Source organism: Coptis chinensis, chromosome 4 (assembly GCF_015680905.1).
Source record: "Coptis chinensis isolate HL-2020 chromosome 4, ASM1568090v1, whole genome shotgun sequence".
In the NCBI taxonomy this organism is placed as follows: domain Eukaryota; kingdom Viridiplantae; phylum Streptophyta; class Magnoliopsida; order Ranunculales; family Ranunculaceae; genus Coptis; species Coptis chinensis.
In genome coordinates this window covers 87,522,523-87,594,611 of record NC_141459.1, presented here as the reverse complement: position 1 = coordinate 87,594,611, position 72,089 = coordinate 87,522,523, and the positions used below count along the sequence as shown (strand labels likewise).

Below are 72,089 nucleotides of genomic sequence, written 5' to 3'. Positions count from 1 at the left end.
GAATCACGAAATTTGGTTTTTGGAGATAAAAACCAAAATCAAGGTTTTGGAAAAACTAACCTAACCAAGTCAGAAGGATTGGAATCCAGACTAAAACAAAAGAGAGAAACCCAATCTTGAAAGCTATCAAGATTGAGAGATAACCTTTACAGAGATACAACCCTGTAAAGAGATAAGAGTAATCTAGTAAGGTGAGAGACTGAAAAGGAGAGATTGTAATCTTCATTCCCACTTTATAAAGAACTGGCTCTTGTGGAAGTAGGCATCATTGGCCGAACCACGGTAAATCTTTGTGTTGTGGTTTGCTTTTACTGCTTTACATTATTATCTGTTGTTAATAGTTGTTTAACGAGTTGGGCATGTTAGTATAGGTTGTAGTTGATATTTAGATTTTGTCCGGAGTTGAATTGTGTTCATATATAAGTTATCTGTGTATTGGGGGAATCGATTGGTATTGGTATAATCCCCAACAAGTGGTATCAGAGCCAAGTTAGAATAGCTTAGGGTGTTATCCGAATCTTGGTCGGGCGGTGTTTGACCGAAATTCCGGAGAGAAGATTTGAGGTTAAATAACTTGTAGAGATGGACCATTCCGTGAACACCGCATGATGAGTCCGAATAGGAAGAACTACACCATCCGGAAAGCCAAGATGGAAGACTTGCTATCCGCAAGGACTTGGCACTTCCCATTGAGAATGAGGGAGTAAAACCGAAAAAAATGCGATGAGGGTGAGTGGAAAAAGCTTGACGTAAAAAGCGATTGGATACATTCGATAGTGGATTGACGATAGTGTCTTTCACCATGTGTCCCAAGAGACTACAACCTTCATGATCGTGGAAGAAACCTCGAAGACTGTATGAGAGGAAGTCGGGTGGAAACAAAGTGATAGTCGTTAAGAAGTTTGCATACACGGCAGTACCAAGAAGGTTCTTCATAATCCGAAAGCATCTTAATGAAGTACGTAATATCATTAATCGATGCATTTGATGAAGATCAATTTGGGAGACGGTTTGAGGATTTGTTTCTATTAGGCTCTACCCAAAGTTGGGAGACATTAGCGCTTTCTCTACATGGAGCGACCAAGGATGGAATTGTTACCATGGAGATGGCTACCACGCCTTTGTTGAATGAGGAGACTAGAAGGAGTGCAAGCAGCTCCCTCCTCACCTCGCAGATCCTTTTCACGAGAAACGGGGAGAGGTCGAAACGTAAAACCATCTCGCTCTAGAGGTGATGACGAAGTAAATCTAGGGGGTGAAGCTAGAACTCCTAAGGCGCAGAGGCAATGTTACTTATTATTGCCACCAAAGGCCACTTCGATATGAGTCGCGAATCGAAGAGGGATGAGAAGAATAACCGTGTACATGAAGACATGGTGCGAGGAACGGAAACACAGCAGAGATACTACCGCGACTAGTCGGCGACCTAGTGGGAATTGTGTCGATTGTGGTGTGTCTTTGCCTTAGTACCTCATGTCGATATCGAGTGGGTGATAGATACGAGCATCCTATCACGTCACAATCAAGACAGAGATTCTTCACTACCTACAGCCGTGAATATGGTGAAGTAAGGATGGATAAATGATGGAGTCTCAAGATTATAGGCATTGGAGATGTTCATATAGAAACCAATGTCGGCTACACCTTGACACTCAAAGGATGTATGCGACATGTCCCCGACGACATACGGTTAAGCTTTTAATTTTGGCCGAAATTAGATGACGATGGCTTTGTAAACTCGTTTGGTAACGGGCTATGGAAACCGAAAGCGAGGTTCCATTGAAGCGACCGAGGAAAGAAAACTTTCTCTCTTTACAAAACACACGCTAGTTTGTGTAAAGCGTAGCGAATCGCGTAAGAAGAAGCTTCATCCGAATTGTGGCACAAAGAGATCGTGGTCACATGGGCATAAAAGGGATGGAAGTTCTTGCTAAGCAAAAGGTCGTGCAGGACATTAAAGGTACACATTTAGATACATGTACTCATCGTTTGGTAGGAAAGCAACACGGTGTCTTTCCAAAGATTCCCGTCTCACGTAAAGGACACCGCTTGAACTAGTGCACACGCATTTATGTGGTCCTATGAGAGTGAAGTCCCACCGTGGAGGAGCCGTGACTTCTTGACATTCATTGATGATCGTCCAAGAAAGATATGGGCCTATAGTCCGAAGACCAAGGATGAAATACTTGGCGTGTTTGAAAATTCCACAAAGATGGTGGAAAGAGAGATTGGGAAGTTGTTGAAGTGTATTCGCCGGATAATGGGGGTGAGTACATTGGGCCATTTGAAGAGTATTGCCGAGTCATGGGATTCGCCATGAGCGCACCGCTCCCAAGACACCGCAACAAAATGGAATAGCGAGAGAATGAACCGCACCATTTGTAGAGGATGAGATGCATGCTATCTCACTCTAAGCTACCTGAAACTACCGGGTAGAAACAATGTGTACCGTGCATGTGATCAACCCGTCATCGTGAAGCCTCTCGAATAGTGATTATCCGTAGAGAGTATGGTCGCGAGATGTTGATTATGGATACTTGAGGGTATTTGGGTGCGGGGCATTTGTGCATATTCGGGGATGAGAGATCCAAAGCTTGATGACAAAGCAAAGCGGTGCATTTTTCCGGGTTATGGAGATGAAAAGTTTGGTTACAAACTCTATGATCCGATTAACAAGAAGGTAATCCGGTCGAGATGTTGTGTTCTTAGAAGACCAAACCATAGCAGACTTTGAGGAGGGTGAAGCTACGAGGCTTTCACCAATGATCTTGTTGATTGAGAACCGAAGTTCCTACCGTGGAACGTCGCGTAAGGCATTGAGAATGCAGAGAACCATGAGTTTGAAGCTCATGATGAGAATCCTATTGCTCATGATGGGATAGAACCTATTGGTATAGAAGATGCAGATGAGATGCATGAACCACCACCGAGAGCAAGCGAAGTGCAACCTCTCGAGGCCCAGCCACGGGGCAAGGAGGTCCGGACAGGGGGAGACTAGCTTCAACCAGTATCCACCACATATGCGCGCGCGCTACCATCGATGGTGGAGAACATATGTACTATCAAGAGGCACTTGAAGGTACGCACAAAGAAAAGTGGTTGAAGGCCATGCATGACGAGATGGATTCTTTGCATAAGAATCACACTTACGAAGTTAGTTGAGAAACCCACAGGAGAAAAGTTCTCAAGAATAAGTGGATATACAAAGTCAAGCATGAGGAGAACAATCCTCACCCAAGGCATAAAGCTCGCCTTTGTTGTGAAGGGGATTAGGTCAAAGGAAAGAGATTGACTTTGATGAGATTTTCTCCCCGTAGTGAAGATGACTTCTATCCGGTGGTATTGGGTATGGCCGCAAGTATGAACCTAGAGGTTGAAAGCAACTAGATGTTAAGACATGCTTTTTTTCATGGAGACCTTGAAGAAGATGTCTACATGGACCAGCTAGAGGGGTTTGAGGTCAAAGGCAAGGAGCACCTAGTATGCAAGCTGATAAAGAGCTTGTATGGGTTGAAGCAAGCACCGAGACAGTGGTACATAAAGTTTGACTCCTTTATGGCGAAGCAAGGATACAAGAAGTCTACTTCCGATCATTGTGCGTTTGTTCAGAGATTTCCAGATGGGGATTTCATAGTGCTATTGCTGTATGTGGATGATATGTTGATAGTTGGCCCAAACATCAACAAGATATCCAAGCTAAAGAAAGACTTGAGTAAGTCCTTTGAGATGAAGGATTTGGGTCAAGCAAAGCAGATACTTGGGATCGGGATCACCGTGACGAGAAAGAGTGGGAAGTTGTGGCTTTCTCAAGAAAGCTACATTGAGAAGGTGTTGAAGAGATTCAACATGGATCAAAGCCGGCCCGGTCCGTTTGTCCGCGGTGGCCCGCATGACCAAAGAGATGTGTCCTAAGGGGTGAGCATGAGCAGAGTCGATGGAAAAATTCCTTATGCATCCGCAGTGGGCAGTTTGATGTATGTCATGGTGTGTACTAGACCGGATATTGCTTTCGCCGTTGGTGTTGTAAGCAGATTTCTGCCAAATCCGGGTCAGGAGCATTGTGAAGGTGTTAAGTGGATATTGAGATATCTCAAGGGCACTTCCAAATCGTGTTTGTGCTTTGGTGGAAGTAAGCCCTTACTTGAAGGCTACTAATCGATGCGCACATGGCGGTGATGTTGACTTCGATGAAGTCCACCTCCGGTTATCCGGGTTACTTTTGCGGGGGAGCAATTTCTTGGCAATCTAAGTTGCAAAAGTGTGTTGCCCTCTCCACTTCTGAAGCCGAAAGTATATTGCAGCCACCGAAAGTTGCAAAGAGATGCTATGGATGAAGAGGTTCTTCGACGAACTAGGGCTAAAGCATAAAATGTCAGGTTTGTAGTTCTATGTGATACCGGAGGCGCCATCCACTTGAGCAAGAATCCGAAGTTTTCATTCTAGATCCAAGCACATACACGTCGCTTATCATTGGATTAGAGAAGTACTTTCGAAGACAAGCATTTGTGTATCGAGAAGATCCATACCGACAAGAACGGGTCGGATATGATGACCAAAGTCTTACCGAAAGGTAAGTTTGATATTTGTTGTGCTACCGCCGGAATGGTAGCAGACTCCTCCTGTTGATTTGGCAATTGCATGGAGGTATCCCCCCTCACTGTTCGGGGGGGAGATTGTTGGAGTTATCCCTCACATGAGGAGAGAAACAGAAAGCGAGAGAAATTTGAGCAAATTTGGTTTCGTCGATTCGCCGAAGACTCGCCGTTAGACGACCAGACTTAAACTCGATCGTTATGCGACCAGCTCGGACTCCAATGACCAGCGCATCACCTCGATCGTTAGAAGCTCAAAGGGAGCGCGCCACCCCGTCTCTAATTAATTGGGCCTCGCCATACAAGAACCGAAATTTGGTTTTTGGAGATAAAAACCAAAATCAAGGTTTTGGAAAAACTAACCTAACCAAGTCAGAAGGATTGGAATCCAGACTAAAACAAAATAGAGAAACCCAATCTTGAAAGCTATCAAGATTGAGAGATAACATTTACAGAGATACAACCCTGTAAAGAGATAAGAGTGATCTAGTAAGGTGAGAGACTGAAAAGGAGAGATTGTAATCTTCCTTCCCACTTTATAAAGAACTGGCTCTTGTGGAAGTAGGCATCATTGGCCGAACCACGGTAAATCTTTGTGTTGTGGTTTGCTTTTACTGCTTTACATTATTATCTGTTGTTAATAGTTGTTTAGCGAGTTGGGCATGTTAGTATAGGTTGTAGTTGATATTTAGATTTTGTCCGGAGTTGAATTGTGTTCATATACAAGTTATCTGTGTAGTGGGGGAATCGATTGGTATTGGTATAATCCCCAACAGTGCCAAGTTGCACAAGTATATTCATGCTTCCCTGGTTCGTGGATGAGCGTATGTACGTACTACAGTATTCTTTCCCACCTAAAACTAAGTTTTGTTTGTCATATTCGTAATAAGTTTCGTGTTAATTCTAAAGCAATTTTTATTTTATTTAAAAACAGATGAAAGGAAGTATACATGGTAGCTGTCATCACCATTTTAAAACTGGTTACTAAGAGTTAAATACTTGGACTTGTGGATATTTCTCTGCTTACAGCTTAAAGTCTAATGGGGAGCAAGTTGTAGGATGTAGATCGAATTTGGCCATTGCACCACAAGTTGGTGCAGACGATGACATGACAACCTTCCTTATCGCGCATTTTTTTAAAATGAGTAATACAAGTGTAGAGGGCAATCTGAAATAATACCAGGGTAAGTACCACGGGAAATTCATCTTCTTCTTTGCACCAAACGATTTTACGCAGACCAGGAAATTTTGTGAAAGGTGGAAGATGGACTATAGAGCTGGAAAGAGGGTTGAATAGTTGAATCTCAGAATGTTCGTGCACCGTCATCAACCAACCTCTCGGAAAAGACCCGCACATTTGTCTATCAGTAATTTCTGGTATCTCTCTCTGCCTTGTAAATCTTTCCATCACAAAGACTGAAGAAACCGACGTCTTTATCAGAGGCCATTGTACCAACTAGTGACATAGTCCTGGTGAGGAACAATGAGCCATGGAAGACGACTTCGAGGCCCACACATAAATCTCCACCCCTTGCAAACACAACTGAATCGAAGTTTATCTGGGAGGCTTGAACGTTGTACAATTTTTCACAGTTTATATGGTACATTGCTTATCCTAAGTGTTTTCATTTGTGCTTTTATCAATTTATCATAAATGTATTCATTTGTGCTTTTATCGAAGTAAATTCTAATAGCTCTACTAGTATATTGGCTTCCGATAGGTATTGTCGATGATAGAATAGTGATCTGAGTTTCACAATTTTCTTCCTTTGATGCTCATAGGTTTGCTTTGTGCCTTCAGAAGTTAGTGAACAATGAGCATTTTCAACTAGTGAGGTCAGGGGCCACACCCATACCGTCAACATGCCCTAGTGGATGCCTGGATGTGATGTCTTGAAGATACACTTGAACGGTGCCTAGCCTTAAAGAGTGAAGGTTCTTCACAAGTTTAATTAGTCTCAAATTCATTAGAGCAAGTCCAATGGGGGGCTATATGGGCTGCTAAAGGCAAATATAGCACCCCAAACACAAAAATGTCATTCCAAAGGAGCTGCTGAAAGGGTCTTAAATTTGGAAGGAGTCAAAAACCCAATCAAAGTTAAGACCTTCGCTAGCAGCTGCCATAATAAGTTCCGGGAGACGGACGACATAGTTTCTGCTGTCTGTTGGTTATTTATGTACAAACGATAGAAACTATGCCGTCTGTATCCCGTTTTAATTAAATGGACGGACGACAGAAACTCTGCCATCTTTACCTACCATACGCAAAAACTGATAAATCTCATTCTTCTTTTCATATACAAACTCACTCCATTTCATTCCATTAACTTCATTCCATTTCGTTCATGCAATAGAGACAACAATCCACACATCCATTCAACTAAACAAAATTCATTCATTAAACAAATATGATTCAATTCATTCAACTAAACAAAATCTATAGAAGTAAATAAAAAAACACATAAAAACAAATTCTAAACTAATTTCCGCTAGAACCCTCACCAGCTTGCCTCTTCTTTGATTTACTCGCTCGTCGTGATTCTCGCAATGTCAATTCTAGCACCAGCGCTTCTAACTCCGTGACTCTATTATTTGTATTTTTCTTCTCTTCTCGCTCGGCCACCAAATAATGATAGTATTCGTCGGTTGTAGCCATAAATGAATCGCGCATCCCATGCATCACTAGCTGCGACTCGTCATATTGCGCTCTAAGTGTAGTCTACAAAAAAATCAATAACTTTAAGAAAAATTATCACTATAAACCAAATATAATTCAAGTTTCGAAATATAAACCAAATACTAACCTCATCTAGAGTGTCAAAATCCGGGATAAGGTTCGAAAGATAACTTTGATCAACATGAGGTATATGTATGGCGACATGCATTCCCTGAGATGTAACTATGTCATAGCTCCATGGGTTATCCGGATCGGAAGGAGTTGGAACAAAAGACTCGTAAGGATCTTGAGATGCAGAGTAAGGTTCAGTAGGGTGTGGGATATGCAAATCACTTCTAATAGCTTTATGTCCCACAAAGTCCATGTTAGTTAGCAGCATGTTAGCGGGCAATATATAGACCCTTGAATATATGAAAGCTTTAGAAGCCATATCCCAAGCCGCTAACATCTAAATATCGTAGTCACCATTCACATCTAAATATAAAGAAGCTTGTGCCACAAGTCTTCATGCATTCTAAGATAGGACCTCCACTAACTGGCTCTTCCCAATGGGCACATATTCTCCGGAGGAGGGTGTGGGATGAAAAGTGTCCCAACGATTTGGTGCCAACACCTATCGCCCAGGTACCACACGATGATGCCTCTAAACTCAAAGACGATTCGGCGCATTGTAAGATTATACGAACGACGTACACGGTGAATCACTTCACGTAACCAAACATCATCCATGGTATCTCCCTACACATCATCAACATTTAATTTCATATATCGAGTATGAAACCATGATGTCCATTGTATCGCTAATGCCGACCTAGTCTCGAGTTGGTTACAATCTAATTAAGTGAATGTTGTGGCGTCTTTGACTAGTTCGGCTGATCTTTAAAGTCATTCATCCATGCTATAATCTGTGGGACGATATCACGATCTATGTTCGGTCTCAGAAGAGGAGCCATGGTAGGTACGTACTCATGCCACCAATACTATCATAAAAACAAATATCAAAATCAAACTTGTACGTAATTTTAAAATTATAATACTATTTTAAAATTATAATACTAAAAATTTAAAACTTATTTGCAAAAGAGGGTGAAGCCACCACATTGACTATCCGCAACATTAGCTAAAATGTCGTCTTTATAACTTCAATTTAAACAAAACGCAATCAACATAACTTCAATCAACATTCAATTCAATTCAATCACAATTAATAATTCTAAACTCGAATTTCAATAGGAGAGAGTGAAACTTACGAGTATTGAGCATAAAAATGGGGATTGTGGAATGAATGAGTGAGGAGAGAAGAGGAGTTTCTTGAGTTTGTTTTTGGTAGTGAGGGATTGAGGAATGAAGGAGTGAATTGTTTTTGTTTTTGGTTTTTGGGAGTGAGAAGAGAAGAGGAGTGAGGGATTGAGGAATTGAAGAAGTGAATTGAGAAGAAGAGTTTCGTGTGTTATAGCGTCTAGAGTGTACATACGGCAGAGTTTATGCCATCTGTTGCAATTTAATGTATAGACGGCAGAAACACGTAGTGAATTGTCGTTGGCGACCAGTCACTATTAATGACAATTCACTACTGGTGATCTGTCACTACTAATGACAAGGAAAATACCTACGTGTTACTCAAATTGGCCCCTTTTTACGTTCTTTGTTAAACAAGAAAATAAATTTATGTAGCGATAGATGGGCCCCTAGAATACTCTGCTAAGAGCAAGTCCAATGGAGGGTTGCTAAAAAAAGCTGCTAAAAGGTGTCATATAGGCCTTTTAGCAGGCCTAGCCATATTTAGCAGCCCAAAACAAAAAAAACCATTCCAATCACACTTTTTAGCAGCTGTTAAGTTCGGGAGACAAACGGTGGAGTTTCTGCCGTCTGTATGTTAAATTGAAATAGATGGCATAAACTCTGCCGTCTGTACACTCCAGACGCTATAACGTACGAATCTCTTCTCAATTCACTCCTTTCAATTCCTCAATCCCTCACTCTTCTTCTCTCCTCACTCCCAAAAACCAAAAACAAAAACTAAATAGGGCAATCCGAACAGAATAATTAGGAACATTAGGAAAATAAAAAAAAATATAATGAGAACATAATTAGGAACATTTAGGCAATCCTTCACTTGATGAAGCTGTTTTATTATTCAAACTTTTTAAAGGTAAACAGAACATTAACATTAGAAAAATAAAATAGAACATTAAAACAGAGCATCAATCTTCATCCTCATAATCTTCATCTTCATCTTCATCATCTTCATTCTCATCATCTGCCTCATCATCTTCATCATCATCTTCATCTGTTTCGTTATTACCCTTTTCATAACAGTAAGGGTCTCGAAGCCATTCATTATTTTTCTTCTTCTTTTTCTTTTTCTTTTTCTTCTTTGTCTGTTTTTTCGTCTGAATACTCACTGGTAGGGCAATCCGACCAGTGAGACCATTTGGGGATAGCCATGAAAGCAACTAAAGAAAGGAAGAAATATGTGAGAGGAGATATTGTTTTTATTTTAAGTTAATCTCATATAGTTTGAGGATGGTTTTTATATAAGCAAAAAAATTGTACAAACGATAAAACTTAATAGTGATTAGCAAGAAAACGAGGAAACTTAATGGTTATATGTACATAAATTTTAGTGGAAAATAAATTTCTTGGTTTCTCAGGTCTACCAGCAGAGTGTCTGCCGTCCGTCCATTTAATTAAAACAGAGGCATATGGCATAGTATCTTCCGTCCGTATATAAATAACTAACAGATGGCAGAAACTATGTCGTCCGTATCCCGAAACTTATTATGGCAGTTTCTAGCGAATGTCTTAACTTTGGCTAGGTTTTTTACTCTTCCCAAATTTAAGACCCTTTTAGCAGCCCCATTGGAATGACATTTTTATGGCTGGGGTGCTATATTTGCCTTTAGCAACCCATATAGCCCCCCATTGGATGGTGCATATGCTAAAACAGGTGTTAAAGTCATTTTAGCACCTTATGGTCCAAAATCCAATCCAATGCTGCTGCTATCCCCATGCCATTATATATACACAAAACTAGGAAGAGTCAAAGTGTAGGGTAATAAATCAACAATTTCTTCAAATTATATCCTGTCAGTTAATGTCAGAGTCTCAGAGATCTGTATAAAAGCCTCGGTTCTTCCTTCGAAATATAAGTTATGTGGAGGGGTGTAGTATCTGAATTTGTAAATGTAGTGCAAGTTTGATGTTGTTAAGACTTTCCTGAGAAAAGAAGGCGCTCTTTATAGGCATGGCACCGCGTGTTGCTCGCGCCGGCCCATCAGTTGGGATTGTTGTATCATTTTATGAGGTTGTAAAGTATGTTCTACATCGAAGACGTGCTGTCTCATTATCAGAAGAGATTTCTTGATCTAACGTTTAGATTTTCATAGAAAATTGGCAACTTACACACAGAAGAAAATCTTCTTGAAGGACCTATGGCAAGGTCTGACGGGGAACAACAAAACGCAATATTGGTTGAAGCAGCAGCACACCTGATTTTTCATATTCTTCCATTTCATTGAATTTGTATATGATATGTTCATTAAAAGCTGCCCCTTCTTTTCTCCACAAGAAAGTTGTTACTCAAATTAATCGAACTACTTACAGAAAAAAGAATAAAAATGAAACGGATCGTTTTATCGGAGTTCTGAATTTCGTTATGTTCCTTTAAATGTTCACATGATGACAAAATTTTATGACAAGATTTTAAAATGTGAGGAAGGTCACGACAATTTGGATAGCCGATTGCGCCAAGCTAATGTAACATGCCAAGAGCAGAACGAACAGAAATGTTAAAGAGAGTACAGTATAAACAGGCAAGGGGCTTACTTTTCCTGACGCTAAGTCATACAAATATTTTCGTATTTAGGGTTGTTCTTTCGGTTTTTTTTTTTTTGGGTCAAAAGACATGTAACAGTGTATTTCAATAAATTATATTATAAGGGTATTCTTGGACACACCCATAAATATACTCCCCATACCCCATAACTAACGTAAGTTTTTGCTATATCCCAATAATTACCTAAATCTAATAGTATCTCCTAAATTAATTTGGGGTATTTCCAATAGAGGCAGAAGGATTAAAAAAATAAATAAATAACACTCGTTTGTTTTGGTACCCGTTTTTGTGAGGAAAAGTTTCTTTACGCCATTCTTCTTTCCCGCTCTATCTTCTACCAAAAAAAACTAACTCTTTCGAGCCTTGCAAACACAGATTTAGTCCCATACTTGAAAAAAATAAATTAATCTTGAATGGGGTGAACTGTTTGGCGATTTTTTTAAGATCTAGTTGTTCAGTGTCTTTACCTTGTGTTTATACTTTGGCTGCAGATAATGATGTTTCAGATTCTTTGTGTATGCAAGAACAAGGAGAGAAAACAAAACTTGGCCTCTTCAAGTAGGCATTTGCATTTTTATTGGTGAGAGAAATGTTGCTAAAGAAGAGGTTATTGGAGAAGAAATCAATAGTTTTAAAGAAGAAGAAGAAGAAGAAGAAGACAAAAAAAAAAACACAGTCTTTTTCTTCTACAAGTAAATCACTTAGGATACTATCTAGGATTTGGAGTACGGGAGTGTTTTTATGGGTGTGCCCAAGATTACCCTATTATAAATAGATTATCGAAATAAATAAATAAATTCTATTAAAAATGTTTTGTGGAGATGGAGGGAGTTGAACCCTCAATGATCAAATTAGAAGTTGCCTTCTTTCTTTCTCTCTCTCTTTTTTTTTTTTTTTTTTTTTTTTTTTTTTTTTTGAGCTACACCTCCGTTCACTTTTCGTAATTAATTGTATATAAACCAATGTGTTGACGCCAGATTCACCAAACCTGGTACCAAATCACACTACATGGTCCATACGATATGTTTCCCACTTTTCCCCACCTTTCGATGTTTCTTTGAATTCCATGAAAAATTGAGGACGAATGAATTAATAGATGTAGTCACTGCGTTGCATGTCATCCACATATTTAAGCTATAGCCCCGAGTAAGTAATGTGTTTAATAATTGAAGTATCCTACAACTTAACAAACCCGAATGCTATCAGAATAGTGAATGATCTCTTGCTTTGTCGAGTTTGCATGAATGATATGAATGTTTTTGATACTCAATGTAAGGGACCTCCTACTCCAAATCGATCCCGACATCCACGACAACTCCACCAACTCATAATGACTCCAGACATACCACCTCACAATACATCCTATTAACGGAACTTAACAGTTGCTAAAAGTCCCCATTGGACTAGTTTTTCGAATTTGGGCTGCCAAATTTGGCTGGGACTGCTAAAAGGCCTATGTGTCACCTTTTAGCAGCCCATTATAGTTTCTCCCCATTGGACTTGCTCTTAGGTCCCGTGCTATAACCTTGGGTTCTGTCATACTGTGATTTGTGTGGAAAACATAGACATAAGACTTGGTCATAGAGTGGGTCATGTAGTCATAGGTTGCATTTGCTCCCAGTGCTGATTGTTAAGTTGATTGACTTTAAATCACTGAAAGCTTGATCAATGTTCTCCTTTCAATCACCGATTAGCATTAGTATTATTTTTCGCTCAGTGTCTCGACTTAATTTGACTCATGACCCATATTCAGTTATTTACCTAACATAATCCAGCCCCCTACCAAACACATAAGAACGAGTGATCAAAATCAGCTAAACGATATGGGTTTGGAAGTGATATACACACAATAATGAAGTGATTTCGGAGCCAGGTGTGCTCGTCCTAAAGGTGAAGGATTGTGTTACCTCAAGGGTTATCTGGAAAGGCGTCTAGTCTTTAGTAGTGGTTGTGCGAGTTATTTATACGAGCATCGTTCAGATTTTGTTCAAGCCCTTGTTTTTACAGTGATGATGAATCTCTACTTAGTACTAAGTCCTACTAACAAAACCCATAACCCTCACAGAGAGTGGTTTAAATGGTGACATAGTTGTAGGGGAATTTCTGAGTATCCTACGTATTCCTCTGTGCCGTGTGATGAAGAACTTTGGGATTAAAGAGGGAAAATGGAATGAGATGATTGAATGATCAGGGTTAAACCGCTTTGCGGCTGCCTATGTATCTTCCTATTTGCTTAGAATAATCAAACCTTATTGCACGTAGTTCCTAAGAGCGAATTCTTATTGTTTATATAGAAAGAGTCTTAGAAGTCCTAGGGTTTGGACTAACCTCACTGCTTGTGAGTTTCCTCCCCTCCTTAGACTCTGCTTTCCTATTAGGAATTCTCTCTCCTTGGAAGTCTGAATATGGACCATATCTTATTAGAGGTGAGTTTCCTTTTAGATCATAATAACCCGTCATGTACGGGAAGATTAGGCCCAAAAGGTAACTTCTTAGAGATATATAATCTTGATTCCTTCCTTATCATCAAGGACCGTCCTCCTCAGTTTCCTTCCATTTTGGAACTGTCTATATCAGTTCCTAATGACTTGGCAGACTGTTATCTCCAGAGGTGATCTGTCACGTGACTAGCACATATTTATGAAACACTCGTGATAAACACGAGATTACTTATTCCCAGAACTAATCCGATGGTTCTCATCTCAGTCCAGGTATTTATGGTTCTAGGTCATTTCTGTCCACATGTCCTTTAGCTATTGACGGGGAATACCCCTTACAGATGCCCCTTCTCGTGCCATCTAGCACCTGGGCGTTCAAAGCGACACTGCTTTTGGCATGAGAATCTTTTCCATAAACAGTTGTTGCAATTGCTTATGAGCTTACCTAATTAAGGCTCTAAAAAGATGGCTCGAGTAGATACGCCGTTTCTAAAAAAAAAGGTAATAATGGCAGTTCTATCCCAAAAAGACGCAACGCTTGGGACAATCTCAACCGTTCATCCTGTCCGTATATAAAGATTTTGGTGAAAGAGTTCTCATTATCTCTTCAGCTAGCCTTCCCTGTATACTGAACCTTTTGTTCTCCCGCTAGGGTTTAAACTAAAAATTCAAACTTTCTATCTTTTCTGATCATGACGAATCCAAATTGGTCACTTATTGATAAAAGGGAAAACGATAGTTTTACCTACGAATAAGTAACGAGACTCAAACATAAGTAAAACTATAACTGTTTTGTGGCTTAATTTTATCAAAGTTTTCTACTCTCGATGTTATTGCAATATAGTTGGATTAGAAGATTCGTTCCACTTCTAGTTCTTTAGAATTCTAAGTTAACTACGATTATCAGTCTATCAAAGTTAATGAGAGTAACGACAGAAATATACTACGATGGGAAACTACTAATCAATATAAGAATAACGAAATGACAGAATTCAAATACTAACTTAACAATAGAGAATGAATTAGGGGAATTCGATTCCATCTTGATTCGACTTAATCAACTAACAAAGAAATGTCGTAATCCAAATTTAAATGCTTTCGCATAACAAACTGGTATTTCTAATCCCTAATTATTCATGGCAATCTCTACCAAATAATAACTAGCATGAGAAGCAATCAAACCCATTCTCATGGTGAACTAATTACTTTCTAGAATTGAATAGATTATCATGACGATTTCTAAGCTAACAAAATCAAGTTTTCATCAAGGTTTCCTCAAACCCCTCTAATGGAGGCTATAACATTAAGTCATTAAACTATCATTTCTATATGAATTTAAGTAAGACATGATATAAAGATTTTAAATTTACTATATTGATCTAATCAAGAATTCCAAACTAAATTAACAATTAAGAAATTATTAATAACTAAATGATCAAAATTAGATCTAAGTGATTTAATAATTAAAACTAGATCATGAGTAACAATCTAACTTTATTGATCTAATGAAATAAAAGAGTATTGATTCAATAACTGAATTAAAAACAAGTAAATAAAACTAATTAATGGAGTCTCACTTATTTATTTTCTAAGCTACCAATTCTATTGAATGTAAAAAAAACTAGATCTACAACAAGTTCTTAGATAATAGCTCAGTAAAAAACTAGATGCTTAAGAGCTAAGTCTTGTCTCTTCAAATGGAGGAAACAAGAACCACTTTTTCGTGCATGGGCTGAGGAGCCATGTTTTGGGCTGAAAAATCGAGCCCAAAACCCAATTTCTTCAGTCCACAGAGGCCTTTTCAGCTGGATTTGACTTCAATAGTCTTTTTGTCCACTTATGCTCCTTTGATTGGGTCAAGGCTTAGACCATTATAAATCTCATTCTGAGGCGGTCGTTTTGACGTAAGGTAGGCCCAATTCCGAGGTCTGAGTCCAAAGATACGGCTTCCGAAAGTTCTGCTGACTTTTGTGCGCTATTTCTTCCCGCGTTGACTTTGACTTTTCAGCTTTGACCGGGCTTTAAAATGGCTTTTTCTCCTTGAATCTTGGACTTTAATCATAGAACTTCTATGCAACCAACCTTTGCTCCATTTTCTCGTAAAATGGGCGCATTTCTACACATATTCGACTCCAATGCTTGAAATACATAAGAGCACGATAACAGTACTAACTCTTACTTATTAATCACATAATTGGTCTAAAAGTAATATTGTTAAGGGGTTAAAACTATAGTTTTAGGCTCTTATCAAACCACCCCCAAACAGCATTTTGCTTGTCCCCAAGCAAATATGAGAAAATAGAATAAGTGACCAAAAATAGAGTTCTAACTAATCTCGTTTCGCCGAGTGCGATTGCATTGACCATATACAACAAGGCCTTAAACCACTAGGAATTCCCTAGTGGACGAGTTGTAGTATCGTGAGAGTTTTCCAGCGAAGATACTCACAAATTTCATCTATACTATAACGACTAAGAAATAACACTATTGTTTCCTTATTTATCCTCAAATATCTATACATCTCACTAGCAATGAATACAAAATAATCAAGTCAAAACCTAAACTAATATATGCATAATAATCAATCATCTACGAATAAACATATATACAATGAGTAATACTATAAAATGCACTAACAGACCCGTTTATGAAACTTTAGAATATCGTCCTTAAGTAGGTCCTCACATAAATGTCAAGACAAAAACACTCTGATTTTTCCGCTCAAGTTTTGCTACTCCAGTGTACAGTGGGCACACTTTACCTTACAATCTCAATGACACACAAGAAAGCCAAAGTCAATCAAACACATCTGCTACTTACTATCACACTTACATATTCCTAATTGAGCTAGAGGTCTTTATTAGGTGTTGCGGGGATTAGGAGATGGTTTAAGAAGGAAGGAAATGGATATTAAACAAGGACAAGTCTGAGATAATAGGGTCTTCATATTACGTAACTTAAGAAACCCTTGTTCTTTTGCTTCTACACTTTGTTTCCATCCTTAGCCTTTTTATTTTGGCTTTTTGACTCCTTTTATTCTATTTTTTTGGATTTTTTATTTTGTTTCTATTTTTATTTTTATTTTCTTTTTTTTTGGAAACTTCTTTTCTTTTTCTTTTCGGAAGCAACTAACTAATTTTTGCTTACACAGGTTTTTCTCTTCTCTTTTCTTCACTCATCCTATTCTCAGACTCATTCTAAAATGGGCAGGTTGATTTTTTTATTTTGTTTTGTTTTTGTAAAAGGGTAAAGGAATTGTGGTTTATGAAAGGCTAAAGAAAAGCTCAGAGGGGCGACTAGCGGAAAATAATTCATAAGTTTGGATTTTTGGCTATATCGATCCAAAGAGGGCCTAAATTCTCGCTTAGGATATGGTATAGTGATTAACCAAGTGGACGTGTGATTTCTCTATTCAGAATTTACTTCTCCCTTGTGCCACTTCTCAAATATTTCACTCATATAAGGCTTTAGGCTATATTCTCACAGAATTTGTAGAATAAGTACTCTAGCCTAGATTTCAGAAACTTACTGCCAAACAATCATAGATACTCATGTAATATATTTATAGATAGATGCAAAGATTATTACGTACATATTAACCTAAGTTTCTAAAAACTATTCTAATGCAAAAACTAACGTGAGACTTCTAGATTATTAAGAGCATAGAAAAAGAAAACAATACCAATATTCCTAAGTGTATAGCATAACATATTTTATTTTATTTTTTTGAAATTTTTGAATTTTTAACTAGAAAATAAGTGCGTATTGTACATATATATATTCTAACAGATGCCTTAATTACACGCGTGTTTCTATGCCACCCTCAAACAATAAGCATGTTTTGCCCTCAAAGTATTGAAATAAAAAGAGTAGAAAAATACCATGGAAACGCGTGAAATCTGGAACATCTGCAAAACAAGGTTAAAAATATACTAATATAGATAAAGAAAAACAGACGCAACTCTATATGAGTTCCACCCGTTATAGGGTTACAATAATCAAATTGCTTGGGGCATAAGCATACACTAACTAAAACTAAAAACTTACCTTAACTCCATCGTTTAAGTGTCATTTTCCTCTTCTATAAAGAAGTAAGGTTCCTTCGCATCCTGTCGTGTCATTATAACTTGCCAAGCTTCATGCCATTTATCATATACTATAGCTAACCTGTTAAGCGCCACTTGGTCGGATGGGGTGTAAGGTGCAACCTGATGAGGTTGTATCCTCCGTCATTGCATGGAGAGATCGAATAATACAATTGGTGGGTCTCACAATGTCGACCCCAACCCAATCCGTGAAGCGGGCACAAAAAACAGGGAAGAAACATAGCATAATACGGCAAACTAAAACATATATAAGAAGGTAGTTATGCCTCATGCTATGAGCTCGGGCTAAACTAGACATTAGGGTCTAGGGAATATCATAGAGTATACGTCCCCCAGCCATTGTCACCAAATTTGGAGTTTTTTTGAAAAAAAACGCGTTTAAAACCCGAGATATTGGCAAGGCGTTTGGTTCCAGTTTTAAACGTTTTAAACTTAAAAAACATTTAAAACCTAAGATTTTGAAAATCTCCCGTTTAAAACATTTTTTTTTTTAATCTAAAAGAAAACACGAGAAGAAAAAAGGGTTTTGGAGTTTACCTTTTTAAAGAGTGGGCGTTAGATTGACTTATTGAGACAGTTCTATTTTGCTTTGGACTATTAATAATTAATTGAAAATTTTAAAGTTATTAAATTATTTGTAGAACTTGATTATCCCATTATGGTTGGTAATTAGTAGTATCTTATTTAGAGTCGTGTTTCGGTACTGAATCTAAAACTTCTAGTATTTGGATGAGTAATGATAATTTGATACTTTCATGTATTTGAATTTTCTTTCATTTGTATTATTTTTATTTTTATTTTATGTGTCTATTCTTTTTTCCACTCTTATAAAAAACCAAACTCCTTATCTATTATATTCTTTATCATCGGTTTTTACCCTTTATTTTACGTATTATACGTTTTAAACCCGTTTTACTGTTTTAAACCCATTTTTTATGCCCCATATTTTTTTATGCTTTTTTCCGTTTTTTTCCCGAGACGTTCCGTTTAAAACACGAACTAAGTTTTTTCCAAATACACCATTTTAAACCCGTACCGTACTTGGTGACAATGCCCCCAGCTAAAGCAAGGAAAATATCACAAGTTTCGTCATTCACAGAAGAATAACGCCATTCCTCTCTAATGTTTAGCATGATCCAAAACATAACAGTGCCCACGTTCATAGACTGGCTACCAAGGGCGATGCTATATTCACCTTGGTCCTCTATCCTAAAGATTTCTGCCCCGTAATGCTCATGCAAATCTTCATAGTTATAAAGGTACATATTATCGACCAAATAGGCCCATGAGTCTTGTATTTCAGCAGGCATAGCAAGTCCAAGAACAAAGGCTAGCAAGAACTTGGAAATTTCCATCGGTTCATCTCCAATGGTGTTGGAGAACATTTGTTCTCCATCTGGTCTATTAAAGAACTTACAATTATCATAAAAATAAGATATAAGTGCGGGAGAATAAAGGTCATCAGGTCTTACCATTAGCGGTTCCCAACCTACGTGTATGATCACCTCGCGAAACCAAACACTATAGGCGTCACTTTGGAACAAATCTTCAAAAGACTACTCCGGTATGATATGAGGCGGTGTCATCATAACAAATACACTCTAGAAGTGCTGCAAACAACCTTGGGAACTCACAAAAAATTAGAAAATTATAGTGGTTGCGAAGGTCAGGGAGCGGGGTGCGCTTCGAAATGGCCTTTGAAGGGCCCGGGTCGCACTCTTTTCTAAATCGAGTTACAGGCGTTTCAGCGCTAGGCGCGCTCATAAATGGTCTTGGTAGGGCACGGGGCGCGCTCCGTGTGTGAAGAGTAGGATGAAGTGAAAAATAAAGGAAAAATGTAGAGGTTCAAGGTGAGAGATGAAAGTGAGATGGGTGGGTTTTGTTTGTAGAATGAATCAAGTATATATAGGGTTTTGGTTTCTAAAACGACTCAACAAGTTGCCAAAAAATTTAAAGGCAATTGCCGAAAACAAAATATTTTCAAAACCTAAAACGGAAACAACCTATATTCCTTATTCCAAAACAAACCTAATATCTTTTAGATTGAATTTAGAATAGCAACTTCCTAACTCATTGAAATTTCATCCTACTACAATATCTAATCATAGCCACACCAGTAATAGCAATATTCTCGACCAACTCATTGCAAAATTATTTCTAAAATGGTGGATTAGTTAAAAGCAATGCTAAAAATAATAATACCACCCCCAACAATTCGGGAAAGTGGGATTTACGCAAAAATCATCGCATGCTTAGACAAAAACCAAATTAAATTCAAATAGAAATTCAAATAACAATTAACTACAGAATTCAAATTTAACTAATGAATTTAACAACTCAACATCTGATTCTGTACTTATGCGCGCAAACTTAAAACTGAAATTCTCGATTCGTTACCGGTCCGATTTTTGTTCGAACCGTGGTTGACATATAAAAAGATGTAAAACGCCTCGAAGTGCGTGCATGACATAAGTTATGTGAACAAATGAAATCTAAATCCATAGATAATGTCAACCCAAATCAAAATACGATTTAATGGCATAAGCAACAGAAATGGAAAGTTGAGCAATCAAGGATGGAAAGACAAACACCCCACCCCTAAACAAATTTTATAGAATAGAATTTAGAAAATTTGTTTTAAACGTGGGTATTTTAAAGTCAGATATTCGAAACTTCCCAGATTACTATTTTTATGGTTTTAATATTTTTTTTCTTTTTATGAATAAGATTTAATATAAAGAAAAATGATAAGCAATACAGACATAATTCACATCATAGAGAAACCTGACTCAAAAACCGAGAAAACATGCAAGAGTGGAAAACGTGAATTACGTTAAACATGGACTTAGGATCCGGTACTTACAGCCACACACTCTATAGGGAGGGCCCGATTACCTTAATGGTGCACTCACCAAAATATAAGAGTGGAATGGAGTACACTGAAGAATAAAATGAGTCTTTTATAGTTAGATACTCAAGACTATATCTAAAACATATGTATATAATAAACATGTGGTTTACCATATATCAATAACCGAAATAGTTGTGGATGGTTCCATAAATAATGATCACATGAAACACATTCAAATACAATCAAACACCAAGACTTTCTACGACGCAACTTAGTGAAATGAAAGCGAAGTCTGATAGATCTAATTGCTTGGGATTCAACCAATAGAACTAAACTCTTATGTTTGTCACTACTCATAAAACACAAACATAATGCAAACATCATTACAAACACATAAGGATGTATTATAACACAATGCATCTGAGGGGTGTAGAAATATAGTGGCAAGTGGATTACTGATTTACTGGACGTTAGCTTTAACAACATAATAGAAAGATATAAGAGTTGCCTAAGAGTTCTCGATAAAAACAAATCCACATAGAGTTAAAACAAAGGCGCCATTGATTAATTAAATAGATGGACACGAGATTCTGCATTAATATTGCAACTGTAATAAAAGTATGTAAAAGGACAACTATAATAAAGTTAAAGGACAATATGCAAATCAAAGTTATTGTGACCCATCAAAGCTCAAAAGGATTCAAGGTCTTCCACAATGTGATAAGTATGCTCTCTATCTATCTATCTATCTATCTATCTATCTATATATATATATATATATATATATATATATATATATATATATATATATATATATATATATATATATATATATATATATATATATAAAAGTTCACATATTCTCTCACCTCACCATATCGCTCTATTTTCCAACCCAAACAATATTAGTGACTCCTAAAAAAAAATGAGGTGCTCATAATTAGAAACACCTCCCTAAATTTGTTTAATTCTCTCTAATCTATTCTCACATTATAATCACTTCCCCCAACATGGTTAAAAGTGGAAATTTCGCTAAAACTAATTTGTTTTGACATAAACTCTTAAGGAAAATTCCGACTAAACTCTTACGACTGGGAAAAAAAGGTTGATTTCTCCTCATTCACTTCTTCCCCTCCGCCACTCCAAACCCTTTTTTAGTATGTTGGAAAAAAAAATAAAAAATCCCAACAAGCAAATAAAACAATTCTACAGGGAGCAAAAGCAAACATACTTTCACCAATCAGGCGAACGAAAATGTAAGTTATTTCTATTCCCATTTATCTTTTGCTCATATTCCTTAAGAACCTTTTATCTTAGTATTTTCTCATTTGGACATGGCAATTAAGAGGTGGAGTTTAATGTATGAGTTTCAAAAGTGTAAGTGAACAAAAAAACGTCCACTACTATTTCAATCAAATAATCAATCGTTACCAATAAATTTTGTTTTCTTATTACTACTACGTCACTTTATTAGGATTTATTGGGGTAAATTATTAGGAATATCTTGATATTATGGTTTGGTCTGATTGACTTGGGGTGTTTATGTCCCTTTTGTTTATTATTATTATTTTGTGTTTGTTTGAATGTTGTTATATAGTTTTTATGATGGATATTGATCCTGACACTTACAACTCAACTGTCAAAAAACCTGTTGTTATGCCAATGGACTTGCCAAAATCCTCAAACACCCAGGTATACATACATACATTTTTTTTCCTTACTTTTTTTTTCGTTTTTTTTTTTTGTTAGTATATTTGCTTTGGGTTTTTTGTAGTCTAAAGATAAGGAAGGGGATCTTGCCACGTCAATAGAAAATCTACATATGGGGGAGGTGTCTAAGTTTAAGAAGAAACCTGTGATTATTATTGTCGTTGGAATGGCAGGTGTGTTAACAGCCTTATATTATAGTGTGTTTACTTATATTTTATAACTTAGTAGTTGTAACTTTGTGTGTTTCTTTTAGGTTGTGGAAAAACAACTTTTCTTCATAGGTTGGTATGTCATACGCAAGCTTCAAACATTTGGGGATATGTGGTTAATCTCGACCCGGCGGTTATGACCCTTCCATTTGGTTCCAACATTGACATAAGAGACATTGTTCGCTATAAAGAAGTAATGAAAGAGTTCAATCTTGGACCCAATGGTGGAATTCTTATTTTGTTCAATAATTAAGGGGGTATAGTTAGATGATGTCAATTGGACATGGCAAGGGGATATAGTTTGATGAACCGACCACAAAATTTCTTCGCAGGCTTCTTTTCTAGTGCGGATGTGCATCTTCTTCCAAAGTAAGCTAGGTAATTATTTAAGGTTGGTATATTTGCATTTGATATTGACATAATTTTGCGATATGATTTTTTTTCCTTTGCTTTGATAAACAAGAATGGTCATGGTCATTCCAATCTAAAACTTCTAATTAGCAGGTATATACTGATCATTGTAGAATTTTATCATCATTGAGATCATTTTTAGCTTTAATATTTGTATAGTTTTTTTTCTTTGATTTTTTCCCATTAACACTACTTACTGTGATTATGCCAAGTTTTAATTGATTTTTCATGTTTGACAACTTTCGTTGATTTGATGTTAATTTGATAACATCAAGTTATCAAATCAAGAGGGTTACATTCTAACAAGGATAATCATTGTAAAATTCATTTTTGCCCAAGCTGATTGGTGGGCATATGCCAAATGACAATTAAATTAGGTAAATAATTATGTTAGAAATTGATGTTTAGCATACACTATAATGCAAAATTTGTATTCATCAGCTTATGTGTTTTGCTAAAGAGCATTATGGATAGGTCTACCTCTAAGATTTATTTGGGCTTTGTTTGCTTCAAAATATCATATAGTTTAAAACATCCGCTCTGTCTTTGATTCGATACAATTAGTATTTTGAGGCATCTCACCTTTTGATGTCAAGGTATGGACACACACATCATTACATCATGTTTTACTTGAGGGCTTGAGGTAATGATCCATGCTTTTGAGTTGGGATATTGTTGCTTCATTTCAGCACTATAGTGTAGAATGTAAGGTGTTAGTATTCATTTCTTTATTATTACAATGCATACTCTAATGGTAGATATATGCCCACTTTTTGTGTACCTTCTAGAGGCCCACAACCATTGATAATTTCTCCAGAGAGACAAATAATAATTGTTGCCATTTGAATATTACCTCATGAAAAGGCCTATTTGGAACATTTGAACACGCCAATTTTTAGATTTTAAAAATCATATTGGGCTTGCGCAAAGTCCACTGAGGATAATATATTAGATTGATGATCCATTTATATGTTATGCGTACTTGATAATAGTATTGTATATTTCCTTATAGTCATTATAATACCTAATAATGCTTACACTGATCTCCCTTTCCCTTCCGAGATTTGTTCTTACGTTTGAAAAATGTGCTTAGCCATTAATGTGGTTTGCACTCCTTTACCCTTCGTTTCTCCTTTACACTGTTGAATGCAATAAATTAAATAATGCGAAAAAATTGAATCTTGGACTAATTGCAATAGCTTCTGTTTTTGCGCAATCGATATACTTTGATTTTCACTTCTTTCATATATATTTGTCATCCTTCGTCAATAGTTTTCATTGCCTCTTTTGTGACAGGTTCTTCTTTCCTAGATGGATTCAATTGGAAAAGGCAATGAGATGACATGATTATGTGAATAGGATGATATGACAGGTCAAATCTTTAACCACACGTTCATCCTAATATTCCTATTAGATAATCTGCGTAGTTTTTCTTTAATATTGGCGTTATTTCCTTAATACTGCTTCTCATGTGTTGTATATTCTATTTTGGAAACTCTTTTTACATCTATGTGGAATTTTTGGTGATTAGTGATTTTCCGTATGGTGTTGATTTTCTTTGAGATTTAAAGCTACTGAAGTTGCTTTCTTCAATATATGAATTAGTTGCCCCTCAAAGTTGATATTGGATTTTCTAACTAAGATTGCATAGTTGGATTCAAGAATGCCATGAAAAAGGCTTTGTTAGTCGCAACAACATAAATACTCGCACATAACTAATTCGATTTGCACCAGCCTTCATATCCTTTTCATTTTGCTCAAACCAACACCACGACTTCTCATGACACTATCTAGAAATTTAGAGAGTTCCCTTTGGACATGGATAAACTTTTCTCAATGAGCTATACATCCTTGGACCTAGAATGTTGTCTGTAGTGAGTCTCTCATCTAATGCTTCCCACAGAGATTGAAACTGCATTGGATCTTGGTTTTGGGGGGTATTTCCAACTGTCAAAGTGCAACTACAGTATGGGTAAGTCAGATAATAGTATAGCCGATAAATTGACCACCTTGCTGATCTTTCAAAGTGTTTATATCATTTAAGGAGAAGTTCATCTTCTTCCAGCTCAAAATTTCAGTGAGTCAGGTATTTGAGCGACTTCATTTAAGGAGGGTATTTTGCGAATGAGGAAGCTCTTTTCAGTAGATGCTGCTATAGCTCATGGTATTTAGGGGACACTAGCATACGTTTTTATTCATACCATAGTACCATGAGACAAACCAACTACAACTTATTTTTAATAGACAGGTTTTGGTGTTTTTCTTTTTCATTTTAGTTCTAATCAATTGAATCCCAATGTTTTGTTTTGTTTTATTAGGTTCCATTGCAATAAGTATCTTTCACTAATTAATCTCTTTATCAAATCAGAATGAAGAAGCCCAAAATCAGCTGGCACATAGCCATTTGGTGCAAGTACATACTACATTACCACAATACATACACCCTAAGGTATCAGCTATATCCCAGAAACAATAGCATGGATGTACCGCAATAGATTACATGATCAAGAGAAGGGTCTTAGGCTGGCTGTTGGCATCTAAGTTTGTTATGTGTGGTGAAAACGAAGAAAACTTGCACCACCTTCTTTGGGAGGACAGATTCACAAGGTCTGTTCCGAACTGGTTGGCGGGTAAGTTCAAGTTCATACTTTATTTCCACATGTTGAGATATGCTCTTAAGCTCTCCCAGTGAAGCTGACCACAAACTTTGGGAGCAGCTATTGTTGGCACCATTAAACAAAATGTATTCGCAGAAGGAAAACTCTCTAAAGCTATTTCCTACAGATGTAGGCATGAAGATGAGATCTCAGTTCTTGGGGCATTAGTTCTAGATATGCTCAACCCAAACCACCTTTTAAGGGAACTTGGCTACCTTCCACAACCCAACAAGTAAAGATAAATACTTATGGTTGCAGGGAAAGGACTAGGCTATGGAAATTTGCAACAAATCACCGGGCGGAATGTGTTGCTATTTTGGAAAGTGTTGAACATCGCAAAGGACTCATGGATGGCTACACTTATGGGTGGAGTCCGATGCTACATAGCAGTCACTGCTTTCAAAACACAATTAGTACCTTGGAAGCTAGAGGGTAGATGGAATTTTATCCAACAAAAGATGCAAACTATTTGCATTACCCACATTTGGAGGGAAGCAAATATATCTGCAGAGATTGTCGTTAATCTAAGTCCAGGATGGTCTAATTCAATCATTTTGTGTAACAAACGCTATTGATTTGTAAATTTTTCATTATTTTTAATATATATTTAAATTACTGAGCAAAAAAAATAAAAATCTCATACTGTGCATTCATAAACAGAACTACAAACTATAATGATACTCCACCCAGAAAGAAATACTAACTTATTGTATCTTATTTTATAAATATGGGCAATTGTGCACATTTAGTATATAAGGTACAATACTGATTTGCAAATATAGATTTAGAACAAAACAAATAGTAAAATGACACATAAGCAGAAGTTTCAAAGACAAAAACATTCTAGGTTACCTTAGTGAAATAGATAAATTTTGTATTCAAACAATTTGTTTCATTCACTTTGAGCCCTCTTTTTAGTTCTTACTTTTGTTATTTGCCTACTTTTTATTCTATTGAGAGCATGTCAATGTTTGGTCGCTGATTATATTATTCCCAAGATGCAAATATGTTGGATAAAGTGTTCAAGTGTTGTTATTAGGGGGACATTGTGTATTAAGGATTCGAAAAGAGAACAACAGTATGTTGCTTTAAGTAATTGTGTGTATAGGTAGTGGATTCACTTAAGTCGCTTGCATCTATCCATATCCAATATATTTACTGGGTTGAACATGGAATTGAAATAAAGTTGTTTGGAATTTTGTCAAACTAATAAATTTTGGCCATTTGATTTGTTTGATATTTTAATATATATTTCAAATGCTCATATATTACAATAATAGTCTTGTGGGGTTTTTTTTTTTTTTGCATAATCATACCATCAATTACTTCTATGCAGGCCATTCATTTGTACATTGCATTCTTTTAGAAATAGATTTCATTTAGAAATGAAGTCTTAGTACTTAAACCTACCAAATCTTATGGGCACAAAAAAAAATAAAAAATCACTAAACCCATATTTCTTCTCTATGAAAAAAAAAAGTTTTCTTTCTCATGCTCTACAACCAAAACCCACAAAACCTCCATTTGCCAACCAAAACGCAAACAACGAAGCCATTCTTTTCAATCCCTCAGTCTCCATTCTCAAGCCAATCTCTTTCACTTTATGTCGAATATTTACGGGTGTTTTTTTTTTAATCTCCTTCAATTGATTTACTTCAGTTCTGAGTTTCAACTAACAACAACTATCTTCTCTCTTAATCACAACTTTAAGAACTAACAAGAGGAAAGATTCGTCAGGTGTGAAATCTCATTGTATTCGAAAATAGTTTGGACTATTGACAGCTTTTATTTGAGATTTTGTAATGATATGATGACTGTAATTGATGATATCTCATCATGATTTTCATTTTTTGTGTTTTTTCAGTGATTTTTTATTTTGGTTTTTGTAGAAAAAGGGATTATTATACAGTAATCAATTCGTTCAAGAGGTGGGTTTTCTTGGTCTGATTTTTCTGGGAAGCTCAGCCTCTTCTTCGTCACCAGGTATTCATGCCTATCAACCTATCATGTCTTCCTTTTCTATCAAGTAAGATGTCTTCATTATCTTCTTATCTTTTCATGGTTGATAAGCTTTTTTACACAAAATATTCATTATTTTCTTATTTGTTTCATTTTAATAAATTTATTTATTTTTTGATATATGGGGGTTCTTATTTTCTGAATTTGTTTAATTGAGTTATTTTCAACATGATGAAAATAAGTATGTGAATGGTGGAGAAATTTACTGGCCAGTCCCAGTGATTGATGCTAAGGACTCAGTTGTTTGTTGGATTATTTACGTTGGTGCAAGAAGAAAAAAGGAAAAACAACATCACTATTAGTTTTGTTGGTTGTTGGTATTGTTGTGCTTATTTAAGCTTAATTTGGGTGATGGAAAAAGCTTTGTATTATTTTTCAGTTTCAAAATTTAATATCTAATGCCATAACCACTAATGGCTTCTAGCACATGTAATTTTGGTTTGCGCCAAGGTATTTGTGTACCTTGATTAATTTCAGTGATTGTCAGGTATAGGCAAAAAATCGAAAGTTGGTAACTTAGTAAAAGCCACTTTAAATGGAAATGTATGACAAATCAAGACTAAGTTTTTTTTTTTTTTGGTTCAATATAATTGATTCCTTCTTTTTGATATTAGGTTTTACATGCAATCATGTTGTAATTGGATGACACCCATTTTAATAACTGTTGACAATGTATGTCAGATCCAAGTGAAACTCTTATTAGTTTTGTGTTTTTATGTTTCACTGTTTAGAATTTTTATGATTGGAGCTTACCTAAATCATGTGTAACCAAAATCATGTGTAGTATAATCACTTGGAATTATATGTTGATTTCTTCAACGGTCACTTATTTTATTCTCTTTACTGTTCTTCTTATCTTTCATTTGTTAAGCTTAGATTAAAAATTATTTTGCTTTCTACCTGGGTAGGGGAATTCCTTTGCAATGGATAGTAAGATCTTTAAATCTAAGCCTAACCAAGTTGAGTAGCTTAGTATTGGTCAGTAATTATCATTGTTGATCAATAATTTTTGAAGGGTTACAAGAAGTATGTAATCCCTTTCGACGGATTGGTTTTACTTTGTAATAAGGTTATTTGGTTTCATCTCAATCGACACTATGCCAAGTTGAAGCTGAAAGTGTAACACGTACTATGCTTATTTCTTCTTTTAGGCATGTGTTCAACTGTTATTCGTTGTTTTCCCTTTTAGGCATTATGTTATGTGGGAAAAGATACCATGGTGCATATCTATCTATTAGTGTTCTCAAATTAAGGGAATACTCTGTGGTGCATATCTATGTAATAGGGGAATTATCACTCACACATGTTAGTATATCATTTGTTGTCCTAGACTCTTTGATAAGTGATACCTCTTCTGCAAATAATGATACTGATAGATTAGATTTGACAATGCTACTCATACATGGAAATGGGTTTTGGTTGTCTTGATTTCAATATATTTGAATATGCCATTGATTGTATTGTGGGCTTTTATTTGGAGGAACCATTTTTGTACTTAATTAAAGAAGGTTCATTTGATTTAAGGTTTTATTTTTTTTATTTCCAGTTAAAGATGTGCCTTTGCAGAGTTATTCAAATGTGAAGGATCAATGTCATCCACTATTGTTTAGGTATTTTCTCACTTGTTGCATACATAACTATACCATTTTTCTTTTTTTGTAGTCAAGAAGAAAACTGAAAAACAAAAACAAAAAACTCAATTCACGATTATTGCTTCTTTCTCCTATTCATTCCAGGTATCGGCCATTTTCAATTTTCTATTTTTTTTTTTTTTTTTTTTTTTTATGTTTAATATTACTAAAACTCTTAATGGTACTAGCTAGGTCAATTTTTTTGAAAATAAGAAAAGACACTAATAGCCACTTATATCAATTTTAATAGCCAAATACTAAACTATTATCTATGAATTTATTGTCGCCCTAAGTGAGATTTGAATAACTTTCAGAAAAGTAGAACTTCATTGTAATTTTTTATCTCTGCAAAATCAAGTATAATTGAAATCAGGTTGTTAAATTTGTTTTTCCTTCTTTTTGGTAAATCAATAATAGAGGACCATAGAAAATCTGTGCTCGCTTTCTATGGTCCTCTATTGGATTGCAGAAAGCCTTTCATCATGCTAGATGGTGTACCATGAGTAAACCAAAAAATGAAGGAGGACTTGGATTTGCAAATCTTCAAAGATGGAACCGGGGAGCCTACTGCGGATTAGTCTTCAAAGTGGCGATCAAAGAGGAAACTATATGGGTGGATTGGACTTGGAAACACCACATAAAACAACAATTCTTCTGGACTATGACAACTCCGAAGGACTGTTCCTGGTCTTGGAGAAAAATTCTAGATGCCCGAAAGGATGCTAAGAAGCTCATCAAGTATACGATCACTAATGGTGAGAATACGATGCTCTGGCATGATATCTGGTGTGGCAACTCTCCTCTCCTGTTTAAAGCCGATGCCTTGTCAGCGTGGCAGTTTCCTATGGATGCCAAGGTCAGTTGTTTGTTAGATAATGGCAATTGGAATTACCACGTGCTTCTCATGCCATCTTCTGATCTCAAGACTGAAATTCTCACTACCAGCATCTATAGAAATCTCCTATAAGACAAGATAGTGTGGACGCCCCACCAAAGTGGTCTTTATACCTCTAGTAGCGCCTATACAGCTCTCAGCCCAGCTGGAAACAAAGTGAGGTGGTATAACTTTGTGTGGGGAAAATGGGTTTTGCCAAGGCATTCTTCACATGTTGGTAGCTCTTCTCCAACACTATACCTACCCAAGACCGTCTAGTGCGAAGAAAAGTCATTTCTCACTCTACATGCTGCTTATGTAATAGCAGTAGAGAACACTCTAAGCATCTTTTCTTTGAGTGCCCTTACTCCCAGCAGATCATATCCAAGATTAAAGAATTACTCGGTATCTCTACTTATGCCAAATCTTTTAACTGAGAATGGTCATTCATCATCAAGCTTTGCAAAAGGCATGAATTAGGGGAAGTGTACAAAGTTTACTTATGCGCTGCTGTGGACGCCATCTGGAAAGAGAGAAACAGGCGACACTTTCAAGGCTCCAGCAGGAACGCATTGGATCTGTTCTACAAGCTAGAACGAGACCTCAAAAACTACCTAGTAGTTTTGAAACCACAGGTAAAGGATTCTTTGGATGCACGAGCTCTGGGTACCAGAGTAGGGCTCAACCTGAAGTTCAAGTTCCCGATGTCTACTGGCTGCTCTTGGGATCCACCACACGAAAATAGAGTTAAGCTCAATATTGATGGAAGCTTAAGCAGTAATGGTGCTGGACATGAAGGGGCAATACGAGATAGCCAAGGTCAAGTGGTTGCAACTTTCATAGGAAAAGGTAGAATGCAGTCAGTGCTATTCCAAGAACTTTTAGCTATTGACGTCGGGTTAAAAAGATGCATCCATGAGAGGATTCTAAAAGTGGAAGTTGCGTCAGATTCGATGAGGGCAGTGAATGCTATTAATAAGCAAGAGAAGCCCCCTTGGTACTGCCTAGACTTAGTCACTGCTATCCAAAATGTGTGTCTCCTCTTTGAGTACATCTCCTTCAGTCATGTGGTACGAGAGACGAATAGGGCAGCAGACTATTTGGCAACTATTAGCTCATCACAGGATGCACATAATGTAATTTCTTTTTTCTTTGTCCCCCCCCCCCCCCCTTGATCAGCCCCTTCATAGTATTGTGGAGGAGGATGCCCAAGGAACAACCTATGTAAGAGTTTCTTAAGCAATACAACAGATGAGGGCCTGCCAATCCCTAGCTTAACCAAAATACTAATAATAATAATAATAATAATAATGCCCGGTTTGGAAACTTTGAGAAGTTTCTCATATTTAGTCAAAGAAAACACCTATGCAGGAGAGGAGTCCTTCGCTAATTATCAAAATTTAAATTGTATGCTGGGGGTAAATAGGTAATTAAAAACCCAAAGAAGAAACAAAACCTCAACCATCGTGGCAATATCATATCTATCAAATCTATCTGAAGAAGAAGGATTTCCAATAACCGAAACACCTCGCTCACTGCTCTAAACATTTTATTTTGATCAAATGTTTCTTGGTTTTAGGAGCATTAGAAAAATCAGTTTTGCAGCTAATACTGAATGCAAAGGATTTAACAATAGCTCATGAAGAGCCACTGATAGGTGAGTTCTTAGCTTCGAACAAACCTTCTTATGAACAAGTTATTTGTTATGTTGTGTCCTCTTATATGACATTATTAAGTTGATGTTGAGGCCTACTGATTAAATGCCGCAAAGACAATTGATTTTATAAGGTCTTCGAAGTGAGGATAAGGTAGTCAGGTGCCTGATTGTTGTATGACATGTTGCAAAAAGAGGTGATTGCTTTGAGAAAATCCAAGCACAAAAAAGACCAAAACCTTAAAGACAATATTATCATTCAACCTACTCATTTTAAGTTATAACTTCACTATATGTCCTAATTATAACTATACCTTGCAACTCATGGTGTTACAGATATTAGCCAAGAAGGTACAGAGTACAGTAACAAAAGCAATGGACGTTGAAACGAAGAAGATGAGATTGGAAGTAGCTGATATGGAAAAGAAGATAGCTTCCATACGTGTGGAGAAAGACGATGAAAAGAGAGTTAAGTGACTAGGTAGTTTGAAGCGGCCTACAAACAGTTCTCACTTGCTTCCAGTAAGAGGTAGGATATATAATATATATATGCATTATTTCTTTTTGGTTAGTCTTCTTTTAGTTGTCTCTTTCTAGCATTAATTAGTTTCTTTAGTTGTCTCTACCTTTAGCATCAATTAGTTGAAGGATATTGTGATTATTGTCATATGTCTGAATTCTGATAATATGCATGGAACTCGAATTATGATCCAATAAACATATTGTGATCCAATGATCCATAATATGTAGTTACCCTGTATTCATTTGCCAAGATTTAGAAATCAATTGAAGCGGAAATATTTGAATATAGATGTCCATTATATATAGACAATATAGTTTAAAAAATCCAGTGTAAACTACATTTACAGTTCATAGGCTTCGAATGATATTGAGTTGTAAATTCGAATTGTTAAGGCAAAGTCGGATTAGGTTGAGATTTTGTTAGAGGGGAGACAAGTGTACATTGAGTATTGAAACACCTTTGCGGAATCGAGCACATTAAAACCAAAATAATAGCGGTGTTCCATTTTTCACTTTGTGACTCTTGGTCTACTAAACATCTTATTATTCTTGCCAAATGTATTAATATTTAGTTGCTCTTTGATATTGAATTTTGTCCAATAGCTCTTATCTTGCTAGGAAATACAAATACTCCACCTTCCGTTGAAGATCCCATTCTACGCAAAAGCTTATCTTTAGTCAGTCTCACATGCATGCTTTTGTTGTTTTGCCAAATCAAAAGTTCGTTTATAAAGTGTTCCCTTTCTCTTCATTTTTTTTTTCCTTTTTCTTTCTTTCTTTCTTTCTTTCTTTAGTTTCCCCCCAGGACCAAGGATTATATATTAAACAAATGGATTTAGTATGTGCATTAAAACTGCATTATATGTGGGCGTCAGAGTTCAGACACAATTTTAAAAAAACGCAACTTTCTAGATTACACCCACTTCTCTCTGCGACTCTGACATATTCATTTTTTCCAAAAAAGATGAACTAACAACTCCCCTCTCTTTCCATTGCTGCAATGATTTTAATATTCTCTCACCAAACAGGTTTGACTACTTCACTAGACCTCTTATTTTGGCCTTCCACTCTGACTCTCTATTTCCTCTATTGAATATATGGTTAATCACTTCAACGATACCTGCCTACTTTTGTTGTTTAATATATGTTTATGTGTTCATTTCTTGGTTTTGTTGATTTCTCAATTTTCAGCCATTATTTATTTTTGAGTGTTGGAAATTGACGTGAACAAATTATCCTATTTGCAAATTGTTGTTTTTCTCATAGACTCATAGTCTTATTTTGGATGATGATGGATAATAATAATATTAAACTCTTTCTTGAACTAACCCTCTCATGAATGCATCTATTTTGTTTGATTGAGTCATTAAGTAACTTAACTGTTTTTATTAAGGTTTTGTTCCACATTAATGAAAATAATGAGTCACTTCATGTGATTTGTTGGTTAGCGAGTAAATGGTCCATTTGCAGTTCGTATTATTTGACCTATAAATTGGACTTATACTTATCAAAGTTTAGTCGTTAGGTTGTTCTTAGCCTGTTTGATAGCCTATTTGATTTTTGTGTGTAGTGAGACATTGCAGGGGGAAAATGTTTCTAAAGTGATTTTTGGCTTCAGTACTTTAAGATTTAGGATTTATTACCTAATAATTGTCTACCCTTTTTGCAGAGAGAGAATGATGAGTACTTGATGCTAGCATTATCAAACTCCAAGATGCGATCTCCTCACTTCTTTTAGAGTCTTTAGGTATTAGTTGTGATTATCTATGATCACATTGAATGGATGAAAAGTGGGTCATTGCTTGGTAACTACTATCCTACACGCTCAGAGCCAGATCCTACTTTAATCACTATTCTTCTACAATTCTACAAATTCATCATCAAAGTCAATCGGTGGATGTTCCTCCTAGGTAAGGAACTCTAATAGTGAATATTGGGGATCTTCTACAAGTATATGATTGTACATAGATTCCTGGAACCTTTACATTCCAAAACTTACATGTTTGTTGTTTGTGAATTATGTACTTAATTAAAAATGACAAGTTCAAAAGTGTGGAGCATAGAGTAGTAGTTGGACACTTTGTTCAAGGTTTTCAGTGACATCCTTTTCTTTCCAATGGCACTTGAATCACATTATGGGGCTATATATGGGCAGCGGGCCAATAAAGGAATCTCTTTCATAAGATAATCTATCAGAATCTATCACCTCCCATATTTTTATTGAATACCTATTGCCTATTGTTAAAGTGTGCAGTGTTTATTTCCTTAATACATTTTGTTTTTGTTTTTTGTTGTTCATAGTGCTACCGAAAATGCGGAGAGCTTCCATTGGTCAAATAACTGGATTGAAGAGGTGATCAGGTAAACTTTCTCCTTGGATATGTTACTAGAATGTTGTTGATCATGTTAGTATTTTTTTTTAGATGTTCTTTTGATCCATATTTAATTGGGTTTTAATGATTGGATCATTTTTTAAAGATAACCCATTAGTTACTGCACATTTTATTAATTATATAATTCATAATTATGATAAGGATTGCCTAACTAAAGGACTGGCCAACATGGCCATATGCTTTTCATGTTGTAAATATTTTTCTTTAAGTTAGAGAGTTCTTCAAGTTGTATGTACCGAATTTCTGGAAAAGCCTTATATGCTTCAAGGTACTGCACTATAATTAGATATGAATCTGTAGAAATTTTGGCGTGCATGACATGTCGGCTGCACATTGGCATACTTAGTACACCCATAAAGAGTTGTATTCAGTGAACGTTACATAGCCATGTGATGGCCTCGGGTGGGCAATCCTTGGTTAAAACCAATTTAGGGTATTATTGTTCTCCCTTGCACATTTAAGTTTTGGTTGACATGACTTTTTAAGTTTTTCAATAGGATTAACTTTTCACTTTTCACATTTGGTTATTATAGTATATGACTTCTACGTGAATTTTAAATTGTAATTGGATTAAGCATGTTAATGGCTATAGCCAGTAGCCCAGTAACCCATGTGAGTTTTTTCTACCACCTAATAACAATGTTTGTTAAAAAAACACACACACACACACATGCTTCAAGTTGAGTTTGTGAATGTGTTCCCACCTAAGAGACTTATAAGCAGTGAGTGTTAACTTTTTATTCTTATGATTCCTTCGTCACTATTTATTTATTTTATTTTATTAAAAAAAATCATTCAAGTGTTAAGTTGGAACTCGATGTCACTAAACGACTTCTTTTCAAATGCAGTTGTAAGAACTCATATGGAAAGTTATTATATTCTGATATGCGGGTAAACACTCTACTTTATTTACTTAAGTGTCATTTTACTTGATTGATTAAAAGTAATAAAGTGTTTCTTCTTACGTAGCGTCGCAACTGCTTTGAGGAAGCTGAGGAGGAGGATTTCGCTTCTTTGTAGTTGATAAAATCTTGGTACCTAGATACTGTTGATCCTCTTTTTATTAATTTAACTAATTATTGTTGAATTGTTTTGGAGTTTAATGTATAGTGTATTTATGCACAGAATGGCAGACTTGGCAAATATAGACGGAATCATTGCATCTGGACTTTACATCAAGATCTGTTGAACAAGCTATTGATCTCTTTTTTTGGAAGTTCCGCAATATTTTCTAGGAAAGTATAGACCTCCGCCTATGAAATTGTCAAAGAAAGCTATAGCCTTGTCACCCAAGCTAAAAACAGAAATGGCTAAGCAGGTAGACCCGTATGAATTATAAATAAACAAATTCCTTTTTTATATAAGAGACACCACTTTGAGCTTTTGTTCCTTTATTGATACGACTTGATAGTAAAGATTTTAGTTACATAAGTGTAGTAGAAGTATATGAATAGGTTTTCATCTGCGCTTCCCAATATCACATTAACGAAAACAACTTCCATAACACTGGAAATTGTTGGTGGATTTCAAAGGTTACCCATGGTGAAGCCTCCACTTGATATTCTTTATTAAGTGGTATATATGTAACTAGAAAGTCAATTGCCTAATTTAATTTGCACAACTTTGCCTAATTAATAAGATGGTTAGTAGATAAACCAATAGCTTTTCAAGTGGTGGTAGGAGTTACCAACACTTTGGCATGCCATGGCTGTCGATGTACGTGCATTGTGAAGGCCATTGCATAACTGAGAAGGCCGTAAAGAGCTCTCCTACAAAGGACCTCATCAACATGTTATGGAAACACTAATAACCAATTCTCCCTTTTGTTGTTTGTGTGATTGTTTGGTTTGTATTACAAAATGTGTTCCTTGGGTGGCCCAAAAGTTTAACCAAGGGATCTCTGACAATCTACTGATAGTGATGAGTTAAAGGGATTGAAGCTTCACTAAAAGCTATGTTGTTTTAACTGTGAGTTGGTTTACACACCAACAAATTCTTTTTTTGATACAGGAGGTTTTGAATGGAATACATGGAAGGAACACGAGCGAGTAGACTTAAGACGACACCAAGTACGCTTAAAGGATTAAGAATCAACAGAGATGGTGATCATAGAGATAATAAAGCAGTTGATATGGTGCATAATTTTTTTTTTTTAAATGAGGGGGTTGGGCCGCTAATTAGAATTCAAGTTAGTAATTGTAAAATTAAATATTATAGTAGTGTAATATATATTGTAGTCCATTATGTTGTATCGAAGGCAGCTGTAATGATAATGATTTTGTTGGAAGAGGTTAAATGTGGATACTTGAAGTCATGAACTATAAGTCCGTATAATTTTTTCTTAATCTATTTTTGTTTTCCTTCTTTATGCTAAGTGAGCCAACCAAGATATCAAGTAGTACGTGCTTTATCATGTGCGTATTTTATTAAAACTTTTATATATGTGGCGTTGTGTTGAAGGCATGCTTCCTCTTGGTTGAATAATATGTGTTTCAGGAGTTCCAAATCTTTAATTATGGGAATAGAATAGGAATTGGATGAAAGAGGACCCTATAAATAAAAAGCTTAAGATGTGCATATATTTTGAATTGTGAATCAACAGTTTTTTTGATAGGAGGCTTCTTTTGTATTGCGAAAATTGTTACATAATGCAGCATCAGTTGTTGTACTACTCAGGGATATGGTAGAAATACTTGGAATCTAGAAGGGATGAAGATTTGTCTTAGCAATGAATATAGATTCAGAATCTTAGAGAGCTATCCAAGCCATAAAGAGAAGAAAAAAGATCGTTCTTAGAGCTACTACAATTTGACATAGTAACATATCACTTGGAACACGCATAAAGAATTGACACAACAATTTTCAGACGTCTACAAAACTAATGTTATTCATTTAATTACAAATAGGTACAAGTCTTTTAACAAAAAAAAATTATTCATTTAACGACACCCGTCCAAGTATGAGAACACATCATTAATGAATAGTAGAAAAATAAACAACCACTCAAGAAACCCCTCAGAATACGTCAATACTTTGACAAATTTATCTCTTTGCGTAGCCATTCCCAACACAAATGCTTTAGAAATCAATCAAGAGATGAAAAACCTATAAATTTACTCACCAACAACCTATAAATTTTAACATTGGATTTCTATTCCGTGACAGATGAAAAACTTTATTTTACACATTACATGTACATCAGTAAGTTTATCATGCATATGAACTTGGCAATGAACTAACGGTAGAAAATTAGGAAATTATAAAAAACGAGAGCGAGTTCAAGGGATATTGGGAAAAATAAAAGTACCTTTAAGAGCGATTGAATTTACTTCTTCGCTAAAGTCAACTGAAGATAGATACTTGAGAGATAGGTTAACCCATTTGCTTTCGTAAAAAAATGAGAGTGAAAATACACGTGTGGGAATTAGAGATACAAGTGCTGAAAATGAGACCACGTGTTAAAGATACTAATGGGCTAAGAATTAAGCCAACATTTATCATAAAACTCATTAAAAAAATGAAAATTAAAAGACAACCCAAAATTTGGATATCTTAATACACTATAAGGTTAATTTACTTTCTGAGTTTCAATATAGTTTGAAAGTAAGATTTTTAATACATAATAATAAAATGAAAAAATTTATATAAAAATGGCCCCCGTTCATTGAACGGGTCCAAAAATCTAGTACATCTAGCATGTGATGAAATGTCCATTAAAAGAAAGAGAACAGTTCAACATATATTCCTTAATTTGAGTTGACAACCAAATCATTATTCCATTAAAGAGATTTATATAGGTTGTTAACCTACAGAAATGTATAAAAAATTAAAGTGGTTGCTCTTCAATGCTGAATGGCATAAATGGGGATTCACTGTAGACCTGAGCCTTCTTCGTAATCTTTTGCACTTGTTGATTATCCAATAGTGACTGGGAATAAGAGAAATTGTAAAGATATTATAACGAGTTTAAACAGCAAGAAAGATGTTTACATAATGTACTCTCTCTGTATCATGACATCCACAAAGGGCACAACATTATAAACATAATTAAGATTCACGGTCTTACGGCGTAGTTGGTCATATCCAGTTTAACACCCAATAGATCCCGGATTACATCATGGGTCATGCTTTCTGCGGTAGCTAATATTGCATGTAGCATGAATACCTGGAAGAATCAAATTTAGAACATGGCGCACTCTTAGGAAGATAATCAAGAACCAAGGGTGTGAAACCAACCTCTTTCTTTTGGCTTACAACTTCTGCTTCAAGCTCCTCTATCCTAAGCCTCCTTGCAGTAAGTTCCTCATTTTTCTCAGAGTTTATTTGTTGTGTTAATCCCAATCCAATGCATTTAAAAGGAGAACCTGAACCTCTAGTCTTTGTTGCATTCTTATCTTGTTTGGTTGACGCCGCATTTGCGATGTGAGAGGCCATATGATCAGGCTTGACTTGTTCAGCCATTGCTTCCAATGCTTTGAACTGGTATTACTCAAAGAAAAACTTAATTAGGACGAGGAAAATGCTTGACATATCCCAACAAATCGCTAAGAGACACTTCCTTTGCAATAAATTAGTAACTAACTTTTTGCTTGTACTCATGTGCTTGGGCCTCTGCATGCAAATTTAGCTCAGAGATATATATGCACTATCTTGTGTGGCAACTGTTTCGTTATGCGACCTAGTAGAAAAAACAAAACCATTGATGTGGTATTTTCTATACGTTTTAGCTTGGTGCAATGGTCCTTCAACTAATCGCCATAAGTCACTCTTGGTGTCGTTTGCAGCCAATAATTGTAAAAAGACGATAGTTAGAAAGTTATTATTACTAACTTCAAATTTCCTATTTAACTAATGGATGAATTAAACAATATCTTGTTATATAACCAGACAATGAAATATGTTTGTATCTGCACTTATGACTTTGCAACCTCTTTTCCTCTACCACGAGATTGTAAGGAGCGGTATTCACTACAAATCATTCTTGTAATTACGCATGAGTATTTTCATGTAGAGTACTAGAGTGGGTTTAGAAACCAAATGTGTAAAAAAAAACGCACCTGTAGTAATCATCAAGCTTTTCGACGTCTAGTCGAAACAGGACCCATCTACGTATTTGAATCCATTGTTTAACACTTAGGGTCACAGTTTTACCATCGAGCAAAGGCCCTTCATCACTATACTCGCCATCTTCATCCAGAAAGGCCACACGCTTGGATTTATGATTTCCATCCAGTGAATTGGGCATATACTCCATAGCATACCTAAGTGACTCGGGAACAATATACGACTCTGCAATGGACCCTTCAACATATCATTTATTGCTGGGAATATTTTTACACTCTTTCATCGCCTTATTAGAATAAGAAATTTAAGTATACACTTTCAATTTTTTAAATCCAATTAAAGAAAAAGCTAGAGAAGATATTAAGGTAAAAGTAATTTATATACCGTTCAAATGGAAACATTCTTTGATGCACAGTTCCACAAAGTAGCACTTCATCAGCCAAATGCACCATGAGATGGATGTTGATATCAAAAATTGATGGTGGAAAATATTTTTCAAGCACACACAATGCCTCTGCAACCATGTACTTGGCGTCTTGGATATGTTGTCGGACTAAGACTTTAGAGCACAACAAATTGAAGAATAAGCTTATCTGATGAATAGCTCTTCGCAGGTCACGATGTTTAGGAAAAGCATGTTGAAGCAATACAGGTAGCAAATAACACATAATGACATGATAGTCATGTGATTTCATTACGAGCAAACCAGGTGGATTTAAAGTGACAATGTTGCTCAGATTTGATGAGAAACCATAAAGAAGCTTCAAGTCCTTCAAAATTTTGCTAAAGTTTAACTTATCGTCTTTAGTTCAAACAAATGGAGCCTTTGATTTTATTAGTTTCCCTGTGACTGGGTCTGATTGCATCCACTAACCACTATGAATTCACATCTTCCTCATATCTTCTCGCGCACCTACTGTATCTTTTGACTTGTCTTTCTTGTCTAGGATGTAATTTAGTAGATGTTCCGCAACATTTTTCTCAGTATGCATCACATCAATAACATGTCGGGATTTATGAGTGGGCCAATAGGGCATATCCCAAAAAATAGACCTTTTATACCAAGCCTCTGTAACTTGAACATCTTCATCATCTACATTATCATCCAAATTCACATCAGATGTGCTTCTTTTGCTACCTGTTGGGATTTTACCTGACTTATACTTGATATGACTCACCTGCTGCATAACTTTTTCTCCACTTAACCCTAGTGGAGCAATGTTCAACTCTTCAGTCTTAAGTCCCAAGCATTTACTTGACCGAAACGGGTGACCCAACGGAAGAAAAGGGCGATAGTTTGTGTAAACAATCTTCTTTGCATGCTCAAGATATATCGATTGAGTGTTATCTGAACAAATTGGACATGCTTTATAACCATGTGTTATGCAGCCCGCTAAGTTTCCAAAAATAGGAAAATCATGAATACCCCACATTAGCATAGCTCTCAAGGTAAAATGTTGTTTTTTATACATGTCATAAGCCAGCACCCCTTCCTTCCATAACTGTTCCAACTCCTCATACAATGGCTGAAGAAAAACGTCGATATCTTGACTCGGTGCCTTCCGCCCAAGTATAAGCAAACACATCATTTGGAACTCTGGTTTCATACATAAAGAAAGGGGGAGATTATAAGGTACCAAGTAAACAGGCCAACAACTGTAGCTAGTGGATTGTATTCCATGGGGATTAAAACCATCAGTTGCAATTCCAAGCCAAACATTACGCCCTTCCTGAGCAAAATCAAGCCAACTCTTTTTACATGTTTTCCACTGGATTGAGTCGATAGGATGTCACATGTGATCCCAAGAAAGTGTAGCTCGGTCGTGCCATGTCATTTCGTTCGCTATCCATGGGATAGTGTACAACCTCTTGAGCTTTGGAATCAAAGGAAAATTTCTCAAAACTTTATTAGGCTCTTTTGTTTCTTTCTTACCCATTTTTCCTTCTTTCACTTTGTATCTGGGTGTTTTACACTGACGACATTCTGTTAACTTAGCATCATCTCTCCAGTATAACATACAATTGTTCTCACATGCATCAATACTTGTGGCTTTCATTCCTAGATTTTTCATCATTGCTTTCATTATAGGGTACTTTGATGGCAAAGTGATTCCTCTTGGGAACTATATCCTCAAAAGGGACAAAAGTGCAGACACACTAGTTCCCAACCAACCATATTTCTTTTTCAAGTTATGAAGGTCAACAATTGCCGAAAAAGTAGTAACAGGAGCCTCACATGAAGGGTATAGCTTTTGTTCTGCCATATTCTTGTATTCGTTGTACCTCTTCCCCAAATCAGGTTCAAAAACAGGTGGTAGTTCAAAATCCCCCATATGATTTTCTTCATCCTCATTCAAATCACCTGCAACTACTTCATGCACTCCATAAGAAGCATCAACAAAATTCCCCATCCCAAGCCCTTCAGCCTCAGTGTTTTCTTCTTCAATCACTGGCTCCACCACCTGATCCGTACATGGGTTCTTACCATGTAAAACCCATACACGATAATTCTTATCCATCCCGTAACTGATCAAATGTCTAGAGATTGTACCAAACACAAAGCTTTTTCCATTTTGACATTCTCTACAAAGACAAGGACACGTGGTCGAGCCACGGTTGTTCACAGTCGCAAATTGAATGAAATCAACCACCCCTTGTTTGTACACATCTCCAAATCTGTCCAATTCATTCATCCACTCTTTTTGAATTGGTCGAGACATTATGCAAAATTAGACATGTGGGGGGTTGAACAAGCACATTCTGTAATCTATCAATTTGATCTAACATAATACACAATCAAACCTTGAATATAGATACAGAGTACTAAGGCTTTTGCTCACAATCTTGCCCACACTCTCTCCTTCCCTTTTTATGAACCATTCTTTAATCTTTCCCCTAAACCTTCTCTTTAGCAACCAAAAAATGGCTGCTGCTCTTTCATTTCTTTTCCCTTTCAAAAAATCCAAAATAAAAAATCTTAGACTTCAAACTAAAGCAGGATGGCTTTAGGGAGACCAACATCTCCATTTCGACTCATCGGCCTCTTGTCCATCCTCCTCTTTCATGCCACTGCCACTAATACCATTACCACCACCCCCACTACAAGTGGTTCGCCTTAGTATCATCCACTAAAATCTACAATCACTAAAATCTAAAATCTACAAATGGTTTTCGCCTTAGTATCATCTGAAAACATGATCTACAGATGAGACCCAATGATGGACCTCGAATGAAAACATGCAAAATAGAGACGCAAGACACGGCCATGGCACGTCAACTATTTTGGAAACACTGGTAATGCTGGCTATGAAGGAGAAACAAAATATACTAGTTGATGATTAAATCACTGATGTCACAATTAATTTCACTTCAAACAGCAACACATGTCTAAGATAAGTTTTAATCATATTTTTTGAATTTAATCAAAGACTTGAAAACAACTGAAATTACAGAGGAATGACCACAAGTAAATATTATATATAGAAGAGTGCATCATGTACAGATTTCAAATGGAGAAGGTTAGAACATATAATAATATCGTTAGTACCTGGTCCCTAAAAAAAAGCATTCAACAAAAACACAAAAGAAGGTTTGAGCAATCAGGACCATGCTACTGTCATTAAAACACAAAAGAAGGTTTGAGCAATCAGGACCATGCTACTAACCGGACTCCAAAACTGGCAAATTTAACAAAAAATAATCTGCTTAAGCAAATTGATTTGCAGCTTAGATTTCTATGAAAGAAAATTCCCAAAATGCAATCACAAAACTACACATCAATTTTTACAAGTTCAATTTTGTAGAAAAACAATCCATGAATCAAACACTTAAAAATCACTAACATGATCAACCTTATTTTCATAAAAAAAGCTAAGAGTAACATCTTCAATTATCAGCTTAAAAACCAACATCTACATATAAATCAATAAAATACATATAAATCAATAAAAAGTCTCAAATTTTGTTACAGAGACAGCTTCCCTTGCCAACATTATGGTTCAACAGAATTGCAGCATGCAATTTCTCCAACACATCAAACAGGAGTCAGTAGCAGCAAGAGTGTGCTCGTAGAGTTCATAATTTATACCAAAAGATTTTACATGTTGCAAACACTCACAGGAAAGAGTATTTATAGTTTCACTTTATCAATAAAACGAATAACTGCTGCAGCTCGTTCAGCCATTTATTATAGGCTAACAAGGAAATGATCATGTTTATCTCTTGCCCAATTCCTTAATATTATTGAATCTAATTGACATTCCAAACCAACTGACTGACATTTCTTTACCACGCAAAACAAAAACCCAATCAACTTAAAAATGCTAACTTTAATCTAACAATAGGGAGTAAAGAAAATGGGTTATCTGATAAAGATGACAGAGATTGAGGAGAAGTGATGAGTTAGGTAGGTGCTGATCCAAATTGAAGTAGTTTCAACCCAACTAAGCAGTGAAAACAAAAAACAATTAATTTAGAGAGATGAAAAACAATTAATTCAGAGAAATAAAAAAACAATTAATTGGGAGATGAATGAAGTACGACTTACTCCTAGTTTTTATTGAGCGGTAGTAGTGAGAGAAGAGAAGGGAGTGGAAGAGAGAGGGTAGCGGCAGCGAGAGGGAGAGGGAGAGAAGAGAAAGAGAGATTATGTTTTATGTTTGGACGAAATAATGAGTGCGATTTTATTTCGTTTCCCTCTTTCGCCCAAATTTTCAAGTTTCTAATACTTACCCTACGGTTTGCTAGAATTCCGAATTAGAAAAAAAAGTGCGTGTTGCAAATAGCCGTTATGGTGTAGTGGGAGCGGGTTGTTACAAACTGGTAATAGAGTTAGGTTCTGCTCATCTTTAAGACGGGCAACTGTGATACCCCTCGGGTATGCTTGAAAGGCACCTTGACCAATATAGGGTGACGAACTGATGTTGCACTAGGAGTTTAGTTCGACAACTGTTAGGTTCTGGACCAAGACCGGAGTTTAGTCTGACACTGATTAGGTTCCGCCCCAAGACCTGAGTTTAGTCTGACAGCAGTTCAGTCCCGGCGCAAGACCTGCAGTTCTCACATGACGATGAGGCTGTACTTACTACCTAGTATCATGGCCCTTTGAGTTTGTCAATTGAATAGTTACTTAAGTTGGTATTTGCTCTTCTGCAAAGGAATTCTTTGGTTATTTTTCTTTTGTAAATAGCCATGTGGATATCGTTCCTTGCCAATTAAGCCTGTGATACCCCAAGGATATGCTGGACTGGCGCCTCGTCCGAGACGGAGTGCCTGGTATTTAGTCTGAAATTGTGGTAGAGTTTAGTGAGTTGGCAAGGGACACCAACATGTTCTGCGTTTTATGCCCTGTTGCATCTTTGATGCCTACAAGGTAGTCATGCTGGAGGGATGCAATTGGAACATAGTGTTCAGTCCGATGATGATTATTATTATTTATTATTTGTTTGTTTATTTATTAATATTATTTTTAGGTGGGGGTGAGGGAAGCAATTACCTCATCAGAGCAGAAGACAATTACCTCATGTCTCTATTATTGCTTGGCAAGGAAAAATTGTTAGAGTTAAATACTTGGAGAAATGGATTTTTAACCTGCTCACAGAATGGAGAAATGTCACTTGAGAATGGAAGAACTCTGCACGGAATATGGGGGAAGTCCTTTTTGTTCCCCAGCGAAATGGCATTTCAAGTATTTTTTTGCATTTCTGTCCTCATGAGCCCTACCCCCTACTATGTTTTCCTTTCAGCAGCATGATGCTCATGTTAATATGTCATGCAAGCCTAGATAAGTATGTACGTGTCCAAGTTTGTGCATTGTACGTGCTTGTTGGTGGCACAAAATTGTGATGGAAAATAGTAAAGCAAAAACTGATTGTGCTCTTTCTTTCTTTTTGCCTTCTTCCGTTTCAAATCACCAACTACAGCATTGTTGAACACAACAGTGTCTGACATTGTTGGACATCATGATTTTCCATGAAAAGAAACCAGTTTAGCATTTTCAGTTTTGTACCAATAATTTATTCTTCTTATTTGGAGGTTAAAGGAGGAGAAAATTCAAAATCAATATCCACAATTTATTTAGCAAAAGAAGAACAAGTAAATAAAGGAAAAGAAAAGCGCAATACGCAATACGAAACAAGCATTTCATTAATAGACAAAAGGTTTACGAGTCTCTGCCCTCAAAGCAGCAGGAAACCTCCCCTTATAATTTAGCATACATAATCAGAATGAATCATTGAAAAGCCTTCTAAAGTAATAGCCATTGTGGTCAACTATTCCTAACCAAAATAGGAACAAGTATTGATTCACCTGACGCTTGAGCTTTTTAAGACCCATTCCTATAAGCTCTGCTGGTTCCTCTTTTCTTGCCCGTTTGCTCTTTGATTGCTTGCTGCGCACTACAGATGATGTGTTTGGTGTGTTGTGTTTGGTGTGAACCAGATTGGGGGTGGCATAACTAAGAGAGTCTCACTTGGATACAGAAATTTGTTGATACTACCATCTTCTAAACTAAATATGCCCATATCCTGGCCTCCAAATCCATGCTTAAGAATATCAACCCCATAGTCATCGGTGAAGTAGATACAGTTCAGCTTACACCCCGAGAAATCACTAGACAGGAGGGAAAACGAACTGCTGTATCCCAAGAATAGAGCACGATCTCCAAGGCTTTGAATTTCAATCCACTTATTAGGACTTCCAAAATCCAACTTATAAACCTGGAACCCAACTGTTTTCAGAGGTGGAATTTGAAGCTTGTTATCAGTGTTTCGATCTTTGTCCTGGACAATATTTCTAAGCACTATTAGTAGGTCACCTGATGATTCCAAAATATAAGACTGTTGGTCCACGTCCACCCTTCCCGGAGGTTCAGATATAATTTGTTCGGTATAAGTATAGGGAATAGTTTCAGGTGTTTCTAGACCACGAACAACAACCACATACCTACTGTTACGAACAACATAGAAATTCCCTTGGTAATAAGTGACATCACGGAAGAAACGAGAGTTTTTATCTAGGGTAACTGGAGTCCACGATTCCTGATCCCCACCAATCCTATAAAATGCTAATGTTCGGTGTATACCTTGTATAGCCATAATTATCGCACCACTAGTAACCGAAGACGATGACATGACCACCCTATATATGGACATATCTCGCATACAACTCAAAGACAAATATGAATGTATGAACATATCTCGTACACAACTCAACCTAGTAAACGAATAAACGAGATTCGGAACTTCACCTTTTTTTTTGCGCAGTAGTATTCCTTGCACACCAGGAAATTCTGTGAGAGGTGGAAGACAGACTAAAGATGTTGAGAAAGGGTTGAATAGTTGAACCTCAGAATTTTGGTGCACAGTCATCAACCAACCTCCTTGAAAAGACCCACAGATTCGCCTATTAGTAAGTTCCGGTATATCTGCCTTGTAAATCTTTCCATCACAAAGACTGAAGAAATCAACGTCTTTGGTGTGGAACGATAAGCCATGGAAGATGATTTGGAAACTGTAGAGGCCCACAGAGAGATCTCCACTTCTTGCAGACGCAACCGAAGCGAATTAGATCCGGGAAGCTCAAACGTTCTACAATCAGATCTAACATATGGTCTGGTAGTGTTAACCAGTCCTCCATTGGAAATTTGATAATGGAGAAGAAAGAGATAGATATTACCTTCAAATGAAATATCTTTTTATCTGTGAATCACAAATGACGTTAAAATTACAGAACAAATATTCAGTTTCTTTACCCGGCCATGACGAAAACACTGTAGAGATCAAGAAGAGATCATCGAAACAAAAAAGAAATTTTTTTATTGATTCATTAACGGGCGTTTTACAATCTCTCAATTCCTATCTCTCTTTCCTCAATCTATTAAAGCCACGTGCAGTTGAAAAACTTGCAACTCTTTCGTCAGGTTCTCTATTTTATTTTTTTATTTTTGGTTAAGAAAAACAAAACAAAATAACAACAAAAATGTTATGAAATCATATGGATAAGCCCACCATTGATATGTGTTTATCATCATAATCTTATATCTTGGTGTTAGGTAACCTCCTCCCATTAAGACTCACCTCAATGAATAAGAATTATCTCTATCTCATTATCTCAATAATTCAATACATGTTAAGTTAGTGTGGTGTTCTCTCCAAATCGGTTTAATTCTAACACGTTATCAGCACGATAGTCTCTAGCTTTTGATTAAATGTATGTGTGTTTATTTACGATTAATGGTATGTGTTTAACTTGTTATTATGAATCGTAATCGATACTATTGAATTTAAATTCGTATTTTGGTATTAAATGTGTTACTATCGAATTTAACTTTACTACAAAAGAACGAGTTTTAAGTGCATACTTTTTGATATACCGTGATAAGTTGTGCTTCAATTCTTCAATGCTAAAATTTCTCATTTCTTCAGTTTTAGTCAGGTGTAATTTGTTAATTAGCTATGATATAAATGAGTAAGTGCTTATGGATCACACTTCTTTGTTATGAAAGAAAGATCAGATAGGAGGTAAGCCTACTGCGTTTATTAGAATAATAGTTGAAAACTTTCCCAAAATATATTGTATTTAACTAAAAGGGTCCTTGGACAAATGTGGAAAATCCTTAGTGGAGTCGACCCAAACTTTTCGTTGATCTGAACAAGCCATTTGAGCAAACACAATCAGGTAAAACCTTCAATCGGTGAAAGCCTGATCACTATGTGAAATGTGCCTCGAGTTACAACGTAGATCACAAAGTAATCCACATCACCACATCATGTACTCTTATGTTGTTGCTTATCACTTTATATTGGCCAAATATCAAATTCACTACAAAAAGAATGACTTTACCCGACTGACTATGGCTGTCGCGAAAGGTATTACCCGACAGACCAAAACTGCCGCAAGGCTATCGGAAAATGCTCGGTCGGCATAGGCTTCCGACGGTTTTTATTAGTCAAAACAGGCCGTCGGGGTTGAAGATCTTTGCCGATGGACATTCCTACTGTTAATAACCGTCAAACTTCCACAGAAGAGCGAGCAACATGAAACCAAACTGTCAAATGAAAATCATGGTGATATGCAACTTGATGATAAAAATCTAAAAGACTCCTATCTAGTATGCCTACTTTTTTCCGGACATGATTTTCAAATGATGCAAGTGAATAACCCTAAGACTACTAGGAAGCTTACCACAATATGAATTGATGGAAACGCATATATCCGCAACCACCAAAAAGCGTTATCAAGAAAAGAAAACACAAAACATGATCTAGTTTTCATTTCATTTACTATCCAAAAAAAAAAAGCGATCAAATTGCGGGTTAAAGGATAAATGTATCACCGAGACCCGTCACATCCCGGATATCTCGCACCTATCCCGATTACTAGTTTCCTTTGTTTGTAGTTTAATCCCCTGCATCTCATAATTCATTCTTCCAACCATTTTATCATCAAATCCCATCCACCAACTATGTAAGTGTAAGCTCTTAAATACATCAAATATTACATCAAAATGGCCTTAGCTCACTATTAGTTCTTTATTTAAAAATATATATTTCTTATAATAATTGTTTGGCATAAGGGAATATCCCAACATTACATTCTTGAGCAAACAACTATGCCCCAGTAAAACATACATAACCAATAAATAGTTTACTTATATAAAACATTTAAAACATGCAAGGTTTCTATAATAGTATTCAAATTCTTATATATACAAGTTCATCTACTCAATACAAAATATAGTTTTCACAATCATCAACAACTATTGTGTATTGGTGATTCATAAAGAAACAATGTGTTTATAAAAAAAACAAAAATCCCCAATAAGACATGTCGGTTCACTAAGTATACATATTACTTCCTTGAAAACCAAAAAATCAGCACCACACCATCTAATCAACCCAGGAGTCCTAGTAATCTCTAGTACCCTAGCAATGACTAAGCACCAATTGTTTAGCAACCCTTTAAAGGTGGCCCACCACCTCGAAAGGTGTACAAAATTCAAAATTAACAGAATTCACAATTCCTTTTCTAAATCCCCTCGTGATAAACATATATATATATATATATATATATATATATATATATATATATATATATATATATATATATATATATACTATTGTTTTCAAATACTCTAGTTACATATTTAGTTTTTCCATTGAATGTCTAACCTATGACTCCCAAACCTTGGATAACAACCGATTCCCAAACGGCGGGCCACTAGATCCTTGACTATCACAAGATTTTCCCAAAACTTTTCAGTTTTCTACAGAAACCCATTTCACGTATCTATATATATAGTTTATAGCGAGGTATTTGAATATCATATATACATGCATGGTTGATGCCTATCTAATTTAAGAAAATCTACCTCATATATTGGGATGTAGGTTCCTACCTTAGCAAGAATCCCATGGAGGGAAACATAATTTCTTATGAATGAAAGTAAATTGACTAGAAATTTAAGCCTTTTCTTGTTTTACAGAGCCTTGCCTCATATCTATATGATTTCCAACCTAACTACCACAAATTTCCATCCAATCCATACTACTAAGTGGGTGTTCTTTCAATCTTCAACATCAAACAAGTGACTAGCATCAATGCTCTAAAATAGATTGAATATTTAAAATTCTTACCGAGCCCACCGATGAGCACCATGAAAGGTGGAAAATCAAACTTCCAATTCCATCGAATTTAAAGCTAATTATCTAATAGAGAGCAAGCAACATGAAACCAAACCAACGGTCATCAAATGAAAATCATGGTGAGAAGGCAATCAACATCGAAGTTTAAACTTGATGATAAAAATCTAAAAAATTCATCGACTCCTATCTAGTATGCCTACTATTTTTTCACACTTGATTTGAGTGCTACTAAATTATGGTTTGAATCGTGAATAACCCTTTCGGTAAGACTACTAGGAAGCTTTATACCGATGGGAATTGAATATGAATTGTGATGGAAGCGCATATAGTTGTCAAAAGACCATCCTGCCCTTACCACATCAAAATCCCCGCCCTGGCGCGTTATCAAGAAAAGAAAACACAAAAAATTATTTAGATCTAGTTTTCATTTCTTCTTTTCGATTTTTAGTTTATATCCAATTAAAAATCTAAGAACTTTTCAAGTGGTTTTCCTAACTAATTGGATTTCAAATTGCCGAAAAAGGATAAATTCAAGTAAATTTACCCTTAATAATAATTTAGTTTATATAGCTAATCCATACTAGACCATGAACGAGAATAAAAATCACCGTATAGTTTTTCATCCTCCGAAAAGATTGCTCTCTTGGTCAATACAAAGATCGATGATGACACTTAGGCCGGGTTACGTCGGGACAATGTCGGGAAAGCACTACGAGCGCATTAGTTGAATCAGCGATTGCTATTCCAATGTCGACCTTCTTAAGGGCGGGGAGCATCATTCACTCCATCACCGGTCATTCCACATATATGTTTCCCGGCTTGCAAGCGTTTCACAATCTCATATTTGTGCTCTAAAACAATAAAATGCAATGAGGCGCAAATTTTAAGCCCCATAAGACAAGTCAAAGTTGGTCATAACATTAATCCCTCCATTCAATTGCAACAATGTAAGTAAACACGAGGAATAACCTTTTCTTGAGTACACCGCAACATATAAGAAATCAATTAAGGCACATACAATTAAAGGAATAAAGCCAAGTAACAAATGAATAACAAGTATACTACCAATTTCCATGCACTAATACAAACCTAACCCCCTAAGTTAATCAACAAGTAAAAGGGATGTACTACATGAGGATGGACTAGTTGCACTGGTGAGAAGTTAAAAGATCAATTAGTTGCACACACAAACACCTCCCCGTGTCCACATGTGACTCTTCCGCGAGGCCCGGTGGACGTCGCATTGGCTACATACATTAAGATAACACAATAATGATAAATTAACTTATTCAAGAAGAAATGCATGAAAAAAACTAAAGTAGAAAGGTCATTTTGGACCTAAGCCTTGGTAGTTATGTGAATGTGAGAATGTGCCTTAAAAAATCTTGGGATTTTAATAAAAGGTCCCAACATCACAATTATTAAAGAAGACCTACACTTACTTAGTATCTAGCACAAGTAGAAAGGACGTGTAACAAAAATGAATAGATGAAATTATAAATTAAAAGCAACAACCACAAGTTCAACTAAAAATCTTAAAAACAGCCTTACATGAATCAACAGTAGGAATGAATGAAAAAAATGAGGTGAAGAATTTCATCAGGTAAACTAATCCTTATATCTTCACCTTCACCAGAACTTTGTCCATCAAACGGTTTAAGCGTTTTAGAAATCAATGATGAGGTACTTTAGTCCATCACCATTATTCTCCTTATAAGTTAACATGAAATTCATCACCACAAAAAAAATTAAAAAAAAAAAAAAAAAAATTAAAAAAAATTAAAAATTAAAAAAATTAAAAAAAAAATAAAATAAATAAATAAAAAAAAAATAGTAGTATTTTGCTCTCTTTAAAGCTTTACACATACAGAAAAAACCATGTTGAAGAGAAACAAGACCTACGACACATAAACTAGCACAAGTACCATAAATATCGAGAAACAAGAGCATATACTAAAAGATTATTGGAAACAATTGGCATGTGGTCTTGGACTTTGGGAAGCTCATGAATACAATAATTAGCATCACAAATACAATAGTTAGCATCATGAAATATAGTTGGGGACTTGGGGCTAATATATTAGCTCAAAGTCGCAACTTAAGAATTCAAATTATAGGGAAGTAACCAGAATCAGGGAAACCTTCAGTGGATATATTTCATATTGCAAAGAAGCCCAACACCACTAATTGATGAAACCAATTCAAGGCCATTAGTTTATGGCCTTAGGAAACTATCGACTAGTTACCGAACAAAAAAAAATACAAGTGAACATACCAAGAAGAGCACTAAAAAGACCACCAACACTTAACTCCGGAGACCAAGAATCTTCACCCCTAAAACAAAAGATTAGTATATATGAAATCAAGATTTTATTTTAAAAACACTAAAAAGGAGTGAATTTGTATTTGGTTGAGTGTGAGAGTGAGTCGGTGACGCACACACTAAAAGTAAATAAAGAATACACACATACTGTAATGTTGTCACCGTAACAAAAAGTAGTTGCTTTTGTTTGTAAGGTTTGAACTTCGTGTTCCAATTCTAAGAAATATACCTCATCTTTCTTTCGTTCCTTGGAACAGAAATTGCTGATGTGATTAGCTAAAATCCTACAACAATCAGTTTAAGAATAGAGTATTAACATCATCATAAATTGGCATTCCCTTTAGTCTATACCAAATGCTACAAAACTGAAAATTGGAAGAAAGACTACCTTTTGGCATGTTTGGGGTCCATTTGAAGCGATTTCAAAGAAGTTTCTCATTAGCCATTATATTTTCCACTTCCGCCCATTGAACTTTGAACTCCCCATTCACAAATAACTCGACAAAAAATACAAAAGAAAAAAAACAGAAACATACACTATGAATAAGTGAGTCATCAATGAAAAGCAAGGCACTAAAGTTTCAAATATTTCACTTAACTAGGAACAAAAATGTTTGAAGGCAACTCTAATGAGTGAAATGGCTAGTCACAACATCGTACATTAAACTCACAAACAAAGTTGTGGACTCGGATGAGCCAATAATAAAGCATTTATGGGGCATTCATTTTAAGTCCGTTACTAATCGAAAAGAATGGGAAAAAATTACTTCAAATAACACTTACAATGCTTAGAAATTACTTCAAAAATTACTTCAAAGTTTAGAAATGCTATTGACAAGAAAGTAAAACCAAGAAAGATAGATGATTACCACATCATCAAGAGCAAGTCCGAGAAGTGCAGGTTGCCTCCTATTACCACATACACCACCAACATCTGTAAATCCCATTGATGAGCTCCTCGTGTGTAGTTGCATGCCTTAGCGTGAAGATCATGAACACATAAAAGATTAAGTTAAAGAATCCTTACATAAATCAAAGATAGAAATTGGGCGAAAAAGACAAGCAATTTATTATGGTTTACCTAGAATTCAACGAACCCATAACGAGAGAAGGAGTGAAGCGGCTACAACAAGCCCTAAGTGAGAGAGGGATAACAGTTTTTGGGTTATCTTTTTGTTATTTATTTTTTTTTCCTAAAAATTAGGCGTGGGAAATGAAATTAATTTGGCGTCTGGTATTCGAAGAGATATGCCGATGGCCCAAACTCGTAGGAGCAAATCCGACGGTTTGAAAACATTGAAAAATATTGAAACAACAGTCGGGAAATTACGTAGTCTGTTGGAAATCAACAACAATTAAAAACCGTCGAAATAGCCGACGAACAATAACTCTCCTACAACCGTCAGCCACATCTAAAACAAATGAAGTACCTAGGGAGCTTACCCGATAGATGGAAATATTATACCCGACTGACAAAATCTGCCGGGTACTTCCTACTGATGGAAACCGTCGGATATTCTTTATGGTGTATGTCGGGTAAACTCGTTTTTTTGGTAGTGATTGCTGATCAAATCAATGAGGTCAACACTCAGCTTTGGTTGTCTAGATTATTAATTACCAATTTTCTGCATTGTACTGCTATTCAAGACATTTTGGTAGGATATTTAGCTAGGCGAAAGCGATGCGATAAAACACAGTTGGCAAACCGATAATAACAACATGTTATATTTTGCTGGATAAAGGGCCTAATAATTTTTAAAGGTCAAAGCCCACGGATGGTGGAGATGTGGGGTAGAATATGTCTATTTTATTTGATGATATGATTATTTATTTTGCAATTCTCTCAATTGGTTTCACCTGCATGTGAACAATGTCTGAGCTTGAGGTTCACAGATTACCGGAAAAGAAAAATAGTTCGAAATTCATAATAGAAAGACACTTCTGACGAAAATAGTTGTAACTTTCTACTTGGTGATCGGTTTTGCAATCCACTTATTACATTAGAAAGCTAACTCAGAGATGTTTCCAATGGTGTATGGCTTGGAGCCTAATTCGTCCAGAGCTGATTCAGTTTTACAGTTCTTTATGGGTCAATTTCTTGTCGAATAGCGAAACATGGTAATCTGATTTTTCAATCGGATAGGTATCGTATTCCTTACCAAAAATTAGCTTGTTTCAATCCCAAAACATGGCATTGCATTCCGCTTCGAAATTTGTAACAATGCCACCATAACAAAGAATACTAATGACCTCAGCTAAAGTAGCTATGCAAATTATGCATGCCCCTCCCTAGCCTGGATTTCCCCTTGAAGAGCCATCCACGTTGATTTTGATCACACCCATGCCAGTTCAGGCAGGTACGTCCTTGACGGCAACTAGTTGTCTATACCTAAATCGCAATCTCAATCTCTTCTGTTGAAATATGTAATGTCGGTCTCACATATTCTATAAGTGTGAGACCGTACCTTATTTAGCTTGTTGTTATTTTGGTTATTCCATCTCTAGTATAAATATATGTATTGTAGGTTAGAGTAACATATACTCTAAACCCTACCTTCTTCTTGTGCCTCCATCATCTCTTCTTCTTCTTCTACACACTTAATCCCTTTAACCTAACAAGCTAACCACCATATATATCTCCTAGCATAAATAACATGGTATCGGAGCCGACTCTTTTTAGAGAATGCTAAGAGAGAGATCCTCAGTTTCAAGGTTCCAGTTTTAGTATTAGTTGTTGTCTTAGTATTGTTTCGCTTCCTTAATCTCTTGGTATTGATAAAGAGGAGTACGTCAGGTTTTCATAAGGCGAAGGCGTGGTATCGTCATCTCCCTGGTTTTCTCAATCTCTACGTGTAGGCGTGGGTCGCGCTCAGTTAAAGCTTCCTCGAAGCGCGCCACGCGCTCGTAGTACTTTGTCTCGCAGTTTTGCAGTTTCATATTCTTTTTCATCAAGTGAGTTTTTCTTATCTTTACAATGACTGATGTTGTTCCAAAATCCGATGAATTCAATAATACGTCTGTTTTCTCTGTTGGTATGACCTCTGTCAAATTGGAGGGTGTTGCCAATTACCTTCAATGGGTAGAGGCAGTTACTGTTTATCTTACTGGAAAAGGTAAGGAAAATCATCTGATAGATCCCCCAGATGATAAAGGAAAGACAACCTAGACGAAAGATGGTGCCTTGGTTAAGAATTTTCTGTGGAATACTATGGAGAAAGATGTTTGTAATATTATGCGGTTTTTTAAAACCTCGAAGGAGATTTGGGAGTATCTACAAGAATCATACTCTCAATCTCAGAATACTTCTCGTATCTTTCAGTTGTATGAGAACATCTTTGATCTCACTCAAAGACATATGTCTATCTCTGAATATTACAACCTAAACATTGTGGTTTGGTTTTTGAATCACGGCTATGTTTTTAAATGAAATTACGACTATATTTGGTACTTAAGTATTCATATTCAAATTACAGGTATGTGTGGTACTTGAGTGTTCACATTCAAATTACGGCTATGTTTTCGCGTGCAAATTATCATTGACATATTTCATTATGATGTACGCATTGGAAAAGACTCTTATTCTAATATAGCTCTACCACTTTGTCATCGCTCGCAATACTTATTGCCGCTACTTATTAAATCCAATATAGTGATTTAATGGGAATATGCTACAAATAGTAGTTTAATAGGAGTATACTACATATAGTAGTTTAATAGTAGTATGTTTAATAGTAGTATGCTACATCTAGTGGCTTAATTGGAGTATGCTACATCTACTGTTTTAATATAAGTTGGTCAATGCATTTGTTCCCTCCGTATGCTCCAACAGTATAACCCGTCTCTCCTTTTACCTTTCTTTTATAAACAGCATCAACACCTAGGGTTAGGGATTTTACCTTTTTATTTTTAAAAAATTATCAGTTATTAGTACTGCATAAGATCCAATCAAGCATAAGAAGCACGAAGCAAGCATAAGAGCACGTTAATTTTGCAAAAATGAAGGTAATTTCCTTTTAAATTCATGAGTTTGATTAAGTTTAAATTTTATGGGTAAATAAGAGAAAATTTTGAGTTATTGACTATCATTCTTCACTTCAAATTTTATCAAGTATAAAGAGCACGAAGAATTTGATCTTTGAAATGTTAACAAAGATAAATTTAAATTTAAATTTATCAATATAAAGAGCATGAAAAAATTTGTTGGTTGTGTCAAGTCTTTCCTTCCTTCATGGATTAGTAATTCTTGAATAATTGAACTTCGTTGAGCTATTGGTCTGAAGAAGCCTATTAAGAAGTTTAATATCTGCATTAGTTGTTAATCGAGACATTTGTTCATTGTCGCTATCTTCATGAGTTTCAAATTGAGAAGTACATGTTTACCACAGGTTGAATGTCAAGTATGTGATCAACTTAGACACTCAGTTATTGAATGCCAATTTATGTACTCTCGCTGTAAATAAGCTACATGTGATGGGATCCAATTGTTGGGCAAATCGCAAATAACAAGCAATCCAGGAAGGAAGTACTTGAAGTGTCAACATGATTTATGTCGAAGTTATTTGCAATGGTTGGATGAAGCTGTTTCTGATCAACTTTCTGGATCAAGCTCATCAACAAATGAATGCTTTAAGTGGCAGCCAGGCCATTGGATGAACGAGTGCCCTTGGGTAAACTGTGAATGCAATACAAAAGACTATAAGGGAAGGAGGATGTTAAGACTACCAAGTATGGATTAAATGTTGGAGAAAAGTATTTGAAATGCAAGAGCTGCTAGGGATTTCAATGGCTTCGTGATGTAGTGAAGATGACATCAAGAAAGAAAATAACCATTTTGACTGCAGAACCCATTGTTACACTGAAAATGACTCTGTTTGAATTCTCAAACCTAAAAATAAATTGAAAAATGTAATATGTAATGCAAAGTTCAACTTTGAACTTCTGCACAGTTATAGCTTTGTAAGATGGCTCCTTGTAAGATGTAATCTAACATTTTTCTCTCTTTTTTTTATTGCAATTTTTAGCTTGGTAAGATGTAACCTGACATTTTTATGATTGCAACTTTATAATGCTTACGATGTATGTATCTGAAGTGCTTGACAACTTTTTTAAACTGAAGCACTTATCTGTGTCTTTTTGCTCATTTTGCTGTAACTTTTTCGGTAATAGCCCATTTTGTTATGTCTGTTCAGCCATGCTAGCAGTTAAGATACAATCTGATGTAACACATTTGCACTGTGAACACATGACAAGTATGAAAATAACCTGTGAGAACTCCATAACTCTCTTTTTAACATAAATCTTCTTTACTATATGGAATCCATAATGTAGTGACATACAAAACAAAGTTGCACTAACTAGACGCAATCTCAGGTAGTATGCCGACTTTTTAGGAAAAATAGTTTGAGATACAATGGTTTTATCATATGATTAAACACAAACTTTTATCATATGATTAAACTTTCTTTTAAGTGATTGCTTATTAATCTCAACACCAGTTTTGTAGCACTTAAATGTATATGAAACTCATAGTATCATATTATTGAATATGTGACTTATAGTATCATACTATTGAATTATATGTAACTTCGAGTATCATATTATTGAATATGTGACTAAGAGTAGCATATTATTGAAGTATTATACGATTGATAGTATTATATTTATGAAATATATGAAACTACGAGTACCATATTATTGAATATGAGATTAATAGTATCATACTATTGAAGTATATGTCACTTGGAGTATCATATTATTGAATTTGTGACTAAGAGTATCATATTATTGAAGTATTATGAGCTTTATAATATCATATTCCTGCAATATATGTAACGAATAATATTATATTATAGAATATATGATTTATAGTATCATACTATTGAAGTATATGTAAGTTTAAGTATCATATTATTGACTATGTGAGTAAGAGTATTATATTATTGAAGTACCTAATCCTGGGTTGTATAAGACATGATTTGAGTGCGACAAGCAAGTAACGAGGTTTTCTAATATTTTGCACTAAAGTTTTGTTTCTATAGAGGAAAGACAACAAGCTATAGAAGGACAATGAGCATGGACTATGTACAATAATCAATATAGTGCTTCACCGCACCCTAATTTTCAAAAGGCCACATGCAACTATGTCTCGAGCTAATAGGTCATAGGTTCTTCGTGAATTTCCTCCAACTGTCCCACCGAATTTTCCATAAATACTATCTCTTTTTCTAGTTGTGCCTAATCTCGTTCACTACATTCAATATGTCATTTATTGTTCGATACTAACGTATATGCTATATGTAGTAGTTTAACTAAAGTATGCTACAAATAGTTGTTTAATGGATAACTTAATGACCCAATTGAAACTTCTTCACCCGGTTATTTCGGTTTTGCCCTTTAAAATATGTGCAAAATTTGGGTGCACCATAAAAGAAAATTGAAAAAACCAATTTTAATTATAATTATAAAAGGTAAATTGGGTAAAAAATTGGTTCGGTCCACCAGTCAGCAGTGCCACCAAGGAACACAAATACAAGAAATGTCCACGAATGACCTCTGCGGATGAAATCACATCCACGTCACCTCCTCCTTCATTTCTCCTCTTCCTTGTTCGTTTAGCAAAGAAACAAAAACAAAATGCCGATGTGGAGACTGTCTTCTTCTAGAAGGTTAGTGAATATCAATGCTAAATTGCGCCATTTCCCATCATCATTAAGTAATAATAATAAATTAGGATTAGTAATTAGTAAAAGAAGTATTGTGACGAGCTGTAGAGCAGTCGTAATTCCTAGATTTGGTGGACCGGAAGTTCTTCAAATTCGTTCTAATGTTCAAATCCCTGATCTCGAACCTCATCATGTCCTCGTTCGTGCACGTGCCGTTTCCATCAATCCACTCGACACTCGCGTGAGTTTTTCTTTTCAGTTTATAATAATAATAGATAATAGATATGAATGTGTATTGCCCGTTCACCTTTCGAAACATTTTAATTTCAGATGCGAGCTGGTTATGGTCGTTCAATATTTGGACCACTACTTCCACTTATATTGGGCCGCGATGTTAGTGGTGAAGTTGCAGCTGTTGGTGCCTCAGTTCGGTCCCTTAATGTTGGCCAAGATGTTTTTGGGGCATTGCATCCTACTGCTGCGAGAGGTACATATGCTGATTATGCCATTCTTAATGAGGAACAACTTACGCCAAAACCACCTTCAGTTTCACATGTGGTAAGCCTCAGATCATGTTGCCTCCTTACGCATACTTGCTGCTTTTTAATATTCCAACCTTGGCACCTACTTATTTTCAATGTATAGCTCCTTTAAACTCAATTGCTCTTTCCTATTTCTCATCAATTGAATTGTTTTCGTTGCTCAGATACTTATTATTGCCTTCTATCCCTGGAAAAAAGCCATTATTGTCTTTTGTCTGCCTTGGCCCATTGGAAGTGGCATCCATCTGCTTCAGTTCGGTATAATTGGAAGAGTGGAACATCTACTTGTATTTCATATGACTCGTCTAAATTTGTGTCATCTTTTACCTGAACCTACTTATATTTAGAGCTTGCTGCTTACAACTTAAACAACTAGGTGGTAAAGAAAGAAACATAAAACATATCGCTTCCATTTATGTAGTTTCATCATCTCCACTTAAGAGCCACATTTATGATGACTTACTTTTGCTTAGGTCCACCTAAGAAGCCACATGACCATGCACCTGCCCCAAATGCTATCATCACCAACTTGAAGGGTAATCGACCGTAATCAACTCTAGGGAAACACTACCGGGAAGCTATCGTGAATACCCATTTAGGGCTTAATTAATTTCACGAGTTAAACTCCATAGACGATGCTAGTGAGTTTCGAATTCACAAGCTCCCCATGAGGGAATGGGTGCAAGCCACAAGCTCATGCACTTTGCAAGTCTCTTTCATAAACACTTCTGTAGGAAATTGTTTGGATGGGTCTACTCGTTTATTTTTATTTATTGTTTATGCCAAAAATGGGAGACTTGTGCTCTAATGTAGATGTAACCTTCAGGGAAGAACATAATGCCACACCTATGCAACAACAAAGAGAAAGAAAAAGGAAAGAGATCGATCATTTCTGTACTATCTCACCCAAAAAGTTACCCTGTTGATGAGATGCATTTCCATTAAGAATGAAAATAAAAATGAGAGAGAGAGCGAGAGACATTTCCAGCCAAACAAAAAGAATTGCTCGGAAGTAACCACACTATGGCTTACTGGTCGAGACTTGGGAGGCAGCGCCCATGGTCTTGGGTTCGATGCCCACCTTCAACGGGGAATAGAGAATTGAAGGGATCAGATAATAACGTTCTAACTTTCAAAAGAAATAATAAACTCAAAAGTAGCCTAACTACTGCTAATGTAGATGAATTGAATATCATTTGTGTAAATTAGTATCAGAATAGATGAGCACCGGTTCTTTCACCTGGATATTGTTGTAAAATGAGATTATGTTGGCATTTTCACTTATTTCTAATTTCTTAAGTTGGTTTCTTCATCATACTCTCTTGTCACCTTTTTATTATAAACTAAAGTTCTCTAAAAGTCCCAAGAAGAAATGAAAGGAGAAAGAAGGCTTATCACTGTATTTTTATAAATCTTTAATGTTGTGTTATTGCCATTTTATGGTATTATTACAAGAATGCACATCGAGTGAAGTAGTAGACATACTTTTGTGTCCTAATACTACATATAATATTAAATAACTATGGTTTTTAGATGGATGAGTTGCAATGATAACGTAACATAATATTGAAGATTATAAATGAGGAGCTTAGTTATAGCTCCAGCCTCCAACAAGAGTTAAAAGAAAATTAACATTCTTTTCATTACTCGGCCATGTGCAAAGAAGACTAGGGAGATAGTCCTTGCTGGTGGTCAAAATTCAAAGGGGAAGACAAAGCCACAATTGGGCGCTTCTTTAGTGGCGGATCCATTGGGGAGGGGGGAGAGTTGCCTTACCTGAACTTTTGGAGCCATTGTTTCTGTACATGGCATAATGAAAATGGAAGGGCAGTGCTATCTACTATATTGAAAAACATTGGTTGTAAAAGGCAGTTTTCCCCTTCTCACATATATTATACCTAGCCAATTGCTCTCTTATTTACCAAATTTACCTCAATTCCTATGGGTCATTGTTGTTATAAGTATTGTAGATGAGGCGGTATTGGATTCGATTCCCACCCTCGCCAGGGATTTAGATTGTGACGCTGATAAAACTGAAAATGTTTATTTGTATAGGATAGTTCTATGTAATTAAAGGTTCAGACCGAAGCTAAGTGCTGGGGTTGAGCCTTGGCAACTGTTGCCTGTACGCACCTTAGATGCCTGCACTAGGGGTGAGGTGTGGTGACTCTAAGTCCTCTTAGTGCAAGAGCTAGGTTGAGTCTAGACTGCCCTAGGCATGCTTTTGACTGCATTAGCATAGTTACCATAATTCTTTCTTCAAGGATACTCATTTTCGTAACACTTTTCACTCTGCTATATTTGACATGTAATCACTAAAGTAGATTATGAATGCAAACTTATTGTAGTTGATAAACTTATGCTTTTTCATTGATTAATTTTTTTCTGGATTGGTATATATTACTTTGCATGTTCAATTTGCGACATTGTATTCGTTAGATCCTCATTTTTTTTTACTGAAGAAGATGACTTTTTTATAAAAATTTGTCTGATAATGTAGGAGGCCAGTGCCATTCCCTTTGCTGCATTGACTGCTTGGCGTGCTCTAAAAAGTACTGCTAGGATTGCTGAGGGGTATGTTTAAGTCTTCATTGTGGGCATAGTTTGAGTTATGGTTTGGTAAATATGAGGATTTTCTCTCACTATTCTGAATTACTAATAATACACAGTTTTCCATTTTGATGCATCTGATAAGTAGTTGATACGTTTTGTGGTGATGTTTGTAGCATTGCAACTTAATGGCTATGCTGTCAAAGGCGTCGCCTAGGCGCTCGAAGTCGCCAATTTAATGAAAAATGTTGTGCCTTTGTCAAAGGTGTTGCGAAGGCACCAGTTGGGGAGCCTAGCACCCCCGCCTTGCCCCTGACAATATAGCGTGATAAAGGTGACAAATGACTCACCCCATAAAATAGGAGTTCTGCCCATTTTTCATAATAAGAAAAAGGAATAGGAAAAGTAATATGATTCAGAGTTTCAGACATCGTAAGTTATTACTTTGGAATGTAAAACTATTTTATGTAAGATTTTTTGCTAGAAACTATCTTTTATTTATTCTGAGCTTCACCCACTTTGACCTATTACAGAGTCCCAACATGGAGTCTTCCTTTCAGTCTTTTGGCCAAGTAAACATCAATTCCTGTCCATGTCCATCAAATATTCCCTGCCTTCTCACATTCCTAATACAATCAAAATAATTCTCTTTTCTGAAATCTCTTTCAGCTGTATATACATTAAAACGTCCTTGTACCTGATGACCGTCTGTGTCTACCCAAGACATGTCACACCAAAAGAGGGTAGTTTTAAATATATTGACATAAAACCTCCATAGAAATTCTTCACCGTCAACAAGGATGTGAGGACCAAGATCGTCATCAACCGATTGGCAATGGAGATGTAGATCTGTATGCAGGGTGGTGTTCTCAGATAAATGGTTCCGAACAGTTACAGTAGTTTTTTTTTGACTTATCCACCGAAATCCGGAGACAGATGAACACTCCCACACTAAGAGCACAACCAGGAGAAGTGGAGTTAGTTTAGATCCATGGGATGTATTATTCTTGAAGCCAAAACCCATACTTGTAGGCTATTGGTATGCTGCTGTTGGCTACCTCAATATATAAATTTAGAGCACTGAGCTCTTTAGGTAATATTGGCTACTTACGGAAATGAAGGTACCATTAATTAATTTTCATTTTAAGTTGTCCTTTTGAACTGATAATATCAAATACATTTAAGTTGTCCACCTCAACAGATAATCTCATTTATGTTTTTAGCTATTATGGAACTTACTATTATTTCCACATCTTAATCTTTGTTACTCTAAAAACAAATTAGCCATAAAGAATCCTCCGGCCCAGCCCATGGTAGCAAGGGACCAAAAGCCATTTTTGACATATTAAGTGTACTAAACACATGGTAGGTTAAGCAGCTCTCACCCCTGTATTTGTTAGATGTTCTATGTCACAACTCGATTAAAATCTTGAGAACATTGAGACTCAAAGGGTGGTGGGCCACCACACCATCCTTCCTTATTAGAGAGATATATGGCAGAGCCAAAGAAATGGAGTGCATCTCCTGCACTCCGATTGGGTGCGGTGTCAAAATGGGATTAAACCTTAACTGAAGTAGAACTTGCCATCAAAGCTTCAATCCCCTCCCCAGCATAGAAAACGGAAGTGCGCTCCTGCGCCCCGGGTGCCAGAACAAGCCTTCCGGAACGGAATGAGACTTAGTCGGCGCTTAGATGTTAGTTCCGTCAAGTGCGCCAACATGAAAACTATGGCTTGGAAGCTGTAGTTTGCTGTGTAGACAGTCATTCCAGCTTCAGAGGCAGGTGACCTGGGGCAGGAAGGGGTTTCACTGCTGGGATGGGACCGGATCCTACTCGAAGTGCTCCACCACGAATAAGAGTCTTCGGGCTGGATAGGCAGTAGAGATAGGAACTCCTATATTTAGGGTGGGCTTTCAAGACACAGATGAACTACTCCATCTGAAAAGGGTTTTCCTCGGGGGGAAAGAGGCTGAACTACTAATGGGCGAGCAAAAAGGAATGGTCTCAGGGCCGTCCCAAGGAGGAATGAGGATGTGGAAAAGAAGAGACGGTCTTAGATGGAGTCGTTTCCTTGTACGTATTTGGGTCTTCCTCTTGGGGACGACGTGTGTTCTAAATATATTTGGGATCCTGTTATTGAGAGATTCCAACATAAGCTGGCAGGGTGTTGTAGGTATCTTTTGAAAGGGGGTCGTTTGGTCTTGATTAAGAGTACTTTGTCCTCTCTTCCAGTATACTTTGTCTCTTTTTGTCATTCCCAAGAGAGTTGCTAATAGGATTGAGAGTATCATTAGGAATTTTTTATAGGATGACTCCAAGGAGCAACATAGATATCATTTGGTGAGGTGAGAGATTCTTTGTTTGGCTAAAAACGTTGGTGGTTTGGGTTTGTGTAGTATGGTAGCATTCAACCAAGCGTTTTTGGGTAAGTGGTTATGGCGTTTTGGGGAAGAGAGAAATAGTCTTTGGAGGAAGGTGGTTGTGTCTCGATTTGGGGAGAGACATTTTGGGTGGGAGAGTGGTCCGGTTTCAATACCTTATGGGTGTGGAGTGTGGAGGGCAATTCTTAAGGTGCTCTTTTTGTTCTTAAGAGGTATTCGATACAGTTTTGCAATAGGAGATGAGATTATTTTTTGGGATGATCATTGGACAAGTGGTGGGGCTTTAGCCTCTGCTTTTTCTTTGTTGTTTGGTCTATCCAGGTTCAAAGGGAAACCCATTTTTGATTGTATGGTTAGATCCGAGGGAGGCATATCTTGGAATCTTGGACTGCGCAGGGTTTTGAATGATTGGGAAATTAGAGACCTAGCTTCACTGATGGTAAAGCTTGATGTGACTATCCCGAATGCACAAAATGGTGATAAAAGAGTGTGGTGTCCCAACAATAAAGGTATCTTCTTAGTTAAGTTTTTTTTTATTTTTCTATAATTTCTTGGTTGTCTAATGCTAATAGTCCTAGCCCCATTCCTGAATTCCTTGGGACTATAATTTGGATATTCAAAATTCCCTCCAAGATTGCCTTTTTTTGCATGGTGTGCTTCTTTGGAACGCATCCTTACCATTGATAACCTTAGGCATCGGAAAATGTGTTTGGTCAATTATTGTCAGTTGTGTAGAAAAGATGGTGAGTCTGTGAATCATGTACTTCTTTAGTGTCCTTTTTCTTGGAAAATATGGTTTGTTTTTCTTTTAGAGTCTGGAATGACTTGGGTATGCCCGGGCCAGGTATTGGATTTGCTTAAAGGTTGGAGTCATGGTCCTTTCTCTTCTTCTGGAAATCGCATGTGGAGCTTATTACTTTTGCGATCATGTGGGGCATTTGGCTAGAGCGAAACCGTCGTCACTTTAATGGCATCTCTATTTCGCGTAAGAAGACAATTCTCTTGATAAAAACTTTGTTATTTTGGTGGTCTAAAGTCTTCAAAGAGTTTAGAGGATGCTTCTTTGAGTATTTTGTTGCTAGATGGGATCGTATTATGTGTTTAGACATGGGGTGACGGTGCATGTCAGGGGTTTTTTGTTTTTTTCTTCTTATGTTTTGTTTCATCACTTGTAAATATTTATTTTTTGGTTGTTCTCTTGTAATGTAGGCCTTCTCAGCCTACTTTTCTTTTATTAATGGAATATCACTTTTACCGAGCAAAAAAAAAAAAAAAAAAAAAAAAGAGACGGTCTTAGATGTCATCTTAGCTGTTTAAATAAAGCAGCGACAAGGTCTCTGTCCTCGGATTCACTGATTCAAGGGTTTTAGATGGGAAGGACAGAAGAGTTCGAATGGGCGAGTGACGCTGGTTCCAAAGGCTAAAAGCCAGAGTAGTTGATCCTGTAGTTCTAAGATAGAAGAATCCCGAAAACCATCCACAAATGTCGATTCATTCAAGCAAGAGAGTGCTACAATCCTTTCCTTCGACACTGGTCCCGTAAACGAGTGAAAAAAGGCTTTGTTTCCCTTTCGTCCAAGAGTTCACTCGAAAGCGGGTGTTAGTTATTAGGTTTGAACCGGTTCCGCCCCTACCCCTTACAGTAAGTACTGGTGAGAGGGAAAGAGCGCTCCTGCCCTTTACCCAAACAGTACTAGAATGGCAATCAGCCTATTGCTGTTCTGCTACCCTCAACCGACCTGATCGTCCCAATCTGGTTGTCCTCACTAATATCAGATCCACAATCACTTATCTAATGAATATGAATTTCCATCTCTATCTCTATCTCTATCTCGGTCTGGGTAATAGTTATTCTGAATAAAAAAAACAAGTACTTGTGTTAGATACCATTTTATCCTATTTTTGTTCTTTTAGGACCATTATATACCTGATTATCCTAAAGCTTGGTTATATCAACTAATACTTTTATTTATACTCCACTGAAACTACACCGACAAACTTCTTAAACCAGTGGAATTTTTATTTACTTTTTGACCCTAATCAGTGGATATAATAATTTAAACCTGCTTTGATATACTTGTTTTGATATGCCAGGCGTGTTGGTATTTAATATCTTAAAATCATGTGTATGTCTTACATTCTTACTTGGCGTCTATCCTCACAATTTGTATGTCTCTTTTATTGTTTTTGAATTTTGATACATTAGTTTGTCCTCAATAAAGGAGTCTCTTCTGAGTCGGCAACTACTTTTCTGTGTATTACTCTTTATTATCTGATATTGTCTACAACAGACAAAGACTGTTGGTGCTTGGTGGTGGTGGAGCAGTGGGTTTATCTGCAATTCAGCTTGCAGCAGCTGCGGGATGCCATGTAGCAACTACATGTGGTGGTCGAAGTGTAAATCGTGTTCTGGAAGCTGGTGCTGAGCAAGCTATTGATTATACTGCTGAGGTAATGAGAGTGGAGTTGTGTGTCTCATATGTTTTTTCATAGCTTACTGCTTGCAGGTGATAGTTGGGCATTAGTTCACCTTCTTTTTCTTAGCTCTGGAGTAATAAGTTTCAACTAACAAGTACACCTACTTGTAGGATATTGAATTGGCAATTAAAGGACAATTTGATGCTGTTTTAGATACCATTGGTGTACAAGAAACCGAAAGAGTAGGCATCAACTTTCTTAGGAGAGGTGGTCACTATATGACACTGCAGGTAGGATATTATCTTGGGATTTGTTTTTCAGTGTCAGATGTCACAGTAAATTTAAATTTCTGCCATCTAAATCCTTTGATTATTTTTACCTTATTGTTGCAGGGAGAGGCAGCATCCTTGTCGGATAGGTATGGATTACTTTTTGGGCTTCCTGCAGCTACATCTATTTTACTGAAGAAACAATTGCAATACCGTTATTCCCATGGCATAGGTACGAAACATCATTTTTTTTTTATGAACTGTTTCTTTCTCTATTTACTTAATGTATACATATTGTCGTGCTAAGTGTACAAGTTAAACCATATCAGTCATTTCCAGTTACAAAGTATTGACTCCAGAAAGATATATTTATTAGCTGAACTCTCTGCACAACGTATCAAATTCTAGTTTTTAAACGGAAATCCGATGTTGCACCCTTCCCCCACCTTTCATGTCACCCCACTTCAATTTGCGCATTACCCCAATCGACATCGGAAGGGCGATTAGAAATTAAGAACCACTTAACCAATCTTAGTTTTTGCAACTAGGAAATCACATGTACACTCACTCTGCATAAAAGAACTAATATTCAGAAGCTAATGCAACAGTTATGTGCATTGCTATTGAGTCTGTTTTTCAAATGTTGTGCTATTTCATTTTTTCTTGCCCTTTCTTCCTTGGCTTATGTATTTAGTACAGGCTCCCAAAGTCCCAATAACTTGAATGGACAGACTTGTGATGGATTGGAATGCTATTTTTGCATAACCTGAAAAGATAGCGGTTTAGGACTGGAATAATTGACTTACTGCAATTAAGAGAGCCTGTAATTAATTTATATTGATAATTGATGCTGCAGACTATTCATGGACGTACATGAGGGCCGATTCAGAGGGCTTAGATGAGATCAGGAGGCTAATGGAAGCTGGGAGGCTAAAAGTACCTGTTGACAAGACATTCTCAATTTCACAGGTGAAGGAGGCTCATGAGGCAAAAGACAAGAAACTAATTCCTGGTAAGGTGGTGCTAGAAGTAGATTGAGAAGAAGTTCAGAAGCTCCGAAGCCTTGTGTTTTTCTTTTTCAATGTAAATGTTTCGGTGCGGTACAATTGATGTAAATAGGAGCATAATACGTGCTAAGAAAGTATAATTTTGCCAGGAATTTCGCAATTTTGTTATGTGTTTTAGAAAGGATAAAGGAATAGGTTTAACACAATTATTTCATTTGCGGTTTCTCTCTTTTGTTTTATATTTTTTTATAATTGACCTTTTTCTTATAATACAGTCGGGCTCTTATGGATTTGGGCACTGGAGGCCCAGATACTAAATCTTCACAAAATATATATGTTTTGATTGCAATGTATCCTGTGTTTTGGTGGTACACAACACACTCATCACCACCATGTCTTCAATTTCTCGTCTCCGCCACTATTCTGGCCTACTCCACACCCTAACATCTCAATCCCATTTCCACTCCATCCCAAAATACCCCCAACATCTCCATCCCTCAAAAGATTCCTCTCTACCCTTGGTCGTCAACCAACCCGGTCCACAAAACAAAACATCGGCTTACGCGCCCGCCAACTACAAAACCGGCGTCTGTGGACATACGCACTAACATTCAGCTGCATAGCTGGCTTCATAATAATAGTTCTAAACAATTTCCAAGACCAACTAGTCTTCTACGTGACTCCCTCTGAAGCTTTAGAAAAATTCAACTCCAACCCATCAAAAAACAAGTTCAGACTAGGTGGACTAGTTCTTGAAAATAGTGTCACGCAACCCGTTTCGTCACCTGAAATGGAATTTATAGTTACCGATTTGTTGACCGATATTTTGGTTAAATATCAAGGTTCTTTACCTGATTTGTTTAGAGAAGGACATTCTGTCGTTGTTGAAGGTTTTATTAGGCCTCATAATGAGGTGAGTAAAGATGAGTGTGCGTCCAATGGGAAGAAGTTTGCTGACAAGGCTATGGAGCTAGGCTGTTATTTTTCCGCTACAGAAGTTTTGGCTAAGCATGATGAGAAGTATATGCCTCAAGAAGTTGCCGCGGCTATTCAGAGGAATAAGGCCAAAATTGAAGCGGATAATGTACTGGGGGGGATGACCAAAGTTGAAGCGGAGTCTAAAGAGGAGGATAATGCAGTGAAGAGTTGATTTTGTTGCGACGATTGGTAATTTTGATCTTTGTTTTAATATGTTTTTAGTATCATTCATTGCATTATTAGTTATAGACGACTTTGTTTCAATATGTTAGTGTAGTGTTAGACAAGTGGGAAAATACTTGTGCTTAATGGAGGCGTGGAAAATAGTATTTTGGTTTTTGTTGTTGTAATGCACCATTAATCCGTTATGCCCTCCCAAATTGTTTTAATCCCCAAAAAATGTGAGACTAGATTTTTTGAATGAATAAGAGGATTCTAATTAAGTTTTTTCGCTTGTCATTAAGTTCTCACTTTGTTAACATTTGTATAAATAGTTATTGCTAAGCTGTTTTGGCCATTTTGTAGTGTACCATGAAGATTTTCTCTTTGAGAATAATCCCGTTGTTGGAATAGATAACATGTTTTAAAATCTTGGGTTTTACATAGTTTAAGAATGCTTACAATTTCATACTTAATTTTAAATTTGCGTGATATTTACCATAACAAAAACCAACACCCTGCAGCTTAGTTGTTCTATTGAATCCTCCTTTGTAAAGCAAAATCTTGTTATCAATGGAGTATGAAGATTGTAACACATAACCGAACCTGTAAAAACATAATAAACTGTAAAAGAAAGACAAACAGGCGTAGAAAATCTTAGGAAGAATTTCCCGGGTATTACATCAGTCCATTTGTCCTCTTTTTTCTAGTTTGGAAGAGTGGGTCAACCATGGCTATTTATCTCGTGGCAAGTTTGGTCTTGTTTTTTTTGGAGAGTGTGGGTTATTATGAGTTAGTCCTGGTGCATGAGCATGGATTATTAATTAATTAGTAGTTTCTATTTTGTTTGGTTTCCAATTAGGTTTAGTAGTTGTTTTCTTATATAAAGGCATCTAGGCCTTCATTGTTGGATTGGTTATTATGGAATATTAACTCTTTGAGAATTGTTCTTCATGTTTGAAGGTTTAAACCCTAGATTTAGGTGTTTGATTTATTAAATCTTATTGATGTTCATCCATTGTTGAAGCTTCTTCCGCCAACAAGATACATCACCTGGTCTGTTGGTGGATTTTCTTACTAAGTGGCAATCAGGGTCATTCTCATCTAGAGGCAGGCGACTTTGGGGTTTTCTTCCATTTGCTACCTGTTGGGGAATTTGTTTAGAGGGACTTGCAAATTTTCTGGGCTATTAGTGGGGTGTCTAGGTGTGGTTTGTTTTTTCGGATTTTTTTTTTTGTTTTTAATTTTTTGCTCTTGGCCTTTTGGACTTGTCGGTCTTCTTGACCTCCTTTTTTTAGAATTAGTGAAATCTTCATTTTAGAGAGTGAAAAATAAAATTAAGACAAATACGCATGAGACCAAAATTTAACGCGGTTTGGAAATTTGCCTATATCTAGGGGATCTCGAAAGGGTTTTGGCAAGAGAAGTTATGGCAACCGGATACATGTGCCAAACCACATCTCAGGGTTAACTCGCCAACCCAGCTTCTTTGGCTGGCCAAATCACAACAGTACCATTTCACAGAGTTCTAACTTCAATTTTAGGTCTTGAAAATCATAGATAAAGTGTAGAGGTGTTCCAAGAGACTTCTATTTCATTTGTTTGGCCCCATTGACAACCCTTGGACTATCACTGCAAGGTTCAAGAAATTAATTTTCTAACACCAGACTCCAGAGCTTGTTGAAGACCCGCTCTCAGTGTTGCTGTTCAGGATTTCCCATGAAAGGGACATGAAACCATTTTGCAAGTACAATGGGTACACTTGCATCATGACTTAGGGGAGATTTTGAGCAATCTGTTATTAGGATGTGAAGGATTGGAGCATATTTTGGGGAATGGATTATACTTGTTTGATGATAGTATCAGGGTGTGGTTTAAGATTTGCATTTTGGAAAGGAACATTACCTTAATTAGACAGTATGTGGTGTGCTATAGAAGAAATAACATTCATACATTGATGAAGTCATTTTTTAGATGAAGTTCAGTCAAACTTTGAATTATAATGTCAAGTTCCAGCATTTAATCTCCTTGGTAAGGGGATGCATTCATATTTTTACTAGGGTTAGTTAGTGTTACCCCCCCACTAAATGAGCCAATTAGGATTTCCCCCCCACTAGATGGGGAAATTAGAGTCTCCCCCAAGTTGACTTTTTTTTTGTGTGTACTTAGGGGGGAGACTCTAATTTCCCATCTAGTAGGGGGGAAATCCTAATTGGCTCATCTAGTGGGGGGGTAATACTAGTTAACTCTTTTTACTATACCATCACAAGTAAACAGGGAAGGATCTAAAATTTCTTCATAATTGTAATGTCTAGGAAACCTATTGTTTTGGATACTATTCCCCAGCGTAGTCTAATATATTTACTAGGAAGAATTTGATTCATAGTTTCCATAGGAAGAGTTTGATTCTGCGACGTATTTTGATTTCCTAAATACTACTGCAGATCGACTTAGAAAGGTGATATTGAGGACTTTGAAGTATGCTTTTAGAAAAGAATAAAGATTATGCT

At 36.4% G+C, this 72,089-nt stretch overlaps 5 protein-coding genes and 1 long non-coding RNA gene across 10 annotated transcripts; 4 read left to right on the top strand and 2 right to left on the bottom strand.

Moving 5' to 3' along the window:
• The first annotated feature begins 30,717 nt into the window (after positions 1-30,717).
• Positions 30,718-32,144, top strand: LOC147505414 (microtubule-associated protein 70-1-like). Its single transcript, XM_086605538.1, has 2 exons — positions 30,718-31,149; positions 32,004-32,144. Exons 1-2 carry the CDS (start codon positions 30,718-30,720, stop codon positions 32,142-32,144), a joined length of 573 nt encoding a protein of 190 aa, XP_086461664.1.
• Positions 32,145-38,280: 6,136 nt separating this feature from the next.
• Positions 38,281-43,154, bottom strand: LOC147505413 (kinesin-like protein KIN-12C). Of its 2 annotated transcripts, XM_086604134.1 has the most exons (4): positions 39,640-43,154; positions 38,819-39,061; positions 38,649-38,747; positions 38,281-38,510 (listed from the first exon to the last, which is right to left on the bottom strand). In XM_086604134.1, the coding sequence occupies exons 2-4, from the start codon at positions 39,041-39,043 to the stop codon at positions 38,409-38,411; spliced, it is 426 nt and encodes a 141-aa protein (XP_086460260.1). In that variant the 5' UTR covers positions 39,044-39,061; positions 39,640-43,154; the 3' UTR covers positions 38,281-38,408. The 2 variants fall into 2 exon arrangements, with proteins under 2 accessions (XP_086460260.1, XP_086460259.1); XM_086604133.1 differs by having other exon boundaries at positions 38,819-43,154.
• Positions 43,155-45,790: 2,636 nt separating this feature from the next.
• On the bottom strand, positions 45,791-46,740 carry LOC147505412 (F-box protein At4g35733-like). Its single transcript, XM_086605537.1, has 3 exons — positions 46,143-46,740; positions 45,953-46,041; positions 45,791-45,844 (listed from the first exon to the last, which is right to left on the bottom strand). Exons 1-3 carry the CDS (start codon positions 46,738-46,740, stop codon positions 45,791-45,793), a joined length of 741 nt encoding a protein of 246 aa, XP_086461663.1.
• Positions 46,741-47,599: 859 nt separating this feature from the next.
• Positions 47,600-57,693, top strand: LOC147505411 (uncharacterized). The gene is made up of 2 exons (XR_015193315.1): positions 47,600-47,854; positions 56,998-57,693. It is a non-coding gene; the product is annotated as an uncharacterized LOC147505411 (long non-coding RNA).
• Positions 57,694-59,108: 1,415 nt separating this feature from the next.
• On the top strand, positions 59,109-69,879 carry LOC147505409 (GroES-like zinc-binding alcohol dehydrogenase family protein). Of its 4 annotated transcripts, none has more exons than XM_086557944.1 (8): positions 59,121-59,277; positions 59,383-59,515; positions 59,605-59,832; positions 62,317-62,390; positions 67,040-67,199; positions 67,337-67,456; positions 67,559-67,667; positions 68,292-69,879. In XM_086557944.1, the coding sequence occupies exons 1-8, from the start codon at positions 59,246-59,248 to the stop codon at positions 68,471-68,473; spliced, it is 1,038 nt and encodes a 345-aa protein (XP_086414070.1). In that variant the 5' UTR covers positions 59,121-59,245; the 3' UTR covers positions 68,474-69,879. The 4 variants fall into 4 exon arrangements, with proteins under 4 accessions (XP_086414069.1, XP_086414070.1, XP_086414071.1 ...); XM_086557945.1 differs by having other exon boundaries at positions 59,124-59,277; positions 59,401-59,515; XM_086557946.1 differs by having other exon boundaries at positions 59,127-59,277; positions 59,388-59,515.
• G1 (transmembrane protein G1P-related 1) lies at positions 68,789-69,879 on the top strand (the record flags this gene model as incomplete). Its single annotated transcript, XM_086605536.1, has 1 exon — positions 68,789-69,879. A coding segment is annotated over one exon (804 nt), but the record flags the coding sequence as incomplete, so codon positions are not given.
• Positions 69,880-72,089: the final 2,210 nt, after the last annotated feature.

Excerpts from the sequence above, each read along its gene's own strand:
- LOC147505414 (XM_086605538.1), top strand. The coding sequence starts at position 30,718 with ATGTCTACTGGCTGCTCTTGGGATCCACCACACGAAAATAGAGTTAAG. Across the intron at positions 31,150-32,003 it reads CATCACAGGATGCACATAAT|ATATTAGCCAAGAAGGTACA; the intron begins GTAATTTCTTTT and ends ATGGTGTTACAG.
- LOC147505413 (XM_086604133.1), bottom strand. The coding sequence starts at position 39,043 with ATGGCTGAACAAGTCAAGCCTGATCATATGGCCTCTCACATCGCAAAT. Across the intron at positions 38,748-38,818 it reads TTGTAAGCCAAAAGAAAGAG|GTATTCATGCTACATGCAAT; the intron begins GTTGGTTTCACA and ends TGATTCTTCCAG. Across the intron at positions 38,511-38,648 it reads TGGATATGACCAACTACGCC|TCACTATTGGATAATCAACA; the intron begins GTAAGACCGTGA and ends TCTTATTCCCAG.
- LOC147505412 (XM_086605537.1), bottom strand. The coding sequence starts at position 46,740 with ATGGCTATACAAGGTATACACCGAACATTAGCATTTTATAGGATTGGT. Across the intron at positions 46,042-46,142 it reads CATATTTAGTTTAGAAGATG|TGCGCAGCAAGCAATCAAAG; the intron begins GTAGTATCAACA and ends CATCATCTGTAG. Across the intron at positions 45,845-45,952 it reads TTAAAAAGCTCAAGCGTCAG|GGGAGGTTTCCTGCTGCTTT; the intron begins GTGAATCAATAC and ends CTAAATTATAAG.
- LOC147505409 (XM_086557943.1), top strand. The coding sequence starts at position 59,246 with ATGCCGATGTGGAGACTGTCTTCTTCTAGAAGGTTAGTGAATATCAAT. Across the intron at positions 59,833-62,316 it reads CACCTTCAGTTTCACATGTG|GAGGCCAGTGCCATTCCCTT; the intron begins GTAAGCCTCAGA and ends CTGATAATGTAG. Across the intron at positions 67,457-67,558 it reads GTCACTATATGACACTGCAG|GGAGAGGCAGCATCCTTGTC; the intron begins GTAGGATATTAT and ends TTATTGTTGCAG.